General features: G+C 35.6%; 1 pseudogene; it reads right to left on the bottom strand.

Moving 5' to 3' along the window:
• Positions 1 to 28,598: 28,598 nt before the first annotated feature.
• Positions 28,599 to 51,222, bottom strand: LOC117084939 (annotated as a pseudogene).
• Positions 51,223 to 72,089: the final 20,867 nt, after the last annotated feature.

Below are 72,089 nucleotides of genomic sequence, written 5' to 3'. Positions count from 1 at the left end.
GTTGTTGCCCTTCTCCTTCTTCTTCTTCTTCATCTTATTCTTCCTCAAGCTATGTGAGCCTTTCCCATTCAAAATAGAGCAAAAAATCTTATTATCTCAGCTGATGGTTGACATATCAGAACTAGTCAGGAAAAAGATTAAAATATTTGGCTTTCTAGTTTCAATAAAATACTTGGAAGGATTTGGACCATCTGAGCTGATTTTCCTTACTAAGGGATACTAGACAGGTTGGGGATAGAGGGATGAATCAGAGGGGAAGTGAGAGGTTTAAATGATGGAGAGTTCTTCAAAAGGGCCCAGTGTTCAATTTTTCTCTAGCTTCCAAGCCAATAGAACATCTTATAGGTTTGAGGGTACAAAAGAAGAAAGATTCTAGGTGCCCTCTTTTTCCTGGATAATCTTCAGGAAAGCTACAAGCTCCCCAGAATGTCCCAGGCACCATAGGATGCAGGGACAATTGTATGGAAATGGCTACAGATGTGTTTAGAAAAACATTTCTAAGATAATCTATGTTTCCTGGAGTTGAGAAAGATGAGGTCGAGATGTAGCCAAGTTAGAGAAACCATGAGGTAAGACTGAGAAGGAAGCACCTGCTTGCATCAGAACTGAGAACAGATGGATGGGAGCTCAGTTGTTGACATGTGGCTGGATAACTATAGCTGGAGTCTAAGAGGGAATGTCCCTTCCCTTCACTCACCCTTGTGATTTGGTATTATTTTACCTATTTGCAGGAGAGAGAACCAAGGAATGCAGAGATTACACATCCTGGTAAAGTTCACATAGATAATAAATTGCAGAGCTGAAACTCAAACCGAAGGTTTCTAAATCCAGATTGGAAGCTCCTTGCATTACTCCGCAACAAATGGGAACACATTTGGCTTATGGAAGAAAATGATTCACTCATTTTAAAAACTGTTTCCTTTGAAATCTCATCCAGAAATTTAGCAGTTGGAAATTAAACTCTTAATTTCAGAGATGAAGGGACAGAGAGAAAAGTCACAGTTTTGGCCACGGGAATAGGAGAACATAGTGAAGGAAAATACTGGAAATGGCAAACATAAGGGGCACTAAGGACAGGATCTTGTGGGAATGTCCATATGTAGGCAGCCTCAGGGACAAAAGTCAAACTAGAAAGAGAAAAGGGGGAAGAATTTGAGGGTGATCCTACAGTTAAAGAAAGTTTCAGGAAGAAGGTGTCTCCTACTTTCAGCTATAAAGTTAATTAAGAGTGAATTATGACTGTCCTCTAGGCCTAATGTCAAAAGGACAAACATTAAATTTTGAGCAGTTAACCCAAAGGAAAACAAATCATGTTCTCACTAAGAGTTTCTTTGCTCTTACTGTCCAATTGCTACAAGCTCAGTTATAGATTTTTCCAGTAGTCCAAAAATGAGTTGGAGTAGCAAATTAGGAGGAGTAGGAAATATTTCGTAAATAAAATATAAAACTTAGGCATAAATAACATGTGAAATCATGTCTACAATAAGAAATGCAGAAAACTATACAAAAGGAGATAAAAACCTAAAAAGAAAATAGTAGTGTTTCATAAGGGTACATAAACAACTTTATATACTCCAAAAGTTCTGAATCTATTATCTAGAAAACAACATTTAAACATCAAAAATGTTCCTAGTGCTGTTCCAGAATCTTTGCAAAAAACTTCTAATTAATGAACTCTGGCAAAGGAGTCAGGAAAGTATGCAATTTCTTTGCGAATAAATATTCATCAAAAGTGTTGGTTACTTTATGGAATAAGTTAATATAACGGGAACATTTATTTATGTGGGACAGTTTGATACTGAAGTAATTATTCATTTCCCTAGCACTTCAGCAATAAAGATTCTTCTTTAGGTGATAATAGTGTAAATAAACATATCTGACAATGTATCAGGACAGTTTAGAGGTTTAGGGCTTGGCCTCTGGAGCCAGATAGCTTGGGCTAGATCCTTTTAACTATAGGGCTCTGTGCAAATTTCCCAACATTTCTCCGCCTCAGTTTACTCCACTAAAACAGGAATACTAAGCATATTATTTTGTTGGAATTCATGGAAAGTATTTAAAATTGTACCTGGGACCACATGCTATATCCCTTTGTTATAATTACACATACAATATGATTTTATTAATTATAGTTTTGTGATGTAATCAGGAAATGTAAAGAATAAAATAACCATCAATGAATTTAATGAAAATATCCAAAATTATTTCTCTTTACGACAGTTTATTTTGTAGATTATCTTTCCATTTGCTTTAGTATGACTACTTTTACATAAACTTAAGAAAAATAATCCTGAATATTATAATTAGAGAGAGAAAAAAGAAAGGCTAGACTATTCTAAAGACCACATTTGGTGATTTTAGATAAATATCTCTTAAACTTCTCTTTCAAATTTGAATGCCTCCCTTAGGAAGACCCAATGAATATAGACATTTACATTTTTTTATTTTTGCACATTTACCATGTAACTGTGGGAACTCCTGGACATATGTACAAAACTTTACAATATAAATTTGAGTTGTCTTAAGCATAAGTAAAATAATCCTATTGTAGACTGAGATGGAGACAGATGGAAAGCACAACTAACGTAGGAAGGTATGAATGACTGCGCTCCCATCTGGGGAGACAGATTGCCAGGCCTGCAGAAAATGGACCCAACAGTCATTTTTAACATCATACATATTTCCTTCTGGAAGCAATATACCAATCTGCAAATAATCTTACACTCTTTTTCAGTTGTTGGAATTTAAACAACTTCAGTTTTCTAACTTGACAAAGATTGCTTTCCTATGGAACCGGCTTATGGAAGATTTTTATTTTCTTTCCTTCTGACTCTCCTTCCTGAAAATGTATGCCAGTGTTAGATATAGATATAGACACAGATCTGGATATATACATTCATGAATTGATTATTTTTTGGTTTTGCTAGCATTATCTTTTAATTTAATTCTAGCTTATATAAAAGTTTTGAAAATATTCTCTTCAAAGTTTCAAAATGGAAATTGTCCTCCAAATAATCAAATAGAAAAGTATCAATAATAGTTTAGTATTAGACCATAACTTTTGAAATTTAGCTAGAACACATATTTTGACTTTTCTAAAATTAAGCAACAGTAGTTTTCTTCTCTATGAGTTTTATGTATGTTTGCCTTTGGATGTAAAACTTTAAATCTAAAGGGTAACTAATGATTTCCTGTCCTTTTCTTTGTCTTGTGTCTCTGAGCTGATACAACTTTCGGGTAATCTGAGATTCATTTTTCTTTGAAGGGCATTTCTTCTATACTAAAGACATTCTTGAAAGAGGTGCCTTAGGTAGTCACATAGGCTAGTGATTTTTGGAACTGACACTTTCTGGAGTCAGTATACTTTTCCAGTTAAAAGCAGGGGTTTTGGAATAAGACTGACTTGGTTTTGAATATCAGCTGTGCCACATATTAACCCAGTGGGCACTGGAAAGATATTTGACTTTTATACATTTCAGAAATGTTCAAAATGTAAAAAAAAATAAGGATAATGATGCCTTCTGTAAATATCTCTCCTATGGGTTAAATGATATTCATTCATTCTTTCTGTAAATATCTACCGAGCACCTACCTATTAAATGGTAGAGGCTGTCTCAGAGGATAGAACTCATATCCTTGGTGAGAGAAGTGGGGATCAATAACTATATACACAAATAAAAAATAAACTCTCAGTGATACGTGTCATGAAGAAAACTGTTTACTGTGGTAGAGACTGGATAACTTTAAATAAGGTGCTCAAGAAAGCCCCCTGAGAAGGTGATATCTGGGTTCAGATCTAAGAAACAAAAGGAGCAAGTCAAAAAGAAAACTTGAGTAGGAACTTTCGGAGCACAGGAAACAGTACATGCAAAAGCTTGAGATGGGAATAAAATCAGTATTTTCAGTGAACAGAATGAAGTCCAGGATATCAGGCATTCAGTGATCAAGAAAGAGTAGTGATACGGAGGTTACATGAGACATATAAATTAAGCACTGGTGCGCTGAGTCACACAAACTTGAGTTCAAATCCTATTTGTACCATTTGGCAGATCTCAGACTAAGCAAAGAATTTGAACTACTGGAGACTTGATTTCCTCATCTGTAAATTTATATATTATTGAGCTGATTTTATAATTGTATTTAATGCACAGAACACATAAAAATGCCTAATAAATGGTTGCAGTCATAATAATAATTATTATTGTTTTATTACCATTGCTAATGTAGCCAGTTCATTTACCACTAAAGGCATAGATGTATGATCCAAACACAATTCTATGTGAAGTAACTATTTCAGTATGTGCCTGGGTAACACAATATTTCAAATCCATTTAGGATGAAAGGTTTTCTAAAAAAAAAAAAAAAAAAAAAAATCCTTTCTCCAGTCTTTCTACAGTTCCAAGAGCTTTGTGCTTTAAAGCATTATTTTTTACCACACAGGCATTGCAAGATTAGATGCTGATTGGTGAAGGGCAAAGTGATTTATAAAGTCATTTTCATTTTTCATTGGTTTTTCTTTCCAATCACATGTGAGGAAATGTCATTGGGAATGTCAGCTGGGAATAAACTAAAATATTTCGGTCGCTTGTGGGTTCACTTACTTATTGTCTGTATCCTGTACTTTGACATTTGATCAAAAGCCACATAAATCTTGGTTTGTTTCCTCCAAGCCAAGTTTATTCTTCTGTATCCTGAATTTGATCCTTCTCCTTCATATTGTGTTTCTTTTTCACTTCTGTCATTGCTGGTTCTTCTAATGATCCATGTTCCTCCACAGCTGTATTTCCACTGGAATCATTCTTACTTTCAATCCTTTTCTGAACCCCTTATTAGTCTCTCAACATTTGGTTCCTCGATTTATATGTACATTGAAGACATTTCAAAAAAAGCTTGTAGTGGCCATGTTTTTTGAAAGGTACCAGTTATCATTATTACAAGACTTGGAATATGAAGAAGAACCATTACAAATGAAAATGATAAAGCAAGAGCTGATGTCCAAATCATAGCTATTTTCTTTTTTTTTTTTTTTTTTGTTCTTTTTTTTTTTTTTTTTTTATTATACTTTAAGTTCTAGGGTACATGTGCATGACGTTTATATCATGTATAACTCCCCAATGCAATCCCTCCCTCCTCCCCCCTCCCCATGATAGGCCCCAGTGTGTGATGTTCCCCTTCCCGAGTCCAAGTGATCTCATTGTTCAGTTCCCACCTATGAGTGAGAACATGCGGTGTTTGGTTTTCTCTTCTTGTGATAGTTTGCTAAGAATGATGGATTCCAGCTGCATCCATGTCCCTACAAAGGACGCAAACTCATCCTTTTGATGGCTGCATAGTATTCCATGGTGTATATGTGCCACATTTTCTTAATCCAGTCTGTCACAGATGGACATTTGGGTTGATTCCAAGTCTTTGCTATTGTGAATAGTGCCGCAATAAACATACGTGTGCATGTGTCTTTGTAGTAGAGTAATTATAAACCTTTGGGTATATACCCAGTAGTGGGATGGCTGGGTCATATGGTACATCTAGTTCTAGATCCTTGAGGAATCGCCATACTGTTTTCCATAATGGTTGAATTAGTTTACAATCCCACCAACAGTGTAAAAGTGTTCCTATTTCTCCACATCCTCTCCAGCACCTGTTGTTTCCTGACTTCTTAATGATTGCCATTCTAACTGGTGTGAGATGGTATCTCATTGTGGTTTTGATTTGCATTTCTCTGATGGCGAGTGATGATGAGCATTTTTTCATGTGTCTGTTGGCTGTATGAATGTCTTCTTTTGAGAAATGTCTGTTCATATCCTTTCCCCACTTTTTGATGGGGTTGTTTGTTTTTTTCTTGTATATTTGTTTGAGTTCTTTGTAGATTCTGGATATTAGCCTTTGTCAGATGAGTAGGTTGCAAAAATTTTCTCCCATTCTGTAGGTTGCCTGTTCACTCTGATGGTAGTTTCTTTAGCTGTGCAAAAGCTCTTTAATTAATTAGATCCCATGTGTCAATTTTTGCTTTTGCTGCCGTGCTTTTGGTGTTTTAGACATGAAGTCCTTGCCCATGCCTATGTCCTGAATGGTACTACCTAGATTTTCTTCTAGGGTTTTTATGGTATTAGGTCTAACATTTAAGTCTCTGATCCATCTTGAATTAATTTTCGTATAAGGGGTAAGGAAAGGATCCAGTTTCAGCTTTCTACTTATGGCTAGCCAATTTTCCCAGCACCATTTATTAAATAGGGAATCCTTTCCCCATTTCTTGTTTCTCTCAGGTTTGTCAAAGATCAGATGGCTGTAGATGTGTGGTATTATTTCTGAGGACTCTGTTCTGTTCCATTGGTCTATATCTCTGTTGTGGTACCAGTACCATGCTGTTTTGGTTACTGTAGCCTTGTAGTATAGTTTGAAGTCAGGTAGCGTGACGCCTCCAGCTTTGTCCTTTTGACTTAGGATTGTCTTGGCAATGCGGGCTCTTTTTTGGTTCCATATGAACTTTAAAGCCGTTTTTTCCAATTCTGTGAAGAAACTCATTGGTAGCTTGATGGGGATGGCATTGAATCTATAAATAACCTTGGGCAGTATGGCCATTTCACGATATTGATTCTTCCTATCCATGAGCATGGTATGTTCTTCCATTTGTTTGTGTCCTCTTTGATTTCACTGAGCAGTGGTTTGTAGTTCTCCTTGAAGAGGTCCTTTACATCCCTTGTAAGCTGGATTCCTAGGTATTTTATTCTCTTTGAAGCAATTGTGAATGGAAGTTCATTCCTGATTTGGCTCTCTGCTTGTCTGTTACTGGTGTATAAGAATGCTTGTGATTTTTGCACATTAATTTTGTATCCTGAGACTTTGCTGAAGTTGCTTATCAGCTTAAGGAGATTTTGGGCTGAGACAATGGGGTTTTCTAAATATACAATCATGTCATCTGCAAACAGGGACAATTTGACTTCTTCTTTTCCTAACTGGATACCCTTGATTTCTTTCTCTTGCCTGATTGCCCTAGCCAGAACTTCCAACACGATGTTGAATAGGAGTGGTGAGAGAGGGCATCCCTGTCTTGTGCCAGTTTTCAAAGGGAATTTTTCCAGTTTTTGCCCATTCAGTATGATATTAGCTGTGGGTTTGTCATAAATAGCTCTTATTATTTTGAGGTACGTTCCATCAATACCGAATTTATTGAGCGTTTTTAGCATAAAGGGCTGTTGAATTTTGTCAAAAGCCTTTTCTGCATCTATTGAGATAATCATGTGGTTCTTGTCTTTGGTTCTGTTTATATGCTGGATTACGTTTATTGATTTGCGAATGTTGAACCAGCCTTGCATCCCAGGGATGAAGCCCACTTGATCATGGTGGATAAGCTTTTGATGTGCTGCTGAATCCGGTTTGCCAGTATTTTATTGAGAATTTTTGCATCGATGTTCATCAGGGATATTGGTCTAAAATTCTCTTTTTTTGTTGTGTCTCTGCCAGGCTTTGGTATCAGGATGATGTTGGCCTCATAAAAAGAGTTGGGGAGGATTCCCTCTTTTTCTATTGATTGAAATAGTTTCAGAAGGAATGGTACCAGCTCCTCCTTGTACCTCTGGTAGAATTCAGCTGTGAATCCATCTGGTCCTGGACTTTTTTTGGTGGGTAGGCTATTAATTGTTGCCTCAATTTCAGAGCCTGCTATTGGTCTATTCAGGGATTCAACTTCTTCCTGGTTTAGTCTTGGGAGACTGTAAGTGTCCAGGAAATTATCCATTTCTTCTAGATTTTCTAGTTGATTTGCGTAGAGGCATTTATAGTATTCTCTGATGGTTGTTTGTATTTCTGTGGGGTCGGTGGTGATATCCCCTTTATCATTTTTTATTGCGACTATTTGATTCCTCTCTCTTTTCTTCTTTATTAGTCTGCTAGCGGTCTGTCAATTTTGTTGATCTTTTCAAAAAACCAACTCCTGGATTCATTGATTTTTTGGAGGGTTTTTTGTGTCTCTATCTCCTTCAGCTCTGCTCTGAGCTTAGTTATTTCTTGCCTTCTGCTAGCTTTGGAATGTGTTTGCTCTTGCCTCTCTAGTTCTTTTAATTGTGATGTTAGAGTGTCCATTTTAGATCTCTCCTGCTTTCTCTTGTGGGCATTTAGTGCTATAAATTTCCCTCTACACACTGCTTTAAATGTGTCCCAGAGATTCTGGTATGTTGTATCTTTGTTCTCATTGGTTTCGAAGAACATCTTTATTTCTGCTTTCATTTCGTTATGTACCCAGTAGTCATTCAGGAGCAGGTTGTTCAGTTTCCATGTAGTTGAGCGGTTTTGATTGAGTTTCTTGGTCCTGAGTTCTAGTTTGATTGCACTGTGGTCTGAGAGAGAGTTTGTTATAATTCTGTTCTTGTACATTTGCTGAGGAGTGCTTTACTTCCAATTATGTGGTCAATTTTGGAATAAGTGCGATGTGGTGCTGAGAAGAATGTATATTCTGTTGATTTGGGGTGGAGAGTTCTATAGATGTCTATTAGGTCCGCTTGGTGCAGAGATGAGTTCAATTCCTGGATATCCTTGTTAACTTTCTGTCTCGTTGATCTGTCTAATATTGACAGTGGAGTGTTGAAGTCTCCCATTATTATTGTATGGGAGTCTAAGTCTCTTTGTAGGTCTCTAAGGACTTGCTTTATGAATCTGGGTGCTCCTGTATTGGGTGCATAGATATTTAGGAGAGTTAGCTCTTCCTGTTGAATTGATCCCTTTACCATTATGTAATGGCTTCTTTGTCTCTTTTGATCTTTGATGGTTTAAAGTCTGTTTTATCAGAGACTAGGATTGCAACCCCTGCTTTTTTTTGTTCTCCATTTGCTTGGTAGATCTTCCTCCATCCCTTATTTTGAGCCTATGTATGTCTCTGCATGTGAGATGGGTCTCCTGAATACAGCAGACTGATGGGTCTTGACTCTTGATCCAGTTTGCCAGTCTGTGTCTTTTAATTGGAGCATTTAGTCCATTGACATTTAAGGTTAATATTGTTATGTGTGAACTTGATCCTGTCATTATGATATTAACTGGTTATTTTGCTCGTTAGTTGATGCAATTTCTTCCTAGCCTCGATGTTCTTTACATTTTGGCATGTTTTTGCAATGGCTGGTACCGGTGTTCCTTTCCATGTTTAGGGCTTCCTTCAGGGTCTCTTGTAAGGCAGGCCTGGTGGTGACAAAATCTCTAAGCATTTGCTTATCTGTAAAGGATTTTATTTCTCCTTCACTGATGAAGCTTAGTTTGGCTGGATATGAAATTCTGGGTTGAAAATTCTTTTCTTTAAGAACGTTGAATATTGGCCCCCACTCTCTTCTGGCTTGTAGAGTTTCTGCCGAGAGGTCTGCTGTTATTCTGATGGGCTTCCCTTTGTGGGTAACCCGACCTTTCTCTCTGGCTGCCCTTAAGATTTTTTCCTTCATTTCAACTTTGGTGAATCTGGCAATTATGTGTCAGCTATTTTCATTACATTTGGAAAAGTTAAATATGTGAAATATGTGAATATGTCTAAATATGTGGAATACCACCACAATTAGATAAAGCATATGAAAGCGTGGCTTAATTTCTCATTTTTTATTCTGACATTTTATTATAGCATGGATATTGTTGGATTGCACTTTATGATTTATTAAGCAAGGAACTTTTGTGTGACATAAGGAAACATTAGCTAAGCCTTAACTTTTTAAACTGGCAGGCTATTTTTTTTTTGTTTTAAAATAGTGTTTTTCAGAATGTACTTAAAACCCATTAGAATTATAGAAATATTTGTGTATAATGAAGAAAAACAGAAAGAAGAAAATTCAAACCACCCCTAGGCTTGGGCACTTTTCTATGCATATGTTTTCTGGAGTGGCCAGGCATGTGGCCATTCAAGAAAGTCTAACTGTGTGAGTTTGTTCAAGCTGCCGCAACAAAATAACACAGCCTGGGTGGCTTCAAGAACAAAAATTTGTTTTCTCAGAGTTCTAGAGGCAGGAGGCCCAAGATCAAGGTGCCAGCAGATTTGCTTCTTCCCGAGGTCTCTTCTCTGTCCTTGGCTTGCAGGCGGCTGCCAGTTTGCTGTGCCCTGACAAGATCTTTCCTCCGTGTTTGTGTATCCATCCCTGGTGTCTCCCTGTGTGTCCATTTAAAGTTTGAGACACACTACACAAACTATACTATACAAGGATAGCACTAATTTATACTTCCAGTAGCAGTGTTACAAAGCTGTTTTCCCACACTTACTATTTATGAGTAGTTGGGTGAAATATTGTTACTTAAAAAATATTTTCCATTTTGGCATGTGAAGAACTGGCACCTCATTATTTTAATATGCATTTCAGTAACTACTTAGGTAACTTGGTTTTATGTGTGTTTAGTGTACTAGTTTTTGAATTGCGTAGTCACGTCTTTTGTTCCTTTTGCCACTGAATTATTCATCTTTCTACTGATTTATATGAGATCTTTGTATATCCATTATATTAACCGTTTGCCCTAAATTATTTTAAATATACCTATTTTTGAGTGTGATATCTTATTTTTGAGCCAAAAAATTTATTTTTGTGTATTCAAAAATCATTAGTTTTCCTTTAAAAAATTCTCAGATTCTTCCTTTCTAAACAGAAATTGGATAATTCTTTATAGACATTTTGTATTTTTTTTTCAAACAAAATCCCCTTTATTTTCTCAATTAATAGTATATTCTGCACAAAGTCTAAAATTTCTCTAAATTAAACACCTGAAAACTTACCAATTAATTTGTTGTTATCAGAGGCCATGTGGTGTGGAATAGGAAGCTATGACCCTGGGCAAAATTACTTGTCTTCACAGCAACTTATTTTCTTCAAAATGAGGATAATAATGTCTATCTCACAGTGTTCATGTGAGGATAAAACTATATAACAAATGTGAAAACACCTAGGTGGTATTCAATAAATGTTAGTGACTTTCACTCTCCTAGACCTGTTTTTGTTGAACGTCAATATTATTTGCATTTTATTGGTGAGCTTACTGTGCTTGGTTTACCTGTATCTTCAACATGATGCAGCCCACTCTGTGAGGTATTGTAAAATTTTTCATACATGAATATACTAACATCATAGTATAATTATTTGTATACTCCTATTGCACCTCTCATGCTTAGAATGCATAGTTAACATTAGTTGCCATTACATTTTCTGCTAGCTCTGTATCTCTCTATAGGATATGCCCATATTGCCAAGGGGATTGAATATTAAGTTCCACAAATTACTTCAGCAACATAAGAAATATTATCAGATGTCAAAATAAATATTTCATTTTCATTTCTGCAAAAACATCAATTTTTAAATTAGGCTAGTTTCAGTAATGAGTTACATTTTTCAGTAAACTGTAACAGTAATACAATTGGAAAAAACTTAAATAATAAAACGGATTTATTAGTTTTTGAAGTAAGGATGTCTAAAGATGTTGGCTAGCCTCAGGACTCAATAATTTAGGCAGAAAGAAATGCCTTGCTCTTCCTCACTGTCTCCTCACAACTCTACCACTGACCAGTTGTTTGTCTCTATCCATGTTCCAGGGAATAGGCTCTCCTGACTTAAGGTCACTTTTGTTCATCATTGAATAAGGTGGAGTGAATACCATTTCACCATCAGCCACTCAGAAATGTATCAGAGAGGACTCTAACTGGTCTCAATCACTATGTGGGCTTTATACTTAACCTGACGTCCATCACTGTGTCCTTGCAGATTCAGAAATTATAACTGGCCCAGCTGGGGGCACAAGATCAATCCCATGACCAGCAGGAAGGGCACTGCGATGGGAGCACTATCAAGACTACAAAATCAAGGAAGAAATACTTCCCCAAAGTAAATGGAATGTCTTGTTATAGAGAAGGTGAATGGAAAAACCTGCTTTGTAGGACCAAAATGGCTGCTGCTTCAACAAAGTGTTTATTTTATCAAATCAAATCAGTATTTTTAGAAGATGATAAAACTTGTACAAGAAAAATTTGTTTAATCCCCCTGATTTATCTATATACCCAGCTATGCTGACTTTATACTATTTTTAGTCACATAACCCTGGGCATAAGATACAGGATTATCATTCAAAGTGTATACCCAGATTTGATGGTCCCATACAAAGGCACAAAAAAGGACAATTATCATAGTTCAAACATTTGGCTCAAAGGTTAATATGAGGAGTATAGACGTTAACTCCCACTTTCTCAAACAATTTTACTTTAGCTCCTGGAGTTTTTTTTTTTCTTTTTTTTTCAGTGCTTATAAGTATCTTGCAAATTTCAGAGTGAATGATCCATTTGTATGTTATGTTGATGGCCTAAATTACTAATAATTGCATTCATAATTATCTTTACTTTAGTATGGCATTCTGAGCCTCATGAATTCAAAAACAACCAGCCATGAAAAGAGACCTTTAGTGGCATGCAATACAATCTAATTTCTTCCCACCAAAGGGCAATTTAGCAATATTGACCATCTAAGGGGCCAAATCAAACAAGATAATGAGGGATAATTCTCTTTTCTCTTTCTGGTTTACCATTCCAGATTTGGACAATATGGACAACAGAACAATGCCACCATAATTATTATTTGGCTTTCAGAGCTACACAAATGAATAATCTTTTTCAATGTTGCTTCCAAAAAAAGTTCTAACATTGTTATATAACCACATTTTCCCCTGCCTTGGCTATTTTGGTCTTGTTAAAATGTTGTTTTTGATCAAATAGCCCATACACGATTAGCTGTAGTATTGTAAAATAAATGAATCACAGCTGCACTGACAAATACATAAGGAGGAACAGAGAATGATACATGCAGAAACAATTCTATCTGTAGTTGAAAGTATCCTGACAGCAATAATTACAGAATGCAATAGACCCAGTTTGTCCATCACAATTTAATTTGACTCTAGTCAAAATTGCTGACAAAAATGCAAAGAACAATTTTATTTCTTCAACTACATTGACTTTAGGTATCTGCTTCTGGATACTCGAAGCACAAGAAATATCTAATATATGAGAGGGTGTCACATTTGAACATGGTTGTCTAAATAAAATTGTAAGAAACACAGGAGATCTGGAGAACAAAGGTAATTTAGAATTCTGGGTAACTGGTGCTAACCCTTAAATGCACAAGGTAGGTTTCTCTTTGCCCTAAGGTGTAAATAAGTTTATATGTGTGTGTGGTTTCTTGTTGATTTCATATTATGTCTTTCTCTTTTGTAAGACCATATTGCTTTCTAACATTCAGAGAGAGAGAGAAAGAGAGAGAGAGAAGTATTCCTAGTTACTCCAGCAGGAATATACTCAATTCATCCCCATATGTACTAAGTATAATTTTCTACATCAAAATGTACTACATCAAAATGTACAAAATTATACTATAACTAAGTATAATTTACTACATCAAAATGGAGCCTAATTATAAGGTTTAAAGACAACAGGATGAAAGTAAATTTGAGGCAGTTGAGATAAGAAAAACCTTCAATAAGAACAAAAGTAACAGATTTTAAATATACAATGAAGAAAATAGCAAGCAGAATTGATCATCTGAAAACCTGACTCAGTAATGTGAATGATAAATTGATCTAGTCCCTCTGAACTTGAAAAGAAAAAGGTACCCTCCTATACAAAAGCAAATAAGAGAACAGATGAAAATTCAGAGGATAGGAAATAGAGACCCCACATGCAGTGATCCTATGAAAGGTACAAGATCACATGCAGTAACTACAGATACGTTCTCAAGTAAATGCTTAATTATTTAGTATGAACGTAAGTCAAAACACCTAGGTTCAAACTCTGGCTTTGCTTCTTCCAAGCTGGGGCACTTGGAGCAAGTTACTGGCCCTTTCTGTGGCTCAACTTTCATATAATACCTTCCATGTGAGGGCATGATGTTTTACTTACACCAATCTGACATGCAGAGGACCCTCAATAAATGTTAGCAATTATTACAGTAAAACTCAAAACGTATTTGTGTTATTCATTCCTGCTTTCTCACTGCCCACCATGCTCTGTTGAGGAAGTAAAAAATCAAAGACAGAATAGAAGAAAACATTTCCAGGCTTATTTAAAAACAAACAAAGAAACAAACAAACAAACAAACCCCGTATACGCAGAATAAAAGAGTTCTTCATTTTCTAAGGAAAAAAAAAATTTTAAAAAGAGAGACTAAAAACTAGATATATTCTACCTTGATTTTGAAATTGCATATATAATCTCTACAGTTACAAAGTCATTCAAGGCAGAATACTTAAAACCCACACATTCAAACCTTTCTTTCATATTTGACAATTTATGTAATTACTCTCTTATCTGCTTTTTAAAACTTTCTATATCCTAGAAGCTTTTCCATGTAACTGGACGCTTAAATACCTCATTTTTAAAAACATCCATAATAGAATTTGCCATGGTTTATTTAAACATTACCATTCATTACCCTTACAAGGGTGAAAACATTTTAGTTTTTTAAATGAAGACTTGATTATGATCTGTTTTCTTAGAATACAATTTAAAATTGCACTTCTTATCTTTTGTCTTTATTGCATATTGTTTAACTATTTGTACTTGTTATTGATCAATGTTGGAGAATGGTTTGGAATTTGGGCATAGAGTTCTTAGTCATTAAAAAAGAATTAGCTTAATTGCTCCAAGATGTATGTCATTTTGTTTGCAAATTGCATTGCACTTGTCAATGTCATCCAAAAATTGGGAGGCCATATGGCCCTCACTTCAACATTATAACAACTATTTAAGAAAAGGGCACCTTTTGTAAAACACACACACACTCCCTCTCTCACAAACACACACAGAAGGATTAAGGCTTTACCAAATTCAAGCAGAGAAAGTTCAGTCTTTTGAGTGAGAAAGAATAGTGATGAGATTGTGCATGCATTAAGAAAAAAATAGAATTCAGAAATAGCTAATATCTCATGATGAGCTGTCAGTGCATATCTTGACATCTTTTTTCAATTGCTCTTTTCTGCTAAAATCTAGGAATTCTAGGATTTGTTCCAGTGGAAAATATTTCTCTCTTACTGGACAATCTACAAATTGTTGTCAAGATTTGTACTAGTAGACTGATATATGGACCTGACTTTTAAAAATCTTTACTGGCATATACATTACTTTTTGAAATTTTACTATATACAAAAGTTTAAAAATTCTAAATATAACTGGATTAATAATAGCATACAGTTATTGAATGCATACTGTGTGTTCAGAGCTGCGTTAAGTTCTTTACTTACTGTCAGTGTCTCTCCTCTCAACATACGCAGAAAGACAAGAGACCCAAATAAAATTGTCTCCCAACAGTTTCAAAGGGGATTATCCAGGCTCTTAATAATTTCATTCCTGATCATAATGCTTTTTGCACTCTTAAAACATTGCTGTATGTATAGTCAGTGTACTTCTCCTTCAATCTTATGCTTTAAGGCATTAAGGTATACTGGAAGGAGCATGGAAATTGTTACAAGACAGATGTGAGTTCTAATCTCAATCTATCAATAGGTTTAGAGAGACAGTTGAATTGATTTTCATATATTTTTAATAATGGCTATTTTCACTTGTAGAATTTGGGATAAGCCTAATTTTTTATTTTAGTTTTCTGCATCATTGGCATGTTTAAATAATAAGCATATATTATCCTAGCAAAGCAACGAACTGTTGTTTAAACACATACATTAGTCCAACTTTTAGATAGCAATTTATCTACCTTTTAAAATCTCTTTTATTTATGTAGTAATTCATCTAACAGTTTGATAATCACTGTTTTGGTCAGGAACTGAGATGTAACCCAACATGGCTTCAAATGAACAAACTGACTTTGGAATAACATCAAATCAATTCCCTAGGAAATATTGTGGTGACAAAATTCTATCACTGTCACTTGTAATAATCAAGTTACATGCCTGGTGGAAACAAAATGCTAAGCCTTTTAAAATGATAATCAATAGCTAAGTGAAACTGTATACTAGACCCAAATAAAATGCTTGATTTCACTATTTCAAAAGGTAAGTTTTCAGATTTAAAAAAAGTACTGTTTTACATGCCTTTCTACTGGTTTGAGTTTTTTTTTTTGAAGTTATTTAAAGATAGGTCTCCAGTTATATCTTCAATCACCAGGGTCATGATTTTCCTGGAATTTTACAGTAGAATGTGCTTATACCATGTCATATAGGGATAAAATGCTGAAAATATAAATTTCAAAGACCTAGAAAATCCCTGGTCTCTTAGACAAAATATGGTACTATACTACATTGGCTAAAGAATTGCATTATTTCAAAAGAGTCAACAGGATACTATTGCAAAAAAAAAAAAAAGATAATGCACAGTGACAAATGAGACCAAAATTACCAGGATACTCTGCAGATGTATTTTGATTTGACTGAAAAAACTAGGTAAGTGTAGTGACCACAACATTCCTCACAAAGCAATGCATTCATCTTAAGAAATAATTCTCTACCATAATAGATTTGATGTCCACAGTATCTTCTGGCAAATATGTTTACTTTGGTGAAGTACACTAGTATGTAAGTCAAAGAGCACATATAATTTTCAGTAGGAGCAGAATGAGTATGAAACACCAGGAATTTGAAGTATTTTCTGAAATGTGACAAGCTATATAATTCATTCATTCAAGAAATAGTTGTCAAGATTCAAGGGCCAACAATGGGTCAGGAGTTTGACAGATACTAGGAATTCAAGTGGTAAAATAATGAACAGTGTCCCTGCCATTATTAAGCACACAGTCTGTTCTTTATTATGGGTAAAGCATATAAGATGAGGTATACTAACATTTATTTTACCATAACAGTAAAAATAATGGGGAAATATAATTTGATTCTGTACTGGAAAATGAATTTGGTTGACAACACAGCCCTTTACTGAGAAAAAAATAAAGCTAAGTAGAAGATGAGATAACTCTTATTTTCAGGTTTGCAACCTTAAATTATTTTCCTATAACATTTAAAAAAAGTTTAATTCAGGTGACTAAAATGAAAGTAATCATAGGAAGAAATAGTCTTCATCTCGAAAATTATTGAAAAATTGAATAAGATTAGGAAAAGTTTTAGAACATGCCATTCCAAAATATGCCACTTTGTCATATTGATAATTTTGAGCTGAATGCACTTGAGAAACAGATGTAGGAAGGGATCTCTGATCTCCTCCTTTCTACATAAAAGCAGATCATAGAATTTCCCAGGAGAAATGTCCCTTCCCTATAGCAGGAAGAGAACATTCTCATCACTAGAGGCTGGGAGTCCACACAAAAGAGACCTGTTCAAACAAACCTACTAAAATAACCCTTAACTTCCAACAGTCTCCCCCATATATTTCCTAATCTCTTTCCCATAATTTATTGCCCCTAGCCCAAGCTGCTTTGTCTTGTCACATCCCCACAATTTGTTATTCTTAGTGTAAAAGGTATGTAAGCATTTGGGCCTGACGGTTTCTTTGGATCTTCATTTTCCTTCTGAAGTCTCCTACGCACATGTAAAAATATTATGTAAATACATTTGTATGCTTTTCTCCTGTTAATCTGTTACATATTAGTTTAGTTCTTAGGTCAGCCACAGAACCTAAGAAGGCAGAAGGAAGTCTTTCCTCCCCAACAAATACTATATTTTAGTCCTCCCTTTTAACCTTATGACTTACTAATGAGCACAAGGTTTAAATAAAACAGACTCATTTCACTACTATTAGTTTCATATTCTGCTATGAAAATACGGAGAAAGTACAAGGAGTTTATATAACTTCAGGAATTCTTCTGATGTTTTGAAGATAATAGAAAATACATTTAATAATATTAAAGAGACACCAACATGGGTAAAATAAAACTTTGCTCAGCCTTTGGCAACCTCCAGACTGGTATAGACTGTTAAGCACTATTAATGTCCCAGAAAAATTATTTCACAGGCAATCCTTCAGGGCACCAAGGAGAATTTTTATGTAAATTAGATAAACTGTGTCATATTGTCTACAATTTAAGACGGGTCCACTCTAAAAGTCAAATGAGAAAATGACTGTCTATAAGTAATTCATGGTGCTTAGCTCATCTTTATAGTGTCACCACTCTGAAAATATGGCCCTGAATAAACATGCTGTAGTCTAGCCAGTATATGTTGTTGAGAGGATTCTCATGAACCAAATTCCTGTTGTCTTCACGTTCTGTGGAAAGGAGACGTATCAGGCAGAGAGTGAGAGGGCCTCACTCATTGCACCTTTACTCCACTTCTCCATCCCGCCTGTGTTGGCACCTGCCAATACTCTTAAAAAATCTTTCCTCCCACCAGCCAGTACTCTAAAAAATTACATTTCTGGTTCAGATGAGCCACAGAAATACTACTTAAGAATGTGTATTTCGTATATCTAAATAACACTTTCCATGTTAAGGCTTTATTCTCTATTCAATATACTTTGATTTTTTTTTTTTTTTTAATGATTCAAATAGTCTTACATCTCTTTCTTAGTCTGCCTCTAGGTTTAGGTAAGATCTAAGAGAACAAAGACTTTGTCTATTTATGTACTAGTATGCACACACACACACACACAGACACACTCTGAAAACCACATAAGACAATAACAACAAGAATATTAGTGAAAACAAAATGACATAAAGTAAAATTATCTGAGAGAGTTCACCAAACTAAGATATTTATCAAGGCAGTAATCCAGATTTCAGAAAGGCTGTTTGGTTGCTGACACTGAGACCAATAGGGCAGCATTGTGGTTATTACTACACACATCACACTTACATTCAACTGGATGAGAAAAAATGATGAACAAGGCACACTAAGGATCTGTATCTGTTTTAACATACACTAAATGTATGAACAGGGGCAAGAGTTTTAATTTCTCTAACCCTGCTTCACTATCCAAAAAAATTAGATTATAATATTTCTTATTTACATGTCTATAGTGAATATTCTGTTAAACAACATAAGTAAAAATGCTTAGCACAGTTCCTGTGACTATTCATTAAATATTAATTCAATTAATATTCACTATATTCATTATCATCAATGATTATAAATGTTCATACCTTTCAATTACTAGAGTTCCCATAGTTACTAGTTTTGTGTATTATGTTTACTCATTTAAGTGATCAAAAAAATGGGTAGAGGTAGTAGAAAAAAAGACTTTTTAAAAGCTATCATAGGTATCAAAGATGTCATTCTTATAAACAATCTATTTGCTCTCTATTCTACAGACTTTCACTGGGTGAAATGATCTACTTCTATGTTTTCAACTGTCACTGCAATTGTTGTTCAAAGGTCATCTTCAGAGCCATTTGACTTCAAATCCTATCAAAACTATATCTTTAATCTTTATCAACCAAGCTCACTCCTCTTAATCTCCGACACTATACCACCACTTCAGTTCAGGTCCAGATCCTCTGTACGTGGGACTGCAATAGCTTTCTAACACACTACCCTGCCTCCATCCATCGCTCTAAAGTAATCCTTTGAAATTTCAAAAGTGATTATTAAATTTCATCAAAGATTCTCTGTCACCTTCAGGATAAAATCTGAAGTCCTTAGAATGGCATACAAAACCTTTCATCATTTAGGTTCTTTTCTATCTCCAGCTTCAGCTCTTGCTTCTTTCTTCCCATACCAAGCTACTTCCACTGCCTGGAATGTCCCAGCTCCCCCTTTTTTTTTTTTTTTTAAATCTAGCTAATTTCTAACTGGCCATTAAACTTGGCTTCAATGCTTTCACCTTCAGACAGCTTTCTCTAGACTTTCTCCCTATGCGTGCACCTGGCTCTCAGTGCTTGCCTTAATTATACCTACCACTTTGTATGGGATGATATTTTTGCTTTTCTTTATCCCAGATTAAGTCTGAATTCCTTGATGGCAGAAAAAGTGACTTGAATCCCAGTATGCAAATCTATATGTAAACAAATCATCGTTAGATATCTAAACCAAATGATGAATAATTCCCAACACTCCATGCATGCAGAAATGGCCATGCAGAAGGTGTAGTAGGCTAGGTAGACTTAAATAAATGACACAATAACGTTATTGAAATATGATTTTGTGTCTCTTTTTTCTCTGCCTCTGTGCTCCCCATCTTCTCCCAAAATACACCCCCGACTAGAAGTCTATATGGGCTAAAGATAATAGAAGACAGCAAGCTTCTCTACGAAGATTGTGTTTGCCAAACTCACTCTCATGAACAGTTGCTGACTTGAGGAATGTGTTGCAAAATATAAACTAGTTATTTTCTACCCTCCTAATATGGGCCCTGTCCATTAGCAAATGTGATCATTTGTACTCATATTGATTAGATATGATGTATATCTAATATATATTTTTACATATTAGACACTTATTTAACTATATTAGATATTTCTAATATATGTAAATTAGAAAAAAACACCTTCAGATTATTGAAATTAGAGTTACCTCAACTTAACAATTGAGTTTTCTAAAGAATCACTTTTTCTTAGGTTTATATGCAGTTTTAGAGTGATACTAACTAATGCTAGAGACAAAGTGTCCTTAACCTTGAAGGTCTCCTGAGATACTTTATTAGTGGAACAATTGTTACCTTGGCTGACACATGGATGTCAGGCTTTGGATGGGGTCAGCAATTTAGACTGAGCATCATGACTTCAGAACATCAAGTTAGTTTTCTTCTTTACTGAATCATAATGATTAAAACATCTAGGATCACAACAAAATGTAACTGATTAGAAGATATTTTCAGAGTGTTTTCCTTTATCACTTAAGTACAAGGTGTGCATTAATTTAGGTCATGGGCTTAATTAGAATGTGTATTAGCAAAATATGTACTACAAACAAATTAAACTAATTTCTTTAAAGCTTAACATCCCTCAAAACACACAATTCCTGAGCAATGAAATGAAATCATATTGCTTACTGGATTTGCAATGAAATGAAATCATATTGCTTGCCGGATTTGTGTATTCCTTCTGTGAATATTTGATACTGTTGACTTATCGGTTTTGTAAACCACGGAGCCCTCTGTCAGTGAGCCATCATCCCAGCAGGCTTAGCTCTGAGGGCATCCATTAACTTTGCTAACACTGTGAGAATTCTCAAACATTAGTATTCTAATGAGACACTGTGTTTCTCCATCTATATTAAGAGCATCTCTACACTAAACCTGCTGCTTCCATATCTAAACCAAATAATGGATTAAAGAAAAATTGACCTGAAAACAGAAATATGCTTTTTGTTAACTTTTTAAAAAATTTACCATTTATAATATTCAATGCCACTTACAATGGAAGTTAAGCGATTAGTCATCAATGAGGGACCACAATACAAGTCACTCTATTTACAAACAAGTACATTCTGATAAAATAGATGCCTATTTTACTTGCTGATTTGAAGAGAAAGAAATATGTAGCTCTACTCCATCTCAGGAATTTTGAACCACAAGGTTTTAATGGTAAAATAATGAAACATTCTTGACTCCCAGCTCAGGGAAAGGTGAGCCAAGTTGTTCGGTGAATACCAAACCTTGGGCAGATTTCCACCAAGAGGATCAAATTGCTTTTCTTTCTTTGAAGGAGTGCATATTGTTCATGAAGAGCTGTGAAACTAGGTGGTGGGGTTGGGGGGGAATTGAAGAGGAAACATTAAATATCTTGGGGAGGAAAAGATGTGGTATAATATATACATTGCATATCAGTTTGAAATTTGCATATCAGATTTGAAAGTTGCGTATCAGATCTAAAGCAATTAAAAAGATCTGAAAAAAATAGTCATACTTTTCCTACCAAAAGTTACTTAATACCACCCCTTTATTTCATATACCGCTTTCCCTCCTGGTTTGCTAAAAATTGGTACTCATCTATGTCATTTGTAGAAATTGGTTCAGCATTTATAAATGCCAATATTCATCATATTCCTTGCAAATGTACATATTTAAATTTGCAGTTCATCTTATTCTTGTAAAACTTTGACAGAATTGACATAATTATACACAGAACAACAGTGTTAAAACAATTTACATACCTTAAGATCTGATATTTGTGGCAAGCCTGAAATAATTACAAGATTTTGGAATAAAATAATAATGACCTTTTGGAATGTAAGAAGAGAATCTCATGTTAGGCTGGGCTTATAAACGAGTGCAGAGGTTTTTGGAACCCTGCAATACAAGAAGCAGAACTATAATCCATCTAGCATGCCCCTTCGGTTCCCATCCTGAGCTTCCAGACTGTGCTTAGAAACTCTAACTTTAGCTATAATTTTGGGGTTCCCACTCTAGATCTTTGGTTAGTTAGGAATATTATTTGGAGAAATGTCTTCTGACTCACACACAACACTTTCTCCTTTGTCATTAGAGCTGACATCATGGAGGAGGGTTAACTGTGCCAAATGTGTGCTGCTTTCAGATGCTGCTGCTTCTCCATTGTTGGGGATCCTAGAATAAACTCTTAAACAAATTTTTTAAACTGCATCAAATTTTTTGCAGCAAAAGGGAAAATATCCAGTTAACATTTATGCTTAGGTATTCAAACATATCTGCATCAATATATATAGATAGCAATGCTTTCATTAAACATTGATTGAGTGCCCAGTACACTCAAATACACCCACTTAGGAACTGTATATAAGGCATGCGACCTGCCACTGGAAACTTTGTGGTGTCAGATCAGGAGATAACCAGGCTCAAAATAAATCCAACAATGTGATACAGGAACCAGAATTCTGGTAATGAGTATGTACATTCATGCTGCTGAAGAATTCCACAACACAAAAATTCAGAAAACAAATATTTCCTTTCATAAGACTCACAATTGGTGAGTCTGAGCTAACAAAGCTCAATTTGAAACTCAGAACAAAAATATTACTTACAATGTGTATTCTTTTATTTCCGAGGTCTTTGTTACATAAATAATCTTAAAGGTCACAACATCAACTTCAAGGTTGAATAATAAATTGTAAGTATATATTGAGAAAAGAAAGAGTTTTAATTCAGCCAGAAAGTGCAGAGACAGAGACAGAATGATACATATCAGAATGCACACTCTCACACACACACAATAGGCATTTTGAATAGCATACCACAATATAATTTCATTCATATTTTGAATATTTGTGAAAAATAATGGTAATTTTAAATTAAATAGCTACAGATATTTTTAAAGTTTTATATGTGGCTTTTAAAATGAAATATTAAATGATTAAAATGGATTTCTCCTATTTCATGCTGCAACTGTGATTATATGTAAATTTCTTTCCAATTAGAGAAAATGAGTGAAAAGCTATCAAAATTGTTCCACATTGGTTTATGAAATGAGTCTGGATTTTATCCAGTGCAGACCATTTGATTATATATGCAGACACTTATCTTTCCATGTTTGAATAATGCATAGGAATTAGAAGATGTTTATCTTGAGATATCAAAATGAACAGTGACTATACTCAGGAAAGAAAGCATTTTGTTTGTTAATTAATTTATTGATTTTCAATGTCTCTGTCTCCTAGGAGCCCCTTGCAGGAGAGTTTCAGATCTCCAAAGAGACTCCTGATGTATATCTGCTATTATATTTCAACAAATTCGACTTTGAATGATCATTCACATTAAATTGCTTAAGAAAATGTTCTGGATGTAGATCAGTTAAAGACTTTTGAATGCTTAAATATTTAAAACTTAAAATTTAAAACTAAAACAAACAAATAATCAAATACTAAAGGCAAATTGTAACCTGGGGAATAGGTGAATAAAGTATGATCAAAAAACTGACACCCATAATACATAAAATGTGACAACAAATATAATGTGCTATAATGTTGAAATAATCATGAAGCAGGGACTAAAGAAATTTGAATCAAAAGTTTGCATCTGGAGAAGGGACAAATCTGAGACATGAAGCATGGCTGTGAGAACTGTGGGCAGCAGAGGGCAAGGAACAGCCTGGGAAATGGAGCTGTGAGGGATTAACACAGGAAAGGTGGGAGACACATCTCAGAAACAGTTGACTTGGGGTCCGCTCCAACACTGTCTACTTAGTGTATATATTTATATATATTTACATAGATATAAAGATAATGGAAATAAGCAGACTCTATCAAAAATAATAAAAATTATAATACAATGACCAACTAAGAAATGTATGGAAAAAATTTCAACTTCACTAGAATCAGAAGAGAATGTATGTTCATACCGACTGAACAAAGGTCAAAGAATAAGGGGCATACCTGGTTTACCAGAAAAATTTAATGCAGATGTATGTACTTCAAGATCATATTTGTGGCAAGCTTGAAAAAATTATGAGATTTTGGAATAAAATAATAATGAGCTTTGGGATGTCAGAAGAGAATATTACGTTAGGCTGGAGTTATAAACATGAGTACAGAGGTTAGAGCAACAGAAATTAGATTAAAAATCATTCACATGTCCTGTAGCTCCTCAGGTATTAATAACTTTGTATCGCAAAGTATTTAAATATCATTTGGGATAAGCTTAACAAAGCGCCATATTTTACTAACAAGAAAATTATTTTGACTGTTTGTACAACTAGTAAGATAATTTAAAAATCTAAATCTATCATTTAATGATAGATTTCTATACCTTTCAAGGCACTTAATAACGTTTTCTACCACAGGAGTTTCAGGATTCAATATTCAGAGGACAAGGAACAAAAAGTCTATTCATTGACATGCCCAAGTGAGGTCTGAGCCCAACTCATCTGATTCTGCACATGCCTGTGAGGCACAGACAGGGAGGGAGGTTGTGGGCTGAGGATTTGTTCCAAAATTTCTGAGCACATTTTCTTTAGAATCATTTTCATATGAAAATGCTCTGAAATAGTTTCTATTCCTCCTAAAATAATTATCTTAATCATCTTAGTGCCAGAGCTGGCACATAGCAAGCACCCAGAGATGGCAGTATTCACTTTCCATCTCAAAGAACCAAAGTATTTAAATAAAATTGTCACTTCTTTCAGTGAAAAAAGTATAGACTCAAGAAACATCATTGTAGAGCAATATGGTGGATGCTGCATTACTCCTCACTGTTGAAATAGGAAAAACAGAAACAAAAACAGAAACAAAAACAATCTTTATCTAACATTTAAAAATAGTTCATTACAGGCTGGGTGTGGTGGCTCAAGCCTGTAATCCCAGCACTTTGGGAGGCTGAGGCAGGTAGATCACCAGAGGTCAGGAGTTCAAGACCAGCCTGGCCAACATGGTGAAACTCCGTCTCTACTAAAAATACAAAACTTAGCCAGATGTGGTGGCAGGTGCCTGTAATCCCAGCTACTAGGGAGGCTGAGGCAGAAGAATCACTTGAACCTGGGAGGAGGAGGTTGCAGTGAGCCAAGATCATATGACTGCACTCTAGCCCAGGCGACAGAGTAAGACCTTGTCTAAAAAACAAGAAAAAAAGAAAAAAAAAGTTCATTACAAAATTTAAAAAGGATTGGATTATTAAAGCTGGCACTGGCACATCTAGTTTTCAGCTTGTTTATTTACATAGTAATCTTAAAGCATTACTCTGGTACAGAACCAAAAAGTTAAATAGAAGACATTTTAGATACTCCATTTAGATGAAAGAATTTTCTGAAAGGTGATGCTGTGTTTAACTCTTCTGGAATTCAGACGGGAAGATTCTGAGTGATATTTGTCTTAGGAAAGAGTTGCGGAGGGAATCAAATGTGTTATTTGAACAATTTATATACACTAAGTAGACAGTGTTGGAGCGGACCCCAAGTCAACTGTTTCTGAGATGTGTCTCCCACCTTTCTTGTGTTAATCCCTCACAGCTCCATTTCCCAGGCTGTTCCTTGCCCTCTGCTGCCCACGGTTCTCACAGCCATGCTTCATGTCTCAGATTTGTCCTTTCTCCAGATGCAAACTTTTGATTCAAATTTCTTTAGTCCCTGCTTCATGATTATTTCAACACACACACATACACACACACACACACACACACACACACACAAGGACTAGAACAAGTCTTGCCTCATGTGAAAACAGCATAATGCATTATCTATTTTAGGGAATACATGACTATTTTAACCTCTGCCCACACTTAATGCAAAAAAAAAAAAATGCTTCTAATAGTGAAAATTCAGGCACTGGGTGAAGTCATTGTTAGAAATAAGTACATGGAAAGCTTTGGATGTGTGTAATTCACAGTGAAGAAGGATGAGCCTGAAAAGTAAGCCAAGTAAGCCAAACCTAAAAGTAATAAAGTAATAAAGATATTTAAACCTCATAATCACCACAGTGTCTTGAAATAAGATGATCAATTTCGCCTTCTCGCTTTCACACCATCCCCACTCTCAGAGGCCATGTACGTGCTTCTCCAATACCAGTGTACCAGGGGATCTGGTAAAATGAGGCTCTGGTTCAGTAGATGTAGCTGCTATCTAAGGCTCTACACTTTTGCTTTGTTTTAACTTTTTATATAAATGCTTAGGATACAGATTGACATTCTTTTGTAAATGATGATTTTACTTTTACTGAAATAGGACATATATGTATCCTGATAAAACAGAATGAAAACTCTGAATTCACTGGAATTCCTGTACAAGGTGCTAAAGCTCCACACAGCAGCTTCTTTCAGCTATTTTATTATAGGAATAGTGTTCTGTGGGGCAAGAAATACACTGCTCCTAACTGATTTTCAATCCCCTTTCTCCAGTGGGATAAAACACTTTCACAAAGAGCTGTCCTATGGAGAACCCCCAGTTTTCTAGCTTGCAACAAAGTGACTAGAGACAAACAGGAAAAAAAAAAGGAGGAAAACTAACACTGAAGCAATCATACTTCTCACGTCTCTGAATAGAGAAGTATGGGGAACCTTTAGTCACAGGAAATTAAAAATATCCAAGTTAATTACATAGTTCATTCACTATCAGATAGATTTTTTTCGCTTAAGATTTTAACCCCTTTCCAAATCAACAATTGTCTCAATCCAGCCATGCATACTAATAAGTGAAATGCACGAACATCCTAGACATATACTTCATTGAGTCTCTGCATTCGGTACCCGGCAGTGAAAAAGTATGCTTTCCCAACAAGTCAGTACTGAAGACTGAGAATGAAAACTGCAACTAAAGAAGGATACTCTCTTACCCTGGAAATATATTATCCACACTTTCCCTACCCTCACATTAGAATACAGATATCCTCCCAACTTTTCATCTCCTATGTTATCTTTTCCTGGGAGATCTATCATTTGATCTTTTACTACAAGGGTAGAATATAGGTTAAGATCACCAAAATTCAATTTTACGTGTGGTACAAGGAAAATAGAATGCTATAAAATTAAACCTCATCACCCTGGTAGAGATGCTGGTGCTTTTATGCAGAGTCTTTACTGTCAATAAGTGATGCTGTCTCCCAAGGAACAGCTCTACAGAAAGTTTTTGGATTAGTGTTTCCCCCAGCTTATTTCTGCAATGGAGAAAGGCAATTCCATACCAAAACAAAACAAACAAACAAACCTGGAAAAGCTATAGATGTTAACTGATACTTTAATACCAACAACACAGATATCTAAGGAGACAAGATGTAAGAAAAAGAGTTCATGAACAGCTCAATAGAGGCCAAATTCACAAATGGAGATTTTTAAAGCTCACTGAGCAAAATTTTCTGGATCCAAACAAGTACCACAATACTTTTCAGTTCTCAACTCACAGAATTAAGAGCCCTTAAACTGTTAATTTTGTCCTGTCTCACTATTTAGAAAAATTTCCCTCTAGAATCTACGTAAAAGTAACTGACACACCTGCAAGTATGTGACATGAGAGATGTTCTCAACTCTTTTAAAAAGTGAAAGTCACTTTTTATAACCAAAAATGAAAAAGGTGCTATAGAGAGAAATAAAATTTCACAAAAGTACAAAAGCAGAGACTGACTGAAATCTGTAACTTTGTAAGTAAGAATAACCCAGTCTACAATTAACTCCTCCACAGTGAACAGTCTGCTACACATTCCCCGATGAGGAGTGACCCTAGCTTACCACAGTGAAACCTGCCACAACTGCAAAGCCAGAGTTCTGTCCCTTTTCTAGTTCTGTGTGGGTGAGATAATGCCACCTACTCCAAGGCAGTTAGAGAGACAGGTGTGCTTGTGGGAGTTTCTCTCACCAACCTGCTAACTCAGCAGGAGTAAGTTCACCCAGATGAGCTCTGGTCTCCAATGTGTATCTGCACTTAATTTTATGAAGGATCTAAGTATCATTCATTAGTTAATAAAAAAGAATAGAGAACTCCAAACCAAGTAAACTGTGAACTAAAAACGTGAGGAGGGATACCAATTACATTAACAACACTTTCTTTAAAAAATAGAATTGCTTTCTTTTGAAATCAATTACAGTGTGAGACGTGTTTTCATTTCAGGTGCCCCACAATGGCACATAGCTTTACTCGGCAAATCCTGCCAACTTCCAAGTCCCAGGATACTGACCAGAATACTGCACATGGGACAGCATTACCTCCCAACGGTGTGGAGAAGAGCACATGTCACCACTGGGTGATGAGAAAGTTGACAGAGACTCTAGGCTTCACAATGTCAGATATGGTTGGAGAGCTTTCCTTGTTTTATTAGAAAAGTTCATGAGGAAGCTGTGAATATGATCAGTCCAGAGAAGTAATACTCTTATTTTCACTGTCAAAACTTCAGAAACTCTCCCTGTAGGCTTGCCTCTTGAGTGCACTGCACATGAACACTTCCATAGGGCGAACATTCAGCTCCTTCAGGGTCACATTCCCCTTTCCTGTGGTCTGTCCATAAAGCTCAAATATCTCATGGAGTTTTTCTGCATTGATTGTATCTGTTCTGTCAATTTTGTTACCCAAGATAAGGATTGGCACATTGGATATGTTTCATCAGTCATTAAAGCATTAAGCTCAACTTTGGATTCCATAAGGTAAGAATGATCTGCACAGTCCACCAGAAAGACAATCCCATTCGTTGCTGGGAGACAGTTTTTCCAAACCCGGCATGCTTGCTCGTGCGGACCAAGGTGAAAAGTTGTAAAAGTCATTCCAGCAATTGTTAGCTCTTCTGATGTCGGATGTAGTGTTGGAATACGTTGGCCCAATCTGTCATCTTTGATCATGTGAAGAAGAATTGCTTTGCCTGTATTGTTTAAACCTAAGAATACAAGTTTTCCAGATTTCTTGTCAAGTCCTAGGAACTGGGGCGCACTGCTGAAGCCACGGTAGATCCACTCAAAGATGAAAGACACTGCAAATGTTTACTACGGCCCAAGGGGCTCCTCCAGCAAAATGGCAGGTGACTCAGACCCTCACTCAGAGCACACAAACCAGCTACTTGCTGGATATACGGGTCCTACATTTTTAACTAGCTCCCAAGTGATAAGATACTACTAGCCTCTCGACCACATTTTGAGTGGCAAGATACCATGAGACATCAGAATGTTTTATGCTTGGGAATTAGACATCTAGGGCTTATCTAAATCAGTGTTTAACAGGTGGTGATGGGTGCTTTGCCCTCTAAGAATTAAGAATAAAATATGTTATATGAAAGATTTTTTAAACCTATTGTTAATTTTTTTCTATTTTACCCCTCTTCCCCAAAATATTTCATCATGACTAGATAAACTCCTCATTTGGAATAGAAGGTTCTCCATGGCTAGCCAAACAATCACAAACTACTAACTTCATTCTCACCATATAAAACTGCTCATTTGCTAAAACATTCATTTTTTAAATAATTCAGTATTTTAATCTAAACAGTATAGTTCAGTATAGTCCAGGTCTCTGCCTGGACTTTGCTAACCCTGACTTGCCTTTTCTGCTCCTTCTGAAAAACTGCCTTTGAGAATTAGATCATTTGCAGTCACTATATGCCATATGATCTGGTGTAGCATAAATTAATCACCTAACATTAAGGGACTTATTCTTTTATCACAACTCAAAAATTAGCAGAAATTTTTGGAGGAAAAATTATACTATTGCAAAAAGTAAAACCTGTTATTATCTTGTTCATTAACAACTTCAGAGCATCTAAGGTCTTAGCTGTCAATTAGGCTTTCTTTCTGTACGTTGAAAAATATCTTCTCAATATTGTGTATAGAATTGTGGTTAACAGGGACTGATCTGCCCTCACCTTGCCTTGGGTGACATCAGTTGTCCGTGCCTGCAGCCGCTGACATCATGCAGTCAGGTGAATGCAAAGGAGCATCTGCTTCATTGTGGAGTCACTGGGGCCAAGTCCTTGATGCCAATTCTGGCACCAAAGCCAAGGGCATTCAGAAATCACACCCCACCCTTTGTCAACTTTCCCATGAAATTCTTAGCAAATCTCAAAAACAAATGTAAATTTTCAACAATGTTAGAAGCTAGGACTATTGATCAAAGATATGCCAGATTTCAGGAGGAATTTTTAAGCACAAAGTACAGATGAAGCCTTGAGGCAGAGTAGCAGGACAAGAGATATTGGGAAAATGACATGTCTGTCTTCAACACTGCCCCACACACATGGACACTCCACAAGCAGAAGGAGGTAGCCATCACTCAATTCAAGAAAACAGATTTATTAGGTAGCCAGAGGCATATTTTTCCCACCCCATGACTTAACCCCTAATAGTCCTCTGAGAATATGGCAAGCCGTATCAGTTACCTGCCTAACAGCAATTTCCTTCTGTCACCATGATAAATGTTAAAAATGTGAATCACTCTCTTTCCCAGGCTCTCTTGCAGCTAAAGATAATCATGTGAACCTGATTTGACCAATGAGACAGAAGGTATCTTCCAAGGAAAGCTCTCTACGTGAGAATGGGGGCAGCATTACCTCTCCACTACTTTTTCCTTTCTGTCTTTGTAAACAACTCTGTGAAGCTGAAAGCAACCTGCTGAGGATGCTGAGCAAAAGAAAAAGAGATTGAGCTGCTGATCAGCCTCTTCTTCCTTTAAGTGCTCCCTGGGTATTGTGTTTATTACAGCTGAAAGAAGTGATAGCGATATAAAATAGCTTGAAAGAGTAGGAGAGGGATTATGATAGTGTACATAATATAGCTTGAAAGAGTGAGTGATGATGTGACTTATGCATACTTGATCTACTTTTGCTTATAGACAAAAGGATTCCAGCAATATGGTTCCTGGAAAATCACCCTCTTGTGCTTTCAAACAAATTAATCCTGAGTCAACATTTTTGGCACCTCTATGTAGTGCTAGGCAACTGTGATGCTAGACTGTGTGGGGCTCCAGATACAGGTGAAAATAATGGATTTTATTTTGGCTCTATTGGAGTAGAAAAACCTAAGGTTAGCATCAAGAAGCCCAGGCCAAAGGCCAGAGAGTGGTGGATTCTGAAAGGAGATTTCTGGGCACCTTAAGAAGGTAGTTTTTGGTTCTGCATGAGTGTACCTCTTCACTCTACCCCACAAGAGGCCAAAGGATTTGTGCCTTGGAGATCTATAAAATCTCAAGAAGCCACTTAAAGAAGCCCAGGGGAGCCCAGTAAAAAATATGAAGATGAAGGCAATGAATAAAAATGCACAACTAGTAAAACAACTGCTGAAGGAGACAGATGACATTTTGATTATAAAAATAATAAAAAATAGAACACTTATGAAAATTTCAGTGAAGCTCTAAAGAGACATCCTGGGGTAAAAATAATAATTTCCGAAATAAATAATTCAGTAGTAAAGTGAGGAAGAGTGACCTGTATAGGGAACTAAATTAGTAGGCTTTGCAGATCAAGTGCAAATGTATTTTTAAATGAATATAATTTTAGACACAAATCATGAAGGAAAGCATAGAAGATTTAAGAAGTGATAGAAGCGCCACAAGGTAAAAAGGGAACATATTAGGGGAAGAAAATAGCAACAACAAAAAAAGCTTACGTAGGCTTATGAAAGACCTGAGTCTACAGGTAAAGAGGATGTTAGAGTTCAAGACTGGTAAGAAGACATACATACCCAATGTATCCAGGTACAATGCCTGAGCTCCTAGGTTTATGAGAAAACGTAAATGTTGCTATGGTTTGGATGTGATTACCCCCATTCCCTGCCAAAACTCATGTTGAAATCTGATTCTCACTTTGGTAGTGTTGGGAAGTGTGGCCTAATGGGAGGTGTTTGGTTGATGGGGGCAGTGCCTTCATGAATGCTTTCTCCAGTGAGTAAGTGAGTTCTCTTGTGGGAATTGGTTAGTGTCTCCTGTGTGTCTTTTTGCATGTGCTCACTCCCTCTTGCACTTTCTGCCGTGAGTTAAAGCAGCACAAGACACTCACCAGATGGGCTGCTCAATCTTGAACTTCACAGCTTCCAGAATTGTGAGCCAAATTGAGCCAGAATTGTGAGCCAAATAAATTATTATCTTTATAAATAACAACAAATTATTATATTTGTAAATGACCCAGTGTCAGATATTCTGTTACAGCAACACAAAATCAACTAAGACAAGTGTTAAAAAATATTTTCCCCTGAAAGAAAAAGAATTACACTTCTCATTCACATAACTAGAAACTTTAAGACAGTGGATGAGGACTACTGATAACCAAGAGGGAAGACTGTACCTAAGGAATCCTGTCCATATGCACATTACAAGGCATAGGACAACATCTAATGATGTGCAAGAATTTTAAAAACCTGTTGGCAATGTATCTCAATTGAGGGCAACACCTGAGAAAGAATTAATCAAACAATACATGAAACTGAGCAGAATTCTCAAGATTGAGAAAGGGGAAAGGATATAGTGAGACTGAAACTGGGTTTCTGCTAATCCATACAGCACATTTGGGTGTGGAAATAAAGACCACCAGAGTCAGCACACGTGAAGACTATTTATTCAGCACTTCCTACAGCAAGGGAGTCAACTACCATCACTTGTGTTTGACAGAAACTCAAAAGCAGGCAGAGGAGTGGGAGAACTTCATAGTGGAGTAAAGAAAAAGGGAAAGGTTCAGGTATGCCCTTATTGGAGGCTGTTCGAATGGGAAGCTGTAGGCAGGCTAATTAGAAGTGCTGCATCCTATATAATTGGTTAGGGAAGCATATTTGACTTTCCTTGATTGACTTTAAGTTTCCAGTGGGATAGAGAGGAATTAGAATAGCTTTCAGCTATTGATGAAGTCCTGGCCATTTTAGGCCAACTGCTACAGGGGCTATGGTTTGGTTTCCTGAACTGGTTGTTGCAGATAGCATGTCATGCTAATTGAAAGAAGTCAGGCACAAAAAGTCACAATTGTATGATTTAGTTTATATGAAATATCCAGAACAGATAAATCCACAGATACAGAATGCAGATTAGCAGTTTCCAGAACCTGAGTGGGGGAAGAGGGTAGAGATAGGAATGAGGGTTGATTGCTTAATGGGTACAAGGATTCTTTTCGGAGGATGAAAATGTTTCATAACTGGATAGAAGTGGTGATTACACATCATTGTGGCTGTACTAAATGCCACTGAATTTCCACTTTAAAGTGATTATCTTATGTGATTATTACCCCTGGAAAAAAAAAAAAAAACGCTTCAGAGATAATATTTTAATCACCAGGAAATTGAGGAACATTCTCCTAACACTCATATCAAAAGTAAAATTACAATCTATTGAAATGCAATTGAAATTAAATCATTTCATTATTAGAGGGAAAAAAGACATAAATTAAGAAATTAAGTACATAGTACCTAAATAACTTACATTAAAAAGTACAATGTAAACCAAAGAAATGAGGAAGGCAGTAATTAATGAAGATAAAGGATAAAATTAAATAGAAGACAAAAGCTGGTTTGATGGAAAGACAAAACAGATCAAATGTTTGAGATCTTTATTAAAGACAATATAAATATACATGATCTGAAATGATAAAGGAGATGTGTCAAGTACTTGGAAGAGGTTTCAAGCAATCCCTCTTCTGAGTATATACCCAAAGGAAATGAAATCACCACCTGATAAAGATGTTTATGCCCTCATGCCCATTGAAGCATTATTTGCAATAGCCAAGATACAGATATGGAAACAACCTAAGTAATTGTTGACAGATGAATGGATATAGAAAATGTGATATACATCCACTATATATGTGTGTGTGTGCATGTGTGTGTATGAGTGTGTGTGTGTATATCTATATAGACATTATTCACCCATTTAAAACAAAAGAGATTGTGCCATTTTTGACAACATGGATGAACCTGGAGGACATTATGCTAAGTGAAATAAGCCAGATGCAGAAAGGAAAAACACTGCATGATTTCATTTACATGTGGAATTTAAAACAAACTAATAAACAAAACTCCAATAAACAGAAATAGAGAGTAGAATGGTGGTTACCAGCGACAGGGACATAAGGGTGGGGAATGGGGAAATGTAGGTAAGAGGGCATAAACTTGTAGTTATGTAGGATGAGCAAGTCCAGAGAGCTAATGTGCAGCATGAGGACTGTAGCTAACAATATTGTATGATACACTGGAAATTTGCTAAGAGTAGATTTGTAAGTACTTTTACCACAAAAAATAACTATGTGAAATGATAAATATATTAATTTGTTTGACTGTAGTAATCATTTCACTGTGTAATGTGTATATCAAAACATGCTGTTCACCTTAAATATATATAATTTTTTAGTGCTATTTTAATACCATAAAAAATAATTTTAAAAAAGAGTGCTACTTCAACAACTAACAAAAAGAGAGAAAGATAGAAACAGATCATTGCCTAGGAATTATTATTTTCTAGCACAATAACTCAAGGCGAAATAGAAAACTTAATAGATGAGTTGCAGAGAAAAGATTCTTTGGTTTGCTCATCCAACACATGTTTATTTAGCACCTACGCTATTACAAGCATTGTTGTAGAGAGCAAAAGAGATAAAAATTTGGAAAAATCATAGAAGATCTACCACTGACAAAAAAATTCCAAGATTAATTGAGTCTGACTTTAAGGGAATGATATTGATAATGTTTAAATTAGTACAGCCCTAGAAAAATTATCCCTAATTTACTTAGCAAAGTAAAAATAAATTTTGTTAAATATCAATAAAGATGTTACAAAATAAGTAATTCAGTCCTCAAATAAGCTAAATATCAATCTTTCTTGCGGTTACATATGCAAAATTTATACATAAAATATTAACCAACAAAATTCAGTTCTGCAAAAAAGAATAATGTGTTTTCCTCCCTAAAATAATAAATGCAGATTCATTGAAATTACCTAGGAATCTTTTCAATGTAATTGTATTCAAAAATAAGGGAGGCATGGTATGAAACAGTTGGTGGAAGCACAATTTCATACGGAAATAAAAATGATTTTTATGGATATGGGCATAAGACTGAATACAAATCTCAACACAATTGTAAAAGGGAAATTTTAATAAGAACTGTTGTTGAAGGCACAAAAGTGGAGTAAAATGTTCTCATTTTCTCATCTAATTTAGGGAAATCGAGAGACTTTCATTAACTGATGATACTAATATTGAGAGAATTTAAGTTGATATATGATATTAAAACATACTGAGGTAAGCACTGCACTAGGAAAATAAAGGTAGAACTTATACTATATTGCTTTTAAAAGGAGGGGGGAGGAAAATATAACAATTTGCCCTGCCAGTGATTGAACTCATGATCTGGGTCTGGTCTTTGAAGAAGTAGCAACCCGAGTCAGCCTCTTGACTTCGGAACAGGGGTGGAGAATGCCTGACATAAGCCTCTCATGTTTGAGAATATAGAAGAAGTAAATAAAAATGTAAGATCAGAAATGAGAAATTTAGGAAATGTAAAACAATAGAACTGGTAGGCTTTGAAAGAAAAAAGGATCATGTCTGTTTAGTCATTAAGAGAGACACAAAAAAACCTTGAAATGAGAAAGGAGATAAAATAATCCATAAGAAGGGTAAAAAATGTGATATATTTCACGCTACTATGCAAATTTCTTTTCGTAATCCTTTCAGTTAGATATTCTTATTTTGAGTAACTTGTCCAGGGTCACACAACAAATCAAGACCGGGGCCTGGAATTAATGTTGGCTGGATGGCCATAGAGTTATATTCTAAGCCACTTTGACAGTTTTTCTTTATTTTGTGAGATATTAAAACTGTGATGTAAAAATGGAAATGGATTCTATAATAAATGAGTTTGGGGAACATTGTATATTCTATTATCCTTTCAGAGACTGATATTGTTGATTAGGAGATTAAAGGTTCAGTGTCATAAAATAAAGAAAATTGTGCAATTTGGCAAAACTGTATTTCTAGGAACTTTCAGTTATGCTGTACTTTATAAGAGGAACATCATCACAAAACGATTGTCATAGCATAATGGAAATATATTTTCAAATACTCAGCTATTTAAAAAGACATGGTTCTCAAGAGTCTTATGGGCGATTTCCTTCAAACTTCCAAGTAACATGTAGTATTCATATAAATAAACCATTCCAGAGCATAGAAAGAATTTAAATGAACCGTCTCAGTGAACTTAGCCAAGCTTTTTAATCAAAAACTGACAAAGACTGTTCTATAAAACAAAAGTATGGACAAATCTCACTTATAAATAAACAAATAAAAATTCAAATCAAATACCAGCTAACTTAATCCAACAGTGTATAAAATAGAATATACCATAAGTAAATTTACATGTTAAAAAATTACTATTAGAAAAATTTGATAATCTATATCATCATATTAATAGACCAAATGCCAAAGAGTTTTGATAAAATTCATACCACATGTTTAAAAAATCTTTTAGTAGCATAAAAATAGGTATATATTTCTTTAAAATGATAAGAATATATATAATATGAAACCAAAGCCAACACTAAATTTAATTATAAACTTCAGACAGAGTCTATTTAATTCAGGGTTCAAGAATTACTAAGGCAATTATTGTGATTCAATATCATTCTGGTCTATTAAATAAAATTGGGAGAGCAATTTTAATTTTATTTAATTAGAACAAACGAATAATGCCATCAGAATATATAAACAAATATTTTATTTTTATGTAGGTAAAAGTTGGAAAGAACTTCAGTATCCATCAAATAAAGATTGGTTTGGTAAATTACAGCACAATCTCATAGCCATTAAAAATAATTTTTTTAAATACTAAAACTCTTCTTGATATTCTTGAAATTTCTTGATAACATATTGCAATGCAAAAATGTGAGTTATGAATTCACTCATTGAACAGATAAGTGCCAAGCCCTGTCTTACACAATAGAGATAGAAGAGTTCAAAAAAAAAAAATATCTGTCCTCAGGGAGTTTATGTTCTAGTGAGGAAATGCAGAAACACAGATAAAAAAAGGTATATGTATCTTTCTATTTATTTTCATATTTATTTAACCTCTCAGAGAATAATATGCCTAAATATCTAAAATATTATGGTCAGTTTGATCTTGATTTTCATTATTAATTATTTAACAGAAATATATAAAAGATCAGAAGCATAAACATCAAAATATAAAGTGTGGTTATCTCCGAACATTATAATTATAAATGATTTCATAGTTGACATGTCTTTCCTGTTTTTCAAAAATAATTTCTACAATGCATGTGCATCCCTGCAGAAATATAAAATTTAAAGTCCAACATAAGTCATCACAATTTTTCATTCTTTTTTGATTTATTTATAACACAGAATGCTCATAATCAAATGGCCTGTGTTAGACCAAAATGGCAAGAAAGACCAATTGTAGTGTGATTTTTCTGTATTATGTTGTGAGGAAAGCCATACCAAAGTTAAATTTGAAATTTGTGCTGCTCTGCAATTAAAATAAATTATATATAATCAAAAACAGTAAAGATTAAGATCAACTGCTAGTTACAATGGTATCCAAACTATACCCTGCCCCCAAACACCATGTTGTAATTTGCTAAGCTGAAAGAACAAACATATATTATTTGTAGAGCCAGACATATCATTATCTGGATAAAAGTATGTGCACCAACCCTGTAAGGTATAATCTAATACATTGCTACATAGCTGAAAAGCCAAATTCAACTCATTCTTATCTCTCTGACTCCTGTTTATGAGCAAATTCCATTAAGAATTTTGTGTAACCATAACCTTGGAAAGAGTATATGATGCCTTTATTACTCATTTGCAAAGAGTTCTATCCAAGTGCAGTTGTTCTCTCTGTTATATATTCTAATATTTTGAAATGTTACAGAGAATAACAACAGCAGTGTTTCATAAGAAAGATGGAAATTTATGTGCCCCCTGCCACAGTAAAATACAGTAGTTATGTGGTAAATGAAAAAGGAAGAGTGGGTTGGCACCTGTAGGGAAAGAAAAAATTCAATACCATTTTCTAATGGTTCTTTCTATCAGCAAAATTAAGGCAATTATCTTGACAAATCACATAAAAGAAGTTGTATTCCCTGAGAGTAGAGGCAGACCAGCTAACTTGAACATGTCTCAGGTTTAGATTTGTGCTTCACATGGAATTAACTCCTTCTTTCCCCACACCCTCCCTATTTCCATTTATCTCTTCAGCACTGATTTATTGAGAACATACTATGACAGACAAGCACTTACTGAGCACTCACAGTGGCAAACAGGTTCCACATACAAAGATTAAAAGAGCATTGCCCTTGCCTTCAAGTAATTCACATTCTAGTTGGGAAGCTAGTATTAGAAAAAACTATTTCAATAATTATATATTTTAAAATGTTTGTGGGTATTAAATAGAAAAAAGAAGGTAGGAATTAACAGTATCTGGGGGTCGGGGAAAGTTTGATACAGAGGTTGCTACCAGACTGTGATTTCCACTGTTCTGACCTTTGAAAGAGCACAGATCAATCAATGCCTTTCTTTGACAGGACAGATATGGCATATATGAACATGTAGCACTGTGTTTTTATCTTTTTTTATGTCTTTATCTGGTGGCATGGTTCCTGGCACTTCCTCATCTGGGAAGTCCTCCTCCAGCTTCACCCAAATCAATCAATGTAAATACCCATTCAGTATTAACTGTCTAATATGCTGGTCATTGTTCTGGTCCCCAGGGAGCAATATGCTCTCAAGTAGATTCCATTCCAGTGAGAAGGACAATAAAAGAATAAATTAATAAAATGAGAGTGACTTCAGTGTGTGAGAAATGACATTAGACCAAGGGGCCTGGAATGTCTCTTAGAGTAGGAGTTGGCAAACGCTGGCCTGCCACCTGTATTTGTGAATAGAATTTACTTGAAACCCAGCCACGCTCATTCATTTACTTATTGTCTCCTGATGATTTCATGCTGTAATGGCAGATTGGGTAGTAGTGGTAGAAGCTGTATGACTCACAAAGCCTAACATTTTTACTATATGGCCTTTATTGAAAAAGTTTGCTGACTCCATTTGAGTGGAGAGAAATGGACGTTAGATCTGAAGCGCAAGTGAAAAGAACAAGTGTATTAGTCATCTATGACCACATAAGAGATTACCTCAAGACTTAGTGGCGTGAAACAACAAACCATTTGTATTTTATTGTTTCTGTGGGTCAGGACCCAGGTGTGGCTTAGTCAGTCAGGTCCACTAGCCTGAGGTCTGCCACAAGAATACAAGCAACATATCAGCCAATGAGCTGTCATTCTCTCCAGGCTCAGCGAGAAGAGGAAATGTTTAGACTCCCTCACAGGCTGTTGACAGGCGTCAGAGCCTCCGTGCCTATCGGATAGAGACATCATTTCCTTGCCATGTGGGCTACTCACAACAGAGCAGCTGACTTCCCTCAGACTGAAGGATTGGAAAATGTGGGAGTGAAAAGTAGACAGAACCCCAAACAGAAGTCACCTACACTCAAAAGGGACTTCTCACCAATTTTGCCACATTCTATTCACTAGAAGTTGAGTTAATAGGTATAGCTGATGCACAAGAGGAGGAGTTACACATAGACGTGGATACCAGAAATGAGGATCGTGGGAAATCCTACTAAAGGCTCACAACCACAAAAAGTCATTCGAGGAGGAAGAGCTTGGTTCCAGTGGCAGAAGTAAGTCTTCCGGGAAGATTAAAGCTAGTGTCACTGGACCCTGTGGAAGGGAAGGCAGATATCAGGGAGATAGGTCTGAGAGGTTAGACCTCGATTACGTGGGGATGAATAAATCATGGAAAAGAGATCGGACTTTATTCCAAGTGTAATAGAAGGCCATAGAAGACTTTAATCTGGACAGGTAACATGCTTAGATTTATGTCTTTAAATATTTATTTGATTGAATCAATATAAAATAAACTTTACATATTTCTACATATTAACGACAATATTAAGACACTTTTTCCAGGGTAAACAGAACTGTGCAGAAAAAAAGAATAGAGAAGATGTATTTTGAAAATTCATCTGAAAGTTTCTAATGATCAATTTTGAGTCAGAAGGAATATTCACTTCTTCCGTGAGCTATTTTCTGTTCACCTTTGTAATACCTGCAATTCTCTAAAAAGCATATCACTGTTTGCCTGTTGCTCATTCAACTGAGCAAATATTTTCTCCACAGTACAAAAGCTGTGGGAATTGTAGGTATGTTTAACTTAATGTTCACTCAGACATGTTCACTCAACACTATGCATGAGCATAATATGTGGCTAATGCAAGTCCACTGTCTCTTTTCTAGCTTGTACTGTTATACCCTGTTTACACCAATTTTTGGACCCCTATGGAACCTCCAGTCTAATTGAATCTTTTCACTATCCTCAACTTCCTTGTTACTTTACCTAAATTCTTTAGTCCCTCCTTCTAGTCACATCCCACCCTCAATGTTCTTGCCCCAGTCTTCATTGTCTCTCAAACTCTCCTGGTTGAATCCAACTTTCAGACTTTTCTCCATCTGCACTACAGCAGGTGGATATGACTGCAGAAAAATGCATCATTTTGCTAACATCTCATTTGAACTTCATGACCACAAACATCACAGCTACCCGGCAATCCTCCCATTTTTCATTGTCCCATTGTCTCTCCCACTCTTTGAAAGGATTAGTTTACCCATTCCCTTCTCTCCTCCAACAGCCAAAATACCCTCCCTGCCCATCAATCTCAGCTGATTAGCTTGCATTTTTATTTTATTGCATAAATAGGTGCAAAGAAAAGCGAGCATACATATCCACCCCCAAATCACCCCTCCTCTTAAGTTCAGTCCTTCCATTTGTGCATTACACCCCATATGATCTTTTCTATTCATGGTCTTTGTTTTTGCAGTCATCTATTCACTCTATTGCATCATCAATTTCATCCACTTCTTAGACAATTCCCATTAACAACTTCCCTTGTCCTAGTGTCCTCTTCTAGTATTTTTCTGTTCTTTACAGCAAAGTTCATCAAAAAGGCTTATGCTATTCTCTACCTAGTTCCTTTGAATCTATTCTATCACTTCACCAAAAAATGCTCCTTTTCGTAGTCACCCATGACCTTTATATTTTCAAATTCTATAATAAGTGCTCAGTCATTTTCTCTTTCAATCCTTCAAAAGCATTTGTTTCTATTGATCAATCCTTCCTTCATGGAGTATATTTGAATTGGCCTCTGAATGTTCATGTTCTGATGGTTTTCCTTCTATTTCTCTGGTGACTCTTTTATTAGTCTTCTTTTGCAAGTATTCTGATTTTTTTTTTTTTTCTTTTTGAGACGGAGTCTTACTCTGTCGCCCAGGCTGGAGTGCGGTGGCCGGATCTCAGCTCACTGCAAGCTCCACCTCCCGGGTTCTCGCCATTCTCCTGCCTCAGCCTCCTGAGTAGCTGGGACCACAGGCGCCCGCCACCTCACCCGGCCAGTCTTTTGTATTTTTTAGTAGAGACGGAGTTTCACCATGTTAGCCAAGATGGTCTCGATCTCCTGACCTCGTGATCCGCCCGTCTCGGCCTCCCAAAGTGCTGGGATTACAGGCTTGAGCCACCGCGCCCGGCCAAGTATTCTGATTTTTACATGTTGTAAAGACACAAAGTTCAGTTCTCAATGTTCTTTTCTGTCTATATTTGCCTTAGCTGAATTTTCTCATTCCAGTGGTTTTAAATACTGAGCCGATGTGGATGGCTCCAAAACATGTATCCTGTTCTTGATCTATTTTAAATTCCAGCATCCAATAATATTCCATTTCCACGTGGTATTTTCAGTTGAACATGTAATAGACATCCCAAATATGACATGTTCACAACTGAAATATTGATTTGTTCCCTCCAAACATGCCACCACAGGGCTTGCTATCCTCATCAATGGAATCTCATTTACCTATTTGTTATAGTCAAAACACTCAGAGTCTCCCTTGACATCCATTATTTCTTTTCCACAGATCTATCAGCAAATCCTGACAGCTCTGCCTTCAGAACCCTTCTCACATTCAGCAGCTTCTTAACAACTCTACCACTACCACCCTTGTCCAAACTGCCAACTTCACTCACCCAAACTATTGCAAATTGACATCCCTGCACACACTCTGTCACCCCTATAATAGAGCTTGGGAATAAAAGCACAGATTTTGAAAGTGCATTGCAAGGATTTACATCCTATATCAGCCACTTACCTGTTGTATCACTTTGGGCAAGTTATTTAATGTCTTAGTGCTCAGTATCCTCACCCGTAAAATGATGAAGATAGTGTATCTAACTCATAGAGCTGTTGTGAGAACTTTACAACCTAATGTAAGTAAGGCATTTTGAATACAGTGTGGCAAATAATAAGCAATACATAAATGTCAGCCATTATTATTCTTATTTTTATTGTTAATCTATTCTCTATATAGCTATAAGAATTATTCCTTAAAAATCAAATTATGCCAATCTCTGTTCAAAGTACTCAAATAATGTCCCCTTATATGTAGAATAAAATGCGGAATTCCTCCAGGCCTGTGTGAGTTGTCTGTCTGCCTGTCTGTCTCACATTTCACCCCCTCCAACCTTCCCCCTCACTCTCTCCCTGCACCCAATCTCCTTGCTTTTGCTGGAACATTCCAAGTATTCATTCCCTTTCGGATTAGAAACCTCCTCTTCAGCTATTAGAATATTAGAATGACTTGCTACCCTACTTTCAGCTTTTGACTTAATTATTCTTCTTCTTCCTTTTTTTTTTTTTTAGGCGGAGTGTTACTCTGTCTCCCAGGCTGGAGTGCAATGGCATAGTCTCGGCTCACTACAACCTGTGCCTCCCGGGTTCAAGCAATTCTCCTGCCTCAGCCTCCCAAAGTGCTGGGATTACAGATGTGAGCCACCATGCCTGGCCAACTTAACTATTAGTCTTATCATTTTTATTATTAATCTATTCTCTACATAGCTATAAGAATTATTCCTTAAAAATCAAGTTATGCCAATTATCTGTTCAAAATACTCACATAATGTCCTCTTATATAGAGACTAAAATGCAGAATTCCTCCAGGCCTGTGTGAGTTGTCTGTCTGCCTGTCTCTCTCTCATTTCACCCCCTCCAACTTTTCCCCTCACTCTCTCCGTGCACCCAATCTCCTTGCTTTTGCTTAAACATTCCAAGCATTCATTCCTTTTGGGATTAGAAACTTCTCTCCAGTTGTTAGAATGACTTGCTACCCTACTTCTTCCAGCTCTTAACTCAAAGTCACCTTCTCTACATTACCATCCCTTGCCATGCTATCTCCAATGTCCACACAAGTTTCTATTTCCATTCCTAGTTGTTTTCATTGTAAGGACTTATTGTTATCTAATTTATCATAGGTTTCAGTAGTTTACCTCATTTATTGCCTGTCACCCCTTCTGGAATGTAAGTTCCAAAGACAAAGAGATGTTTCTTTGTGTGTTGTTCTCTGCTATTTTCCCAGTCCCCAAAACAGTGCTTGCTTGACACATAGTAGATGCTAAAAAATATTGTTTGAATTACTGAGTATAACTGTGTGAGAAACAAAAAACCTGTATCTTAGTAAAATAAGTGTTCATTAACAAATAGTGGCCCTTGAGTATTACAAAAGTAATAGCAGAAAAAAAAAAATAGAAGATTTAGAAGAAGTAGTTGAGAAAATCAGGGCTCTCCTTGGGAGACATAGAGGCTAAAAAGTTTGGAGTAACCATTTTAGTGTTAATACATGAGTAACAGAATTCTTGAAAGAGATAAGGGAGAAAATATTGGAGAGAAAATCGTTAGAAAAAAGATTAACAAAATGAAAGATATATACTTCTAGTTTTAAAAAGCTGACCAGAGACTCAATAAATCAAAGGTAAAAATACATTATATCAAAGACTATCATTGTAAAATGCTAGAATACTGAAAATATGAAACACATCCTGAAAGTGTCCAGAGAAGAAAAAAAAATTCAAGTCACAAACAAGTGATTAGAAATCAGATGTCTCAACAGCAGTAATATTATAGAAACTCAAAAGCAATAAAGAAAATTCTGAAAGAAAATAAGTTTCAACCTATGATTCTATGTTCAATGAAACCATCAATCTAATGTGAATGGAGAAAAGTACTTATACTGTATGCAAGTTCTCAAAAAAAGAGACCACTAAATCCATTTCTTTCTTTCTTTTTTTCTTTGAAACAGAGTCTTGCTCTGTTGTCCAGGCTGGAGTACAGTGGCGTGATCTCAGCTCACTGCAATCTCTGCCTCCCGGGTGCAAGTGATTCTCCCTGCATTGGCCTCCCAAGTAGCTGGGATTACAGGCGTGCGCCACCACGCCTGGCTAATTTTTTGCATTTTTAGTAGAGACGGGGTTTCACCATGTTGGCTGGGCTGGTCTCGAACTCCTGACCTCAGGTGATCTGCCTGCCTTGGCCTTCCAAAGTTCTGGGATAACAGGCGTGAGCCACCATGCCCAGCCAAATTCATTTCTTAGGACATCCATTTCTTAGGACATTTCTGGAGATGTGCACCACTAAAACGAGAGTAAATCAAGGGAGAAGAAAACATGAAATCCTGGAAACAAGAAAGCCACTATAGTAAAAAGGACAGAGAATAACATTCTGGGGGAAATGAAGGGAGATCAAAGAATCACAAGTGGAGAATCTGAGAAGGAAGATGGAGGGTTCGAGGGGATAGACCAGGAGGCTGAATTAGGCAAGATACCTGATGTGTTTGAAATTATTGAGAGGAGGATTACATGAATGGCAGAAAGTCTCAGAACGAATTAGTGATGAGTACCTAGGAAATGAAGCAAGTGAATATATAACACAATTAATATAGGGAAAGTAAAAACTTTGCTCAAAGTCAGAATTGTAAGTAGCAGTAGTTAATAGTTTAGCATATTCATAATAAGGTAAAAATGATTTATCCTATCAAAATTTATGTTATAATTCAGGTTGATTGGAGGAAAGAAGACTGTGTATGTTTGAGTGTGTGTGCACATATGTGTGTGTACGTGAGTATGTGAGTCAATATGCATGTGACTGTGTGCAGGTTTGTGTCTGTCTGACCAGGAGGTTGGATGATGTGAAAGGAAGCCAAAGTCGCATCTTTTGCTATGGAAATTTAAGATGAAAAATCAAGAAACAGTTAAATGTTATTTAGAAATAAAGTTAAATACTAAATGTGTAATCAACTAAATAGCTAAAAGTTGAAAATAATTCACTTTGAGAAGTAAGTATGTGTTTTATATGTTTGAGGGAATGGTAGATAGAAGATAGCTCTTCTTTTAAAAATAAATCCTGTTGAATTATTTGACTTTTCCAACTTGCTTCTATCACTTGGAAAATGATATGAATTAAATAATATAAAGAACTCACACTTTGGAAAAGACGTATGGCTTGTGGGGTTTACTTTCCAGATGAAACACATCATGCTAACTTTCCAAACCATCCTCGATGATCCTAACCCTATTACCTTTCATATAACTCCAACAAACTATTGTTTAGTCTAAATTCACTAATAAGTATAACTCAGTGTCTCATCTACCCCACCCACGAAAAGTATCTCCGTAGTGCAGAGAGTGGATTAAGTAAGAAAGCATTTTCACATATACCATCTCACTTTACTTTTTGTATAAACCTAGTGAAGTAAGCCAGGACATTATCACCATTTTACAAATGTGCAAACTGAAGTTCAGAAAGATTAGCAACAGGGCCAGTGTTCAGATCCCATTATTGATGCTTTGCCTTACGTTCATTCAGCTGTATCCTCTGTCATGTCCAGTTCTTTTCTCACGTGGTACATGATACACATAAAGAGCTATTGTAGCCAATGAACCATACACAGTTCTACTGTGTTTTGGAGGCCCAAAATATAATTTATCTGGTATTTCACCTGGACTAAGATCTGAAGCTAATCTGGCTTTAGGCCCATATAACAATATACACACATGAACTGTAATATTTTGGCTGTTTCTCTCATAATTGTATAAAATATTCTTCTTTTTTTTTTTTTTTTTTGCATAATAAATACCCTACATTTCTAAAGGGACAGTAGTATCTGAGGATATGACCACTCACAACATTTTCATCAACTTTTATCCAGAGCCTTTTTTTTCAAAGAATCCATACAAATTTTAATTCCTACTACTAATACATAAAAATTCATATTCGATAGAATACTGAAATTCAGTCCACCATAGAGTGACTTATTGCTATTTGAATAAGAAACTGATGATCGACAAGAAATCTATTTAAATTATAAAGTTAGCCACCATAAAATATAGGATGGTCTGATTATTCCCTTGATACATGATGACATAGTTCGAAGGTAGATATTTCTGGAAACCTTCCAATGCCAAAGACAGAACAAAATGTCTTCATATATAGTCTCAAATTCTAGGTACGACGTATGTCTTTATTTTGTAAGTGACACTTTATTGAAAATGATGAAATAGAAAAATAAAATGATGCTGTGTTGCTTTGTAATCCAGTCTCTATACAAATTCATTTGTTGTAGCAGCAACCTAATGAAGTAACAGCTACAGCTATCAAAAATGTAATGTTAATTCAAACTATTCAATAAGATTGATGAATGACACAAAGGCATCACAGATTAAAGCACATCTTTCAATTGCAGATAACTTTTTCTGGGGAAATATTTTGTAATAGAAAAGACACTGGGTCAAAATGTTTTCATGACACAAACCTATGTTTCTTGTGGAACCACTTTGTAACATTGATGCTTTGCTGTCCTTTAGAAGTTGAGGGTTGTTAACATAAACCTTGGAAACAAATGTGTATCTTGCTGCAGTATGGCAAGAAAAGGTTAGCAAGCTTTGCAATGTTTAAATTTCATTGAGACATATATCTAAGAGTATTGTGTTTTTAACTGTTTCTTTATTATGCAAGATCACCCCTTATGCTTCATCAATTAAATTCCTCTTGTATCATGAATTTTTTTTAACCCACTCAACTGAAAAATAAAACAATTACTAATGCTTAAAGTTAATAAAAAACAAAATAACCTATGGTTTTCATTTATACGGATATCTTTACCATTTTAGAGAAAATGGTCCTAATGTCTACTCGTTTTTCCCTCTACAACATTATTTTTAGAGGATTCCAGTGACAGAAGTGGAGAATATAACCTTCATTTTCTTCCCCATGGAGAGAAGTCTCATAACATATATTTTTTTTAATTCTCTAAAAGTATTAGCTTAGAATTCAAAAACTCAAAATACATATTTACCAACTACTAACTGAAAAATATCTTCTGAGTCATCAGCTCTGCAGTGTCTTTTGTGAAATTTTTGTATTTAACAAATTCTTCATGTTCCTCATGATTATAGAATTAAAAAGTACAAATAAACTTTCTAAACCCCAGAAAAAATAGTTCCAGCCTATGCCAGATATATCTGAATGTGCATCTGTGACCCTCTGAGTGAGCGGAGTGTGGGATTCTTCCTACCATTATTCCTGATTGGACCATGAATAAGATTGTTGATTGAAAGCCTAGCCCTGTGCTCTTTTTCTTGGGTGTTCTGGCTTCAAAATATGAACTGGAACAACTGCAGTCTTGCAGACACTTTCTTTTTTTTTTTTTTTTTTTTTGACAGACCGCTAGCAAGACTAATAAAGAAGAAAAGAGAGAGGAATCAAATAGACGCAATAAAAAATGATAAAGGGGATATCACCACCGACCCCACAGAAATACAAACAACCATCAGAGAATACTATAAATGCCTCTACGCAAATCGACTAGAAAATCTAGAAGAAATGGATAATTTCCTGGACACTTACACTCTCCCAAGACTGAACCAGGAAGAAGTTGAATCCCTGAATAGACCAATAACAGGCTCTGAAATTGAGGCAACAATTAATAGCCTACCCACCAAAAAAAGTCCAGGACCAGATGGATTCACAGCTGAATTCTACCAGAGGTACAAGGAGGAGCTGGTACCATTCCTTCTGAACTATTCCAATCAATAGAAAAAGAGGGAATCCTCCCTAACTCATTTTATGAGGCCAACATCATCCTGATACCAAAGCCTGGCAGAGACACAACAAAAAAAGAGAATTTTAGACCAATATCCCTGATGAACATCGATGCAAAAATTCTCAATAAAATACTGGCAAACCGGATTCAGCAGCACATCAAAAAGCTTATCCACCATGATCAAGTGGGCTTCATCCCTGGGATGCAAGGCTGGTTCAACATTCGCAAATCAATAAACGTAATCCAGCATATAAACAGAACCAAAGACAAGAACCACATGATTATCTCAATAGATGCAGAAAAGGCTTTTGACAAAATTCAACAGCCCTTTATGCTAAAAACGCTCAATAAATTCGGTATTGATGGAACGTACCTCAAAATAATAAGAGCTATTTATGGCAAACCCACAGCTAATATCATACTGAATGGGCAAAAACTGGAAAAATTCCCTTTGAAAACTGGCACAAGACAGGGATGCCCTCTCTCACCGCTCCTGTTCAACATAGTGTTGGAAGTTCTGGCTAGGGCAATCAGGCAAGAGAAAGAAATCAAGGGTATCCAGTTAGGAAAAGAAGAAGTCAAATTGTCCCTGTTTGCAGATGACATGATTGTATATTTAGAAAAACCCATCGTCTCAGCCCAAAATCTCCTTAAGCTGATAAGCAACTTCAGCAAAGTCTCAGGATACAAAATTAATGTGCAAAAATCACAAGCATTCTTATACACCAGTAACAGACAAGCAGAGAGCCAAGTCAGGAATGAACTTCCATTCACAATTGCTTCAAAGAGAATAAAATACCTAGGAATCCAGCTTACAAGGGATGTAAAGGACCTCTTCAAGGAGAACTACAAACCACTGCTCAGTGAAATCAAAGAGGACACAAACAAATGGATGAACATACCATGCTCATGGATAGGAAGAATCAATATCGTGAAAATGGCCATACTGCCCAAGGTTATTTATAGATTCAATGCCATCCCCATCAAGCTACCAATGAGTTTCTTCACAGAATTGGAAAAAACTGCTTTAAAGTTCATATGGAACCAAAAAAGAGCCCGCATTGCCAAGACAATCCTAGGTCAAAAGGACAAAGCTGGAGGCGTCACGTTACCTGACTTCAAACTATACTACAAGGCTACAGTAACCAAAACAGCATGGTACTGGTACCACAACAGAGAAATAGACCAGTGGAACAGAACAGAGTCCGCAGACACTTTCTAACAGGCAGTGATGAGCTCCTGGCTAGAGTCCTGCACACCAAGAAGACTTGAAGGAAGCTGACTGGGAACTGATGGAGAAGAAAGCAAAAAGAAATACATTGTAGGAAGCACAGAATTCATAAAAAGGAGAGAGAGAGATGGAAGAGGGAGCATTCATAGTTGCTCTTCCAAAGGTCTTCAAATTCAGCCTGTTCTGGATTCTTATGGTGATCTTACATAGTTTTATAACAAGGTCCTCCCATTTTTTTTCTTAAACACTTTGAGTTCATTTTCTACTTCTTATAAGTAAAAGAAGCTTAACTAAGACATATGATAAGGTGGTGGTTACTATGTATCCCAGCAGGGCAAAGTGTTAGTGGTGTGACCCTAGACAGATCATTTAATCTCTCTGAGCTTCAGTTTGCTCGTAAGTAAAATGAAAAAAAAATCTGCCATTCATACAATTCTATTGTAAAGATTTTTAAATTGTATATAAATCTATCAGGTTTCTAACGCAGAATAAAGACACAACAAATGATGTCTATTTTATCACTATGCAATCAGGTTGTATATCCTTCATTTCGCCTACATCAACTTTTTAAATTTTTACATTTAATCAAATATAAGGTACTAAAAATGTGAAACTTTCTTATCAAAGGTAATAAGCTATAGTTCCCTTATGTCACTTTTTATAGCCTGCAAGTTATTACAAAAATGAAACATACAAGACATGAAAAATACATTTGTTTTTCCTGTGCTGATTTTTCAAAGAAAATATAAATTGGTGACTAAAATGGGTCCATTCACACCTTGCATTTTGTTATATGTTCACTTCAGTCCAGACACAAGTTTATTTGGTAGTATCTGGCTATTATTTAGTATCATAAAATTATCTTCAAAAGGACTGACCATTTCTACCATTTTAGAGGATTAAAACAAGTGCTCAGAGCATATATTAACTACCAGATGCCTTATTATAAACACTTATACAGTACCAGATCCATCCCTAAACTACACCATAAGCCAAATATTCATTCATTCACCGAAGTGTCAGCAACACTTTCTTATAAACACAATAACTAAATACTTTCTGCATACTTCCTTAGACAAAAATATAGCCATTTCACATAAAGCTTCCATTTTTCTATGTGAATACAGAAAATTCATCCAGAATTTGCAAAACAGACATTTAACAGTACAATTAATTCTTTATTTTTCACTTCACAATGGGAAAACTGCTGAGGATCCTTAATTAAAACAATGAGAAGACACATACAGTCCAGAAAACTTTCAAGAATAGTAACCCTTAAATGCCTTCCTGTAGGAGGGATTTAGAGAAAAGAAAGTAGATAAATAAACTTTCAGTAAACAAATTTCCAGACAGTCTTTTCTTTTTTTTTTTTTTTTTTTTTTTTTGAGACGGAGTCTTGCTCTGCCACCCAGGCTGGAGTACAGTGGCCGGATCTCAGCTCACTGCAAGCTCCGCCTCCCGGGTTTACGCCATTCTCCTGCCTCAGCCTCCCGAGTAGCTGGGACTACAGGCGCCCGCCTCGTCGCCCGGCTAGTTTTTTGTATTTTTTTAAGTAGAGACAGGGTTTCACCGTATTAGCCAGGATGGTCTCGATCTCCTGACCTCGTGATCCGCCCGTCTCGGCCTCCCAAAGTGCTGGGATTACAGGCTTGAGCCACCGCGCCCGGCCCCAGACAGTCTTTTCTAAACTTAATTCATACACACATAAAGTCAACAGATATTTTTTCTTTAAAAAATTCAATGTCATCACAAGAAACATTAAACTTTATTCATCTTACCCGGTGATATTTTGGTTATTAGACCTTGTGCAGGTTCCTTGTTCTGTGCTAGAACTTCAATCATTTCTGTGCTTATACCTTATTATAGTTTACAATGATGATGACCTGAAGCAAAATTAATTCCATCTTGTTCAATGCTTGCTTATTTAAATGTAAATGAAATGTTCAATGCTAACTTGTAAAGCTTTGTTTGTGAATTTAGAAATCCTATAAAATTTACCTTTTCTCCCTCAGTAGCTTTTTGTTTAACCAGACCTATCAGTTCAAGTTATCTGCTGTTTACAAAAAGAGGAACAAATGTAGTCTAAAAACAAGTCAGAACCTAAAAAAAAAAAAAAAAAAAAAAAAAAAAAAAAAAACTACATAATTATGTGCAACCCCATTTCACATCACACTCCTGAGACCATCAAGCCACAGGAATTTTGTTTTATTGGTTTTAGGATTTTTGTGGAATCATATTTTTTTAAATAACACATATATTATGAGAAAAATCTTTCCTATCAAACAAAATTAAGCAAAGTTATCTCAACACTAGTTATTATCCATGATTTATAAGAATTTTAATTTATTAATACATTATACATGTTTGTTTTATATGTAAAACATGTAAAGGTTCTAAAAATCACACCTGCTCTCCCAGGAGCAATGACAAATGTAAATAAATTGCCATTCTTTAATGCTATGATAGTAGCTTTAAGGGAGAGTTGAATAAGTGCATCAATTTTTATCCCCTCAACCCTTTAGGTAACTGTAGCACTTACCCAATTCTCTCCTATGTAAATTAAAACAAAACTCCAGATTTGCTATTGTGTAACCATATGCAACTTCAAAACAGCTATAAGAAACCAAAGCAATGGAAACCTAAGACATTAACAAAGATTTCCCCGTACTTGCTCTCGTTTTATTCAGAAATAAATAGTTGAACAATCTATTTCACTCCATATGAGTGAAGTGTAAAAGCTAAACACATTGTTTTTGTTAGTTTGTAGTTCTAAGCAAGAGAGGTTTCATGAAATTCAAAATATACACATAAGTATTACAAAAGCAAGAATAACAGAAGTCAAAAATATAAAGCAGTTTGGTGTATAAAATCACTTTATTAAGTTGATAAATTAAACTATGAGTTTATAGTGTTTGTCTTACAAAGAAACCAAGAAACATTTTAAAGGAATCCCCAAGAAAAGTTTTCCACATTTTTATAACATCAAACACTCTTTGCTTGGCTGGAAAGGACAATTCAAATTTTAGTAGGTACATTAAATACACAATTATGTCATTGGTATGTCATATAATCTATATCTAATTATTTTCAAATACACTTTGATAACATATACGATGACTTTTTCTTATAAGTTTTCAGTAAATACCATTCAAGTCTGCATTTAAGCAGAGGGCATGGGGGCAATTTAGATAACTGACTTGGAAGACAGTGAAAGAAAATAACATATGAATATGCCCCAAAACTTAATGTGGGTGGGGACTATGGCCATGATATAATTACTTATGGGGGAAATGAAATGGAAATAAGAATTTAAGAGAAGTGGGAAACTATAAATACTTTCTACTTTAAGAGTTATTCCTCAAATTTCTTACCAAAATTGTTATTAAGAAAATTCTTGTCTTGATGTCTGCTTACATGTGTGTTCAACATTTAACCACTTAATCATTATGGCTTTTAAGCAACAAAGTTTAGTAGTCCCTTTGATTTGCTTCAGTATAATGAACACCCTTACTTGGGTTTTACATTTTGTTTAGATAAAAACGAGGCATGTTAGGATTGGGGATCTTATCTTACCTTTCCAAATCCCTTAATACTCCAAAGCTGCAATGAAAACAGCACTGAGAAAGGGCAATCTGTAAGCCTTTTCTTTCAATCTTAGCTTGAAAGGGGCCTTTTCCACAGGACAGTTTTAGGAACAAGCCATAAAAATAAACCCTGCAATATATTATTTAATCTTAAGTGACTATCCCCACTGAGCAAAATGAGTAGTAAAAATAAACATTTGCTCAGTCCCCAGAGTTATGGGTTGAGGTGACACACTCTGTGTCTTAAGGAAGGCCTGGATTATTGTGGATGGTTCTAAGAAAAAGTTGTTAAGTCTATGAAACATGAATCTTTGCTATCCATTGAAGGTTGTGTTGTTCTGTCCTCAGTTGTATAAATAAAACTCCATCAGTGACTTCTTTTCCTCTTTGAGTCAATGAGAAGCAGCTCATAATGGTTGCTTAACCTCACATAGTAAAAAGAATTAAATGCAAGTAGCATGAAGTCTTTTTTATCTGGGAGAAAAGTAGTTATCTTTGGTTTCTCTTACTTTTTCACCAACCTAGCTATTTTAGGTGATTTTCAGGATAGGCCATGAAGAAACATGGTCAGACTGTTTTAAAATTCAACCAATTTTTTTTTTTTTTCATCTTGGGTAAAATGAGGTGAAAACTTTATGGGATTAGAAACAATCTCTGTGTTTTGGAAATAGTGACCACATCCTGACTGTAGATTTATTTCATGGAGACTTCCTTTTACTCTCCCGGCCCTGTTTAATTATGACCAGGAACAGTTAATCAGTTTGTTTACAAACATAGAAAGGAGGATGTGAGGGCCAATTACAGAAACTAACAATAAAAACAAAATTTTTCCTCCCTGATCAAAGAGACCAAGAGATAAATCCACCCTGAGATGAGCAGAGGTCATTTTCCCTAGGCATTCCCAGCATTTGCAATAAATGGCAACCTCCACTAGGCACTTAGGGGCTTTGCTGAATGTGACAGACCTAATCAGATACTATACAGGCCAGGCACACATGAACAATTAACACTTTCCACAGGTCTCTAACCTGCAACCCTTCATTCTGTCTTGATTAACACCCAGTACTCTGACCCACCGACCTTGGTAAACAATTCAAATCCAAGTAGGATACTTCTAAAGGATGGAAAGGGGTTCAGAAAGTTGCTGCTTGCACTAAAGTTTGCCAAAACCTGAGGGATATGCTGGACTCTAAAATAACTATATAGTATAAACTAATTATGCATCAGTATGCTACATGTTAAGAATTCCATCTCCTGCCAGATACGTTACATTAGCATACTTACAATAGAATACTAGATTAATAGTGTTTGAGATCTTCACTGAGTTCACATTCAGCTCTATTATTACTTCAAACAGCTCCTCCAAAAACAGTTACTGGTTAACTGCAGAATTATGAGTAGTTTGAAGAAGAAAAAAATAATTGTAAAAAGCTATTTATATTTTCATTGAATTGCTTTTTGAAGAATGATCCTGGATTAATTATAGCATTATAAAAGATGCTATAATTTTAAACACCCTTTTCTGTATTCAGTAACATGTAGCATTAAATTTACAAGGCTCTTTCATGAATTACAAATCTGACACAATGAAAATGTTCTAATTTTTGATAGGCTGGTGGTGAAGTGCTTGCGCAATTTCACACCTCATTGAGTTAGCAGAAGAAAGCCTAAAATTTATTCATCCAGAGCCTCCTTCAAATGTCTCTAGAGTGTTTCCTGATAGGTGCCATATTTTAAGGATGGGGCCATGTGATTTAACAGAAAAACATCAGCTTTGGCAAAAGGCAAGCTTGGACTTGAATACTTCTTAGTTGTGTGACCTAGTACAGGCTGCTTATTCTTTTCTAGTCTTATATTTTCTCATCCACAAAAACAAGGATGGTAATATTTTGCAATGATGATTAAGAATTAAAATGATAACTGTTCCTAGTCTTGTATCTAATTCAAATATAAAAACTGCACTGAGAAAACATGTCCACATTCTCATTTCAGTTACAATAAATTAAATAATTCATTAAGCATAATTAAAAAAAAGCATTTCTTAAACTGACCATCTTTTTAAGCTAGGCACAGGAAAGTAGTGAAAACAATGTCTATTCTATCAGACAGCCTTTCATGTAACCATTTAAAACTCAGCATAGGCACTTAGAAGATCATGTGCTTTTTTAGGAGTCCCTGCAGAATTGCTACTAGTCACCAAACACTTGGAGACATAAGCAAAACAAGCCACCCATGAATTTAACCACATTATATTTTTTTATGAAGGGACTTGAAATTTTATTCTGTAGCAGTATTTAGGCCATTTCTGCCTTACCAATTTGTTTAAAAAATAAAGAAATAAATAAGCTTTCCAAATGATTAGTAAAGATTCTTTCATGAGAATGTTTTATGAAAAGTTTTTCTTTTAAGATTCAAATGCTCTTTCTACTTTTAAATGTATATTAAGAAAACTAAGTGATTTAAATAGTATTTAAGGAAAATAAATCATACCTACACACACACTCACATCTGGATTGAAATTATTTTCCCTGTACCTTCTGAATACAAACTTGTCTTTCAATTGAGGCCAACTAAAGAAACTTCAGTTTTGAGGAATTCTTACATAAGAGTTCTAAACTATTGTACATAGTGATTGCATTCTTGTATAATTTGAAACTCGAATTTAAGGTATGCTTATTAGGAATTAAATTTTGTGACATATTTGCAAATAAATGCCAAAATATTTACATGCATATCTGTATTATATATTGCCAAGAAGATAATAGCATTATTAGAATAATTTAAATAATTTTGAAGTGAAATAGGGCAACTTTTCTCACCGTGCAAGTTAAAATAGAATTCTAAAGTCAAAATATAAAGGACAATTAAAGTCTGTGTTCTCCAACAAAAATATCTTACAAGATTGTCATCAATGCTTATCCTCAACTCTCCTGGGCCCATTTTGCCCTCTCTTGAATCCCAAATCTTGGCAAGGCTTTCAATGGCTAACAGGCATGCTTAATTGCCAAAGATTTATTGAGTGCTTAGTAGCAACTTGGCACCTGTTTTTTTTTTTAGAAATTACCATATAAAATATATTTAAGCCACTAATACGTATCACACAAATGCATGCATGACCCATAAAATAACTGTCAAATGAAAACCTTTTATATCCTGCAAACTCAGATTTCATCTAATTGCAGTTGAAGGATAAGGCACATAGAAATTAATTCTTTCTCTAGAGGTCTATGAAAATCCTGAAAAACAAAATTTTTAAGTATTGTTTTGAATTAAATTTAATGTAATATTTCAAAATTTTTACTAGGAGCAAATACTCTATTGTTTTCTTTTTACTACTCTATTTCATTTAACTACAAGAAAGAAGAAAGAACAGTTCAGAAATCAGAAATTTCAACTGAGTGCTATTTATAAAGATTAAAAGAAAATTGGGCCATTTTTTCTTTTCCTGATTCTCATTTGAGGGTTGCTTTGCTTTTCATTGCAGTTAGGGGAAAGGAAAATAACATAAATATTTCATTACAGAGAGGATAGGAGGAAATCAAATGTAATATATAAAAACAAAACAGAAATAAAATAATGAGAAGCCAGTGAGAGGAACATACATATGAATGAGAAGCCAGTGAGAGGAACAAATGAAAATGTGAGATTTTGGAATGTTGCCCTCTTTTCCCACAAAATATAGAATGAAAAGAGAAAAAGAAAATGTGGATGCATCACAGCACCCACCAGCCTGTGCCTTCTAGCCAGTTGCAACTGACTAATGCCAGTTGCAATTGACTAATGTAAGTTGAAATGCAATGATTTTTCTGGAAATAGTAAAAATTAACTGTCATTACTTTTAAAAAGAAGTTGAAAACTTTAACATTAAAAACAGCTCCTCTAATAACAAGGAATACATTCATGGAATCCCTTACTAATTCACTTATTTTGTGAGTAAAGTTATTTTTTCTACTAAAATATATTGAATAAATAGTGATAACTAAGAAATTATTACAACATATAATGCTTAAGTTGGAACAAATTATGTTTTCCAAGATTCCAGGTACTGTGGGTCAAAAATAAAAACAAAAATCAATTTGGAAAAAAAAGGCATTCTTCTTATTTAAATGTGTAATGTTGATAAGGTAAAAGTAATATTGAAAAGTCTTTAAAGACAAGTCATTTTGATTTGTTGGTTTTTATGCAGCCCCTGGTTATTGTTGCCTTTCTGGAAAGAAAACACAATTGGACAAGGATGTGAAATGACAACAAAATTTTAAAGTATGTTTCTATTTTAAAATCAGCAAATGAAGTTTTAAATGATTGCACTAGACATTACACCCATTAGAAACCATGAAAAGATCGGTTACCTCTGACAGTTACTGCATTCACTCATGCAGTCTAGTCAAAAGAGAACATCACCCAAACTTTAAAAACATTCCAGTTTAATGATGTAAGGAGTAGAAACCTAAAATATGTTGAAATGCTCTTTCATGTATACTTCTATAAAACCCAAAACTACCAAACTGTAAAACTGAGATAAACCAAGTAGTTGGGTTTGCTTTATTGGTTTCAAAATGAAGAATAAGTTTTAAACTTCATCAAAATTGGTAATCCCTGGTTTACCCCCATCCCAAAAGTCTGGAGTTATACTAGCTAGTTATACTACTTATAGCTATACTAGCTAGTTATACTAGCTAAAGATACTAGCAGCCTTTGTTCCTGGAATTCAACAACAATCTAAATCATATACTTTTTCTTTTTTTAAGGTTATACTCAAGTTGACCATCAATAAATATTTTTCTTTCTTAACTTCATCCTTTAGTTATTAATTTTTCTTATTTTTAATTACCATGTTTTAACATATTTGCTGATAAGTTAAGTTGGGATTCATCTTCGGGCTATTTCATAAGCGCTGTTTGTATATGTGCATGAATTTTGGGGAAGGCAGAGGAGCTCAAGCTTGAGTGCTGTCTACAACTAGTATTGAGGTATAGTAGGATCATTGGGGTTCAGCTTGCATGAAAGACTGAAAACTTGCAGGAGAGAATTTTTCCTAAGAGAAAAGAAGAAAGGCAGACAAATCAGGCCCATTATAAGGCTTCAGAAATCAGAGAGGGGGGATAGATTTCACTTAGTGTTACATGGTGGCAAGGACTCTGTTCATATGAAGTCATGTTTGAGTCTTTTGGTGACGGGTGTAAGTTGTAGGCCAAAGAGCAACAGTCATTTAATTAAGAAAAAACAACCCCGTCTCTACTGAAAATACAAAAAATTAGCCGGGCATGGTGGCGGGCACCTGTAATCCCAGCTACTTGGGAGGCTGAGGCAGGAGAATGGCATGAACCCAGGAGGCGGAGCTTGCAGTGAGCCAAGATCGCGCCACTGCACTCCAGCCTGGGCGACAGAGGGAGACTCCGTCTCCAAAAAAAAAAAAAAGAGAAAAAAGAAAAAGAAAAAACAAAAGCATTAAGGCAAGCTGCACAGTACCTATGTGATTGACATAGCATGAAAGAGGGGACAGGAAAACATTCACAAATGTAGTTGGTTCCAGGGCATCAAGAGCATGAGAAAACTCAGAACATCAGTAATAGTCTGTGAGCAAAAAGTGCATTTTTCACTGGGGGTAATGCTAAGGAAATGTTGGGTCAAAGATGTTGATGCCTATTGGCAAGGTTAGGTACCTTTGGGTATACCTGTGACTGGGTGATTTCTGTTGCATGCTTTCACAGATACCACTGGTTTTTCCATGGAAGGCTATGTAAAGGCAAGAAGATAATAATGTCAGGTGATAGCCAATGGAGCTTACTCATATGCATACAAGACATTTTCAAGGACATCTCAGGAATAATTGAGGAGGTGAGAGTCCTTTCAGTCTATAATTCCTACAAAAAATTTAAAAAGAGAGAAGGGTGCCTGAGTAACAATTTATTTACAGGATTTCATGTTAAATCTGGGCCTCTTGAGAAACATAATGCCAGTCTGTATTTATGTATACTTAATTATGTATACTTAATCACCCCTGAAGCAAATGTGCCAAAACATGAACAACTGGTGAATCTAGGCAAAGGGTGTGAAGATCTTCATGGTGCTCTTCTTTCAACTTCTCTGTGCATTTGAAAATTTCTAAAATAAAGAGTTCAAAGAAAAAACAAATGCATTTTGAACATTCCTAAATGTCAGTTTTGATATTTAATAATTATGTATAAAACATAATAAATGTATGTTGTTTTGAACCATTGTGTGCTAATAATAAATATGACCATTCAAGAAAAATGTTAATACTTAAGACCTATGCTCGAAGGAAATTTCTTAAAAATTCAAACTTCAAGGTAGTACGTACTGTGTTTTGAAATAATGAAATATAAGAAAATCAATAAAGGACCTTCAAGATTGAAAATAAAAGTAAAATGAAAAAATAAGTTTAAAAATTAGAAAGAAACTGTAGAATTTTCAACTACCGATGATAGTAGGTATCTAATTGCTATGGCTTCTGGTACTATGATATGTCTGCTCCAATCCAAATAACAATTATTTGCCATTGTTCTTATTTCTAAAATCTTAGGAAGCCACTTGCAATGGTATGTGAAATTTTCCTCTTTGCCCTCAGGTTAAATATATGTGTCTTTAAGATTTTAAGGGTTTTTACCACTAAGTATCTCAAACTAGCCTTGTCATTTCGGTTTTCTTACATTTCCTAATTTCCCTTTGTGCTTTCTCTCTTTATTGGGAATTTTTAGTCCTTGAGTCATTTTTAATTTGAATGACTGTTGTTATTGTTACAAATGTTAATAACTCCAGTAAAATCTGAAAGAACTAAACTAAAATGGTGAGCAGTTTATGAAATAAGAACCTCTGAAAAAATTTGTTTTTAGTTGACTTATAATATTTGTACACATTTATGGGATACAGTGTTATGTATCAACACAGGTATAGTAATAACTTTTTATAATTTCTTTTTGGGTTCTGAAAGCTTAGACATTGTCATTTAAAGGGAACATTTTTAGCTTTGTTAGCTGACAACCAAAATCATGTAGATTCATCTCAGTTGTAGAGCTTGCAACAGGTCTGAATTGGATTGACTCCAGTGTGATAGAAAGGAATTTCATTTTTAACCAAGACACTTGTTTTGCTCCCTCCATCCATGTTTCAGGGGATGGAGTGGTAAGGGGAGGGTTGTCTTTAGGAAAGACACTGCCAACCTAAAAGATGTTAAAGTTATATCAAGAGAAGAGGTCAATACCAGAACATGAAGACCCATGTTTTTCATTGGGGTCTAGCTTTTAGATGGGGTCTGGCCAAGCTGAAAGATGTAAATCCTTCATCAGAGATAGATCTGAGTAGCACTCCTGGGACAGAAACAGGAACAACTATCAAAGTCACAAGAACCAGACATTACTAAGGGAAAAAAGATGAGAGCTACAAACAGAGAAGTGGGAAGGACAAAAGAAATCATGGAGAATAAAAGGAGAAAGAACAGACAGCAAGAGAAGGGATTTCCAGAAGCTCATAGGAGTTGGTATCCATATAGACAGAAATTTGATTTGATGAAAGATGGAGGCAAGGAGTAAGAAGAAAATACAGCTATTAATATAAACATTTAAGCATTTGTATGTATGTATATGAATTTCTAAATTTTTAAATCATCCTTTCTGTTTCACAATATACAAATCATCATTTTGTTATTTTTCTTTTTGGTAATAGATGTTCCCCTGCATACCCTCTTAGATGTTGTAGGCATAAATTTATGTCAGTATCAATATTACTGATTTGCTATATTTACTATTCTTAAAAGAAGCATCTTTTATGAAAAATGAAACCCAATCAATTTGGCTTAAAAGAGTTATGACAACAAAATAACTTTCATTTCCCCAGAAAATGTAGGTAGATTATATTCTACCATGCTAAATATTCACCAACTAATTTAGAGTATTTGTAATACGCTATGCATTTATAAAAGTTGTAGAAAACTGATATAGCTTGACTGTGTCCACCACCCAAATGTCATCTTGAATTGCATCTCCCATAATTCCCACATGTTGTGAGAGAGAGCCAGTGGGAGATAAGTGAATCATGGTGGTGTTACCCCCATACTGGTCTCATTGTAGTGAATAAGTCTCACAAGATCTGATGATTTTATAAGGGGAAACTCCTTTCACCTAGCTCTCATTCTTCTCATCTGCCACCATGTGAGCTGTGCCTTTCACCTTCTGCCATGATTGTGAGGCCACCCCAGCAACATGGGACTGTGAGTCCATTAAACCTCTTTCTTTTGTAAATTGCCCAGTCTTGGGTATGTCTTTATCAGCAGAATGAAAACGGACTAATACAGTAAATTGGTACTGGTAGAGCAGGACACTGGTGAAAATATACCTGACAATGTGGAAGGAACGTTGGAACTGGGTAACAGGCAGGAGTTGGAACAGTTAGGATAGCTCAGAAGAAGATAGAAAAATGTGGGAAAGTTTGAAACTTCCTAGAAACTTGTTGAATGGTTTTGCCCAAAATGCTGATAATGTTATGGACAATAAAGTCCAGGCTGAGGTGGTCTCAGATGGAAATGAGAAAATTGTTAGGAACTGGAGCAAATGTAACTCTTGTTATGTTTTACAAAGAGACTGGTGGCATTTTTCCCCTGCCCTAGATATTTGTGGAACTTTGAACTTGAGAGAGATGATTTAGGGTATCCGGTGGAAGAAATGTCTAAGCAGCAAAGCATTCAAGAGGTAAGTTGGGTGCTGTTAAAGGCATTCAGCGTTATAAAGAAAGGAGAGTATAAACATTTGGAAAATTTGCAGCCTGACACTGCAATAGAAAAGAAAATCCCATTTTCTGAGGAGAAATTCAAGATGGCTGCAAAAATTTGCATAAGTAATAAGGAGCCAAGTGCTAATTCCCAAGACAATGGGGAAATGTCTCCAGGGCATGTCAGAGGTCTTCACTGCAACCCCTCCCATAACAGGTTCTGAGACCTAGGGGGAAAAAATGGTACCTGTGCTATGTGCAACTTAGGGTCTTGGTGCCCTGAATCCCAACTGCTCCACCCATTGCTGAAAGGCAACGTAGAGCTCGGGCTGTGGCTTCAGAGGGTGCAAGCCCAAAATCTTAGCAGCTTCCATGTGGTATTGAGCCTGCGAGTGAACAGAAGTCAAAAATTGGGGTTTGGGATCCTCTGCCTAGATTTCAGAGGATGTGTGACTGGATGCCCAAGCAGAAGTTTACTGCAGGAGTGGTGCCCTCATGGAGAACCTCTACTAAGGCAGTGTGGAAGGGAAATGTGTGATCAGAGCACCCACACAGAGTCCTTATTGGGGCACTGCTTAGTGGAGCTGTGAGAAGAGGGCCACTGTTCTCCAGACCCTAGAATGGTAGATCCACCAACAGCTTACACCATGCACCTGGAAAAGCCACAGACACTCAATGCCAGCCAATGAAAGCAGCTGGGAGGGAGGCTGTACCCTGCAAAACCACAGGGGCAGAGTTGCCCAAGACCATGGAAACCCATCTCTTGCATCAACATGACCCGGATGTGAGAAATGGAATCAAAAGAGATTATTTTGGAGCTTTAAGATTTGACTTCGGCCGGGCGCGGTGGCTCAAGCCTGTAATCCCAGCACTTTGGGAGGCCGAGTCGGGTGGATCACGAGGTCAGGAGATCGAGACCATCCTGGCTAACACGGTGAAACCCCGTCTCTACTAAAAAATACAAAAAACTAGCCGGGCGAGGTGGTGGGCGCCTGTAGTCCCAGCTGCTCGGGAGGCTGAGGCAGGAGAATGGCGTGAACCCGGGAGGCGGAGCTTGCAGTGAGCCGAGATCCGGCCACAGCACTCCAGCCTGGGCGACAGAGCGAGACTCCATCTCAAAAAAAAAAAAAAAAAAAAAAAAAAAAAAAAAAAGATTTGACTTCCCTGATGGATATTGGACTTGCATGGGGCCTGTAGCCCCTTTGTTTTGATCAATGTCTCCCATTTGGAATGGCTGTATTTACCCAATGCCTGTAACCCTATTGTATCTAGGAAATAACTAACTTCCTTTTGATTTTACAGGCTCATAGGTTGAAGGAACTTGCCTTGTCTCAGATAAGACTTTGGACTAGGGACTTTTGAGTTAATGCTGAAATGAGTGAGACTTTGTGGGACTGCTGAGAAGGTGTGATTGGTTTTGAAATGTGAGGACATGAGATTTGGGAGGGGCCAGGGCAGAATGATATAGTTTGGCTCTGTCCCTACCCAAATCTTATCTTGTATTTTATCTCCCATAATTCCCACGTGTTGTGGGAGGGACCTGGTGGAAGGTAATGGAATCACTATGACTATGGTCATGATATAATTACTTATGGGGGAAATGAAATGGAAATAAGAATTTAAGAGAAGTGGAAAACTATAAATACTTTCTACTTTAAGAGTTATTCCTCAAATTTCTTACCAAAATTGTTATTAAGAAAATTCATGTCTTGATGTCTGTTTACATGTGTGTTCAACATTGAATGACGGTGGCAGTTTCCCCTATACTGTTCTCATGGTAGTGAATAAGTCTCACAAAATCTGATTTTTTTTTAAGGAGCCCCATTGTGAGACATTCCCGTGTCCCTAGAGCTCAAAATCTGATGGTTTTATAAGGGAAAACCCCTTTCACTTGGCTCTCACTCTTCTCTTGTCTACCGCCATGTGAGATGTGCCTTTCATCTTCCACCATGATTGTGAGACCTCCCCAGCCACGTGGAACTGTAAGTTCATTAAACCTCTTTCTTTTGTAAATTGCTAGTCTTGTCTATGTCTTTATCAGCAGCATGAAAACAGACTAATACAAAATGTCATTTGAATATTCATTTTTCATTTGTAATAGTTCATTATATTTTTCAAAACTTATTCTAAGAGGTTTTTTTTTTCACATTAAAGTGTTTAGTAATTGGATCAATTTATTTCATAGGTTCTTTAAGTCAGAACTGTCAAAAATGTAATTTCTGTTTGGAAATAAAAGCAACAAAAAGAAATATTCCAATTGCAAATACATTAAAATCTCCACATTTCTTCATCCTATTCTCCCTACGTTTGGATGTTCTTAGATCTAGTTGATTCCTTCTCTAGTACCCTTCTCAGAATTTGTTTCGTAAGTGTTCTGAAAGAACTGGTCATCTTTTTAGCATTTTAGGCACAAACAAAAATAATAATAACAAAAAGAACAAGAATAGTAGCTAACATTTGCTGATTCTGACTTTGGACCAGGCACAAGGCTAAGCTCCACGCATGTGTTATATCATTTAATTTTCATGGCCCTATTAGTTCAGTGCCATTATAACCTCTGTTTTGCCATTGAAGAATAAGGTACAGAGAGGTTAAGTAACTTTCCCAGGGTCGCAGTTAGTAAATGGTTTAGTTGAAATTTGACCCTAAACTATCTGAATCCAGAATTTCTACTTTGAACCACTCTGTAGTTTAGAAAAGAAAACAATTTTTGTTGGTTTTATGAAATTAATTTAAAAGGTATAATGATTCATATGTTGCTCTACTACACTATCAACAACAGTACTGAAAACATTGAGAAATACTTTGTAATCAAAGTGAATTTACTTTACAGTTCTGCAATTGTCACCACAAATGCAATCATTTTGAGCAAAAACATGTTACAAGGAGTTAGAAAACATTGCTATTTTGGCCAATATCTATTTAACTGAGTTTCCCGAATGGCCGAGGTTCTCTTTTTCCCGGGGGATCATATGATTCACTGCTGCCCATAAAACACTAACTCCTAGTTACCTGTGCCCATTAGCTACCACCAGTTGCATGCTCACCAATAATTGCTTATCTTCAATTGTCTGTGAATTTGTGAATTTTTTATTATAATTACTAAATTTAATTAAATGTTATATGAAATGATAACAATGTAACCATGAAGTTGTTTCCATAAAAATTAAGTTAAAATCTTTGTAAAAAATTATCAATAAACTTGAGTTATTAAAGGAAGAAAAATGCAATTGAATTAAGTATGAGTAAAACAGTTATAAAGTAATGGGAAAAATAAAAAGTGACAGAATTGCTGCACAACTTTCTTACTCCACTGTTTAAGGTGTCTTTTTGGAAAGAAGACACATTCAGTCTGTTCCATCTGGTCCTACATCATTTAATTAGTTAATGAGATGTTCATTTTACAAATATGTATATATATAATAGTACCATTTTTAAGAATAATTTTCAATTTATTCATCTTTTTCAGCTTCCCACAAACTGTTGGGGCCTAATCGTTTCAGTTTGCAGTACATTTTGAGTTAAAATCTACTTAGTACAATAGTGTCTTAAAATTCTTACTATTTGTATTAGAACAAAGATGATAGAAAAAAAAGAATTTTCAAAATACTATTTATTTTGGGTAGATTATAGGGAATTTAGTGGAAACATTTAACCAGTATCAGTGAATAATCAACAAAAAGCTCCCAGGGTCTTGACTTACCCACCTAACACTGACCTTGTCCCATAAAATAGTAAGATACACACAACTCTCTTTCATCAAGTAAAAAGGAAAGAAATCTTCTTAAGGTGTTCCAAAGTCTTTTGATACAAATATCTTCCCTGGAATGGGATGCAAAAACTGAGCACGCTGAATACACATGAATGCACACATGAAATACACATGAATACACACGAAAACGAACTGTTATACTGAGGTTGGCCCACTACAGAGGCCTGTGTGGTCATGAAACCTGTGAGCTAAGCAAGGGCTATGTGCCAGGACTGATGGAAACTGCACTGCAACTTTAAATTTTTTACTAACCAATGTTTGTTAAAATAATTATAAGTTTATAAAAGCAAAGGGTAAAAATATTTTTATAGTCATGATTCTGCTAACTATTGACACTTTCTCATCCAACAATTAGTCTCACTCCCCAGATGCACTTACACGGCCACACCTGGACCTTTCTTGACATTCAAGCACTTGTAGAAACTCAGCCACTCTGCCTAAGTCTACATTTCTTTTATAGCCTCCTTATGTCACTCTTTCCTCAGTTTACAAATATTTTTATGGGTACATTTTTCCTCCTTCACTCTGACTTGAGCTCTCCATTACTGGTTTCTCTATTTAAAATCCATGATACTTTGCCTTAAAGAAAGGCTATTGACTACTGATACGTTGAATTGAAGGACTAGGAAAAATAAAATGTTGGTGGCAGACATTTAAAAGATAATGAGTATTTCATTGTGCCTAATGTGACAGATGAATGGAAAGGGTAGGCTGGAAAGGGGGCTAAGTTACACGAGAATATTAAAACAAATTCTACTCTAATAAGAAGTTTGTCTAATTGCATAAACTTCGAAAATACCAGAAATTGTAATTGCATCAAAAATTATGCTTCTGATAAAAACAAATAAAATAAGTCATTTTTCATAGCCAAGAACTAAAAATTAACAATAAAAATGAATATAAAAAAATTTGGATATTAGGCAAATTTAATTTAAGTCAAGTTTCAAGATAAATAAAATGAATTTATTTGATTTGCAAATTATAAGACTCTCTTTTTCTTTGTATTTCTTGTTGCTTTTCACATTTTAAAGCAGTGCTTTATTCTCAATACCTGGTCTTGTTTTGCTTTTTGTTTTGTTTTGTTTTGTTTTCTTCCCTGTAAAATGTGGGGTCTGGACATTGCTCTTCATGATATAAGATAGAAAATTCTCTATGATAAATGAGTGATTCATGGAGCTAAAAAAATAATTTCCTAGAGTTAGTAATATGATTTAGTCTTATTTCACTCCAATCTGAAAAGGACCATCTTTTGATTTCCACAAAATCTTATGACTAGTGGACATATGACCAATGGTGTTTGTGACAGAGGAGAGGTCTAAGCATCTATTGGACCTCTAAGGACCAGCGTCTTAGGGACAGAACTTGGAGATCAATCGATTAAGGCAATATACAATCTGTCACAATCTGTTCATCTTAGTTCTCAGGTTAATGGCATGTAACTTCTTTATTTGGTATTCATATGCCAAACTATTATTTTAAAATCTTGATTGGCTGTTGATTTTATTAATGATGTTTTTAATTTTGATTTCTCAGCCAATCCCTGTTTCATTTGGCTTCCCAATCTCTGTTTCATTTGGTTTCATCATTCTGTTTTACCCACCAGAATATGGCCAAAGGAGATAGGAAAACAGGGTAGAAGTCTATTCATCACACAGGCCAGACACAGTGGCCCACACCTGTAGTCCCAGCACTTTGGGAGGCTGAGGTGGGTGAATCACTTGAGGTCAGGAGTTCAAGACCAGTCTGGCCAATGTGGTGAAACCCCATCTCTACTAAAAATACAAAAAAAAAAAAAAAATTAGCCAGGTGTGGTGGCATGTGCCTGCGATCCCAGCTACTCAGGAAGCTGAGACAGGAGAATCACTTGAACCCGGGAGGCGGAGATTGCAGTGAGACGGTGTTGTGCCATTGCATTCCAGCCTGGGCAATAGAGCGAAACTCAGTCCCAAAAGAAGTCTGTTCATCACACACAAGTACAGCTCTCTTCTGGCTCCTGGCCTTCAATTTGGCATAATCACCAAACTCTTTGAAGAGCTCAGGTCAAATGATACTTCTTCAGAGAAACTTGCCCTGATCTGCTCATCTAAGTAACAGGACCCATCCCAACTGTAATCACTCAAGCTCTTATCCCACTTGGTTTTTCTTCACAGCATTATCTTTACTTAAATAAAAGTCTCTATTTACTCATTTAATTATAATAATGAGAGCTAATTACTGAGCTCCCAGAATGAGCCAGGAACTATTAACGAGTGTTTTTTGTGTATTAAATCATTTGATTCTTATACAACCCTATGAAGCAGAAACTGATGTCCTCCTCTTTTAAAAAACAGAAACAAGCAAAGGAGGCTGAGTAATTTGTCCTAGCTTATACCGGCAGTACTGGCTCACTCCAGAAAGCCTGGCTCCCCACTAGAGTTACCCAACCACTGTAAAGGTAGGAATTTTGCTTATTTTTTCCACTGATATGTTTCCCATGCCCAAACTGTACCTAGCACAGAGTGGTTATTCAATCAATACTGTATTTGTAGAATGAATGAATGAGAGAGTGAAGGTGTGAGTATAAAGGAATTAGGAAACAAGTCAATTCTATACAGCATGTTAAACCTGCACCAGCAGATTCCAGAAAATTCAAATTAGCAAAGACAGCCAGGGGCAGGATGTGGTTAATTAGTTTAATGTAACAAGGGAATTGACTTTTTTCTGAACTTTAAAAACCATTTTATCTATCTTGGTCTGTAAGAATTTTCATGTTGAACCTTCTTTCCTTAGAGGTAATATCTCTGATCTTTTGTGAGCCTTTTTTATAAAATGAGCATTCCAAGGTCATAGTTTGAATTTTTTTCAGTGTTGCCTTTATTTATTTTTAATCATAGAGGGAGGAAAGCCTCCATCAAAATTCTGTCTGTCATAGAAGGTAATATTATTACTGTGTCAGAAAGGTCTAAGTAAATGTTTGATTAAAATGCCAGAAGAGGTGCTGTTGGTAAAAACTGCTAAACCATAGCATGCTGTGTTGAGACACTATTCTTAGGAGGAGGTATGATTTCTATTTAAAGTTATAGGTGATGGTTTATGTGAACAATTTGGAGGACAAGATAAAGGACAAAGCAAGAAAGTGTTGGAAGAAAATGAGACTGCATAAATTGAAGTTATACAACTGGCTTAAAGGGAAAGGGAAAGTTAAAAATGAAAGTTTCTGCTTCAATTTTCCGTTATGTAGGCCAGAGTTTGTTGGTTCGTGTTTAAATGAAGCCTGTAGATATGACATATTTTGAATTACAATTCTTAAAGCAGTGACTTTCAGATTTTTTCAAATAATGCTGTATTATTGGGGGACTTATCTTTGGAAGAGTAATAGAATTTATGGCTCACACTGATTTTAAACTTTGGAAATGTGACTTTTATCATAAAACTTTTGTAAAACAATGTCCTATGTGGAACAAAAATTAGTCAATTTATGAAAATCAAATGTATTTAGATTGAAGTCAGAGTGGGGCACCAAAGGCTCTATCTGGTCGCTACCTTCTTCCTAGATGGCCTTTGTACAAGTTCAAGGCACCATAAATATGGGCACCAGTGCACTAGTAGGATAGACTTAGCACTTACCAACATGATAGCATTTATGAAGAAAAAATGATTACAGGCCGGGCACAGTGGCTCACTCCTGTAATCCCAGCACTTTGGGAGGCTGAGGCGGGCGGATCACCTGAGATCAGGAGTTCGAGACCAGCTTGGCCAACGTGGCAAAACCCCATTTCTACTAAAAATGCAAAAATTAGCTGGGCATGGTGGCGGGCGCCTGTAATCCCAGGTACTCGGGAGGCTGAGGTAGGAGAATTGCTTGAACCCGAGGTAGGAGAATTGCTTGAACTCAGGAGACAGAGATTGTGGTGAGCCGAGATCATGTCACTGCACTCTAGCCTGAGTGACATGAGAGAGACTCCGTTTCGAAGAAAAAAAAGAAAAAGAAAAAATGATTACAACTTAACAGCACAAACATCTTTCAATTTTTATCTATCCTTTATCTATCCTTTGAGCACAAAAGCTGACTTGCATGAAGTATATCTAAGATATAATTGTTTTTCCTATCACTGGCCACAAAAAGCTTCATAAAACCCCACCAAATTTTATTTCTTTAGCTTTACTGAGGTGTGATTGACGAATACAAAATGTATATACTGGAGATGCACAATGTGATACTTTGATATATGTATACACTGTAAAATGACCACTACAATCAAGCTAATTAACATATCCATCACCTCACACAGTTACCCTTTCTGTGTGTGTTTGTGTATATGATGAGAACATTTAAGATTTACTTTATAAGCAAATTTAAAATGTACAATACATTATTATTAACTTTAAGTATAATGCTGTACATTAGGATTTCAAAACATATTCATTTTGTAATTCAAAGTGTATGTACACCTTTTGACCAAAATCCTCAAATTTCCCTATCCCTCAGACCAGGGGATCAATATTTACTTTCTGTTTTTATGAGTTTGACTTTTTTAGATTTCATAGATATGTGAGATCATGCAGAGTTTGTTTTTCTGTGTCTGGCTTATTTCAAGTAGCAGGTCCTCCAGGTCCATCCATGTTGTCATAAATGACAGGATTTTTTTTATTTTTTCAAGGATAAATTATATTCCAGTGCATATATATACCACATTTACCAATAGATGTATTCATTCATCTGTTGACAAGACACTTAGGTGGTTTTTATATCTTGGCTATTGTGAGTAATAATGTTGCAATGAACATGGAAGTGCAGGTAGCTCTATGAGGTGCTGATTTCATGTTCTTTGGGTATATACCCAGCAGAGGTATTGCTGGGTAATATGGTAGTGCTATTTTGAATTTTTTGAGGAACGTTCATACTGTTTATTATAATGGCTGTTCTAATTTACATTGCCAACAACAATATACAAGGGTTCCCATTTTTCCACTTTCTCACCAACACTGGTTACTTTAGCACCTTTTTATATGCCTGTTGGTCATTTGTATGTCTTCAAAAATGTCTATTCAGGTCCTTGGCCTATTTTTAATTTTTCTTTTGCTATTAGTTGCATAAGTTCCTTATATATTTGTATATTAATCCATTATTAAATATGTGTGTTGCAAATATTTTCTCACATTCCATAGTTTGCCTTTTCACTTTGTTGATTTTTTTCTTTGCTATGCAGAATTTTTTCAATTTATGTAGTCCTACTTGTTTATTTTTGCTTTCATTGCCTATGTTTTTGGTGTCATATTCAAAAATTTATTACCAAGAGGATTGACAAGGAGCTTTTCTCATATGTTTTCTTCTGGCAGTTTACATTTAAGTCTTTAATCCACTTGAAGTTGCTTTTGGTGTGTAGTGTAAGATAAGGATCAGACTTCATCCTTTCACATGTGGATATCTGTTTTTTCCATCACAATTTATTGAAAAGACTATCCACACTGTGCATTCTTGGTTCCTTTGTCTAGAATTAAGTGGCCATATATCTGCGTGTTTATTTGCGGGCCCTCTATTCTATTCCATTTGTTTATGTGTCTGTTTGTAAGCCAGTACCACATGGTTTTGATTACTACAGCATTTTAATATAATTTGAAATCAGGAAGTATGATGTCTCTAGTTTTGTCATTGTTGCTCACAATTGCTTTAACTATAATTATTCAGTGTCTTTAGTGGTTTCATACGAATGTTAGAATTGTTTTTTCTATTTCTGTGAAAAATGCCATTGGAATTTTGATAGAGATTGCAATGAATCTGTAGATAGCCTTGGGTATTAGAAAATTTTTAATATTATTTCTTCCAGTCCATGAACATGGGATATTTTTCCATTTATTTATGTCTTATTCACCTCATCAATGTTTGATATCTCATCAATGTTTGATAGTTATTAATGTATAGATGTTTCACCTATTGGCTAAAATTATTCCTAAGTATCTTATTCCTTTTTGATGTTGTAAATGGGATCATTTCCTTAATTTTTTTTCAAATTGTTTATTGGCAGCATATAGATTTTTGTATGTTGATTTTTCTCTTGCAACTTTACTGAATCCATTTATTAGTTCTAATAGCTTTTTAGGATTTTAGGATTTAGGAGTCTTAGGATTTTCTATGTATGAAATCATGTCATCTGCAAACAGAGATGATTTCACTTCTTCCTTTCCTATTTGGAATCTTTTTATTTATTTTTCTTTTTAGACTTGCAGTACTGTGCAAATACTTGCCAGAAATGGCAAGAATGGGCATTCTTGTATTATTCCTGATCTAAGAGGAAAAAGTTTCAGCTACTCACTGTTAAGTACAATGTTTATTGTGAGTGTGCCATACATTGTCTTTATTACGTTAAGGTACATTCTTTTTAGACCTAATAATGCTGAGAGTTTTTATTATGAAAGGGTGTTGGATTTTGTCCAATGTTTTTCCTGCATCTATTAAGAAGATTATACTTTTTCTGTCCCTCATTTTGTTAATGTGGTGTATTATACTTAGTGATTTGCATATTTTGAACCATCTTTGCATTGCAAAGATAAATCCCACTTGATTATGGCGCATGATCCTTTAAATGTGCTACTGAATTTACTTTGCTGGTATTTTGTTGAGGATTTTTGCATCTAGGCTCACCTGGCAT

The sequence above is a fragment of the Trachypithecus francoisi genome, unplaced genomic scaffold (genome assembly GCF_009764315.1).
Source record: "Trachypithecus francoisi isolate TF-2019V2 unplaced genomic scaffold, Tfra_2.0 Lachesis_group1, whole genome shotgun sequence".
Taxonomy (NCBI): domain Eukaryota; kingdom Metazoa; phylum Chordata; class Mammalia; order Primates; family Cercopithecidae; genus Trachypithecus; species Trachypithecus francoisi.
This window is presented reverse-complemented; position numbering and strand designations above follow the sequence as displayed.